At 40.7% G+C, this 60,948-nt stretch overlaps 7 protein-coding genes across 13 annotated transcripts; 4 read left to right on the forward strand and 3 right to left on the reverse strand.

Annotated features, from left to right (window-relative positions):
• The first annotated feature begins 8,484 nt into the window (after nucleotides 1-8,484).
• LOC119690417 (zinc finger matrin-type protein 2) lies at nucleotides 8,485-10,012 on the forward strand. The gene is made up of 3 exons (XM_038105416.2): nucleotides 8,485-8,672; nucleotides 8,779-9,020; nucleotides 9,443-10,012. Exons 1-3 carry the CDS (start codon nucleotides 8,558-8,560, stop codon nucleotides 9,680-9,682), a joined length of 597 nt encoding a protein of 198 aa, XP_037961344.1. The 5' UTR covers nucleotides 8,485-8,557; the 3' UTR covers nucleotides 9,683-10,012.
• Nucleotides 10,013-11,290: 1,278 nt separating this feature from the next.
• Nucleotides 11,291-12,880, forward strand: LOC125490309. Its single transcript, XM_048629153.1, has 3 exons — nucleotides 11,291-11,418; nucleotides 12,390-12,414; nucleotides 12,680-12,880. The coding sequence occupies exons 1-3, from the start codon at nucleotides 11,350-11,352 to the stop codon at nucleotides 12,859-12,861; spliced, it is 276 nt and encodes a 91-aa protein (XP_048485110.1). The 5' UTR covers nucleotides 11,291-11,349; the 3' UTR covers nucleotides 12,862-12,880.
• LOC119690416 lies at nucleotides 12,879-14,102 on the reverse strand. Its single transcript, XM_038105415.2, has 2 exons — nucleotides 13,853-14,102; nucleotides 12,879-13,699 (listed from the first exon to the last, which is right to left on the reverse strand). The coding sequence occupies exon 2, from the start codon at nucleotides 13,691-13,693 to the stop codon at nucleotides 12,947-12,949; it is 747 nt and encodes a 248-aa protein (XP_037961343.2). The 5' UTR covers nucleotides 13,694-13,699; nucleotides 13,853-14,102; the 3' UTR covers nucleotides 12,879-12,946.
• A 736-nt stretch (nucleotides 14,103-14,838) lies between these two features.
• Nucleotides 14,839-17,434, forward strand: LOC105395845 (prothoracicotropic hormone-like). 3 transcript variants are annotated; one of them, XM_048629152.1, is made up of 5 exons: nucleotides 14,846-15,887; nucleotides 16,136-16,477; nucleotides 16,717-16,755; nucleotides 16,822-16,932; nucleotides 17,293-17,434. In XM_048629152.1, exons 1-5 carry the CDS (start codon nucleotides 15,879-15,881, stop codon nucleotides 17,431-17,433), a joined length of 642 nt encoding a protein of 213 aa, XP_048485109.1. In that variant the 5' UTR covers nucleotides 14,846-15,878; the 3' UTR covers nucleotide 17,434. The 3 variants fall into 3 exon arrangements, with proteins under 3 accessions (XP_037978307.2, XP_048485109.1, XP_037978308.2); XM_038122379.2 differs by having other exon boundaries at nucleotides 14,839-15,887; nucleotides 16,717-16,932; XM_038122380.2 differs by lacking the exon at nucleotides 14,846-15,887 and having other exon boundaries at nucleotides 16,012-16,477; nucleotides 16,717-16,932.
• Nucleotides 17,435-18,033: 599 nt separating this feature from the next.
• Nucleotides 18,034-24,852, reverse strand: LOC105395843 (zinc finger protein 84). 2 transcript variants are annotated; one of them, XM_048629151.1, is made up of 10 exons: nucleotides 24,567-24,852; nucleotides 24,349-24,440; nucleotides 23,886-24,216; nucleotides 23,554-23,758; nucleotides 23,058-23,315; nucleotides 21,313-21,460; nucleotides 20,899-20,965; nucleotides 20,011-20,154; nucleotides 19,357-19,685; nucleotides 18,034-18,660 (listed from the first exon to the last, which is right to left on the reverse strand). In XM_048629151.1, exons 1-9 carry the CDS (start codon nucleotides 24,705-24,707, stop codon nucleotides 19,461-19,463), a joined length of 1,611 nt encoding a protein of 536 aa, XP_048485108.1. In that variant the 5' UTR covers nucleotides 24,708-24,852; the 3' UTR covers nucleotides 18,034-18,660; nucleotides 19,357-19,460. The 2 variants fall into 2 exon arrangements, with proteins under 2 accessions (XP_048485108.1, XP_048485107.1); XM_048629150.1 differs by lacking the exon at nucleotides 20,011-20,154 and adding an exon at nucleotides 20,192-20,335 and having other exon boundaries at nucleotides 18,041-18,660; nucleotides 24,567-24,851.
• A 1,441-nt stretch (nucleotides 24,853-26,293) lies between these two features.
• LOC105395848 (rapamycin-insensitive companion of mTOR) lies at nucleotides 26,294-48,003 on the forward strand. The gene is made up of 26 exons (XM_048629073.1): nucleotides 26,294-26,519; nucleotides 26,653-26,938; nucleotides 27,555-27,686; nucleotides 28,386-28,612; nucleotides 29,976-30,198; nucleotides 33,879-34,032; nucleotides 34,549-34,653; nucleotides 35,337-35,462; nucleotides 35,760-36,416; nucleotides 36,798-36,983; nucleotides 37,368-37,576; nucleotides 37,904-38,282; nucleotides 38,674-38,897; nucleotides 39,206-39,344; nucleotides 40,921-41,042; nucleotides 41,441-41,583; nucleotides 42,305-42,824; nucleotides 43,185-43,285; nucleotides 44,127-44,217; nucleotides 44,596-44,739; nucleotides 45,162-45,333; nucleotides 45,655-45,800; nucleotides 46,011-46,117; nucleotides 46,512-46,619; nucleotides 47,078-47,202; nucleotides 47,718-48,003. The coding sequence occupies exons 1-26, from the start codon at nucleotides 26,483-26,485 to the stop codon at nucleotides 47,934-47,936; spliced, it is 5,082 nt and encodes a 1,693-aa protein (XP_048485030.1). The 5' UTR covers nucleotides 26,294-26,482; the 3' UTR covers nucleotides 47,937-48,003.
• A 2,699-nt stretch (nucleotides 48,004-50,702) lies between these two features.
• LOC105389840 (zinc finger protein 484) lies at nucleotides 50,703-60,265 on the reverse strand. 4 transcript variants are annotated; one of them, XM_048628958.1, is made up of 10 exons: nucleotides 59,948-60,262; nucleotides 59,669-59,760; nucleotides 59,161-59,434; nucleotides 58,900-59,020; nucleotides 58,450-58,680; nucleotides 57,796-57,943; nucleotides 57,295-57,361; nucleotides 55,980-56,126; nucleotides 51,417-51,540; nucleotides 50,703-50,959 (listed from the first exon to the last, which is right to left on the reverse strand). In XM_048628958.1, the coding sequence occupies exons 1-10, from the start codon at nucleotides 60,065-60,067 to the stop codon at nucleotides 50,805-50,807; spliced, it is 1,479 nt and encodes a 492-aa protein (XP_048484915.1). In that variant the 5' UTR covers nucleotides 60,068-60,262; the 3' UTR covers nucleotides 50,703-50,804. The 4 variants fall into 4 exon arrangements, with proteins under 4 accessions (XP_048484915.1, XP_048484914.1, XP_048484916.1 ...); XM_048628957.1 differs by lacking the exon at nucleotides 55,980-56,126 and adding an exon at nucleotides 51,992-52,138 and having other exon boundaries at nucleotides 59,948-60,252; XM_048628959.1 differs by lacking the exons at nucleotides 50,703-50,959; nucleotides 51,417-51,540; nucleotides 55,980-56,126 and adding an exon at nucleotides 53,547-53,711 and having other exon boundaries at nucleotides 59,948-60,263.
• Nucleotides 60,266-60,948: the final 683 nt, after the last annotated feature.

The following is a 60,948-nucleotide window of genomic DNA, read 5'->3' on the forward strand; positions in this document are numbered from 1 at the left end:
TGCAGAGATGCCAAATCGATTGGCGCTATATCGAAGTGTTGAGATGTCTGTACAATGCCGCTACTATAACTGTCCAAGTACAGGACCACAAGACAAGACCTATCCAACTGCAACGTGGAGTGAGACAGGGGGATGTGATATCTCCGAAACTGTTCACCAATGCATTGGAAGATGTCTTTAAGACGTTGGACTGGAAAGGACATGGCATATGTATTAATGGCGAGTACATGTCACACCTCCGCTTCGCGGACGACATCGTTATTATGGCAGAATCTCTGCAGGAACTCAGCTGGATGCTAAGTGGCCTAAATGCTGCTTCCCGACGTGTAGGCCTCGGAATGAACTTGGACAAGACGAAAGTCATGTACAATGCTCACATCAAACCGGAGCCGGTCGCCGTTGGTGAGGCAACACTCGAAGTTGTGCAAGAATATGTCTACCTCGGGCAGACTATTCGGCTAGGCAGAAGCAACTTCGACAAGGAGGCTGCAAGGCGCATCCAACTGGGTTGGGCTGCATTCGGGAAACTTCGTCACATATTCTCCTCAGCCATTCCTCAGAGCCTGAAGACAAAAGTCTTCAACCAGTGCGTCCTGCCAGTGATGACGTATGGTGCAGAGACGTGGACACTGACGGTAGGACTGGTCCACCGATTTAAAGTCGCTCAGCGTGCTATGGAGAGAGCTATGCTTGGGGTTTCTCTGATGGATCGTATCAGAAATGAGGTTATCCGTCAGAGGACTAAGGTTACCGACATAGCTGTCAAAATATGCAAGCTGAAGTGGCAGTGGGCTGGTCATATCTGCCGAAGAACCGATAACCGTTGGGGTAGACGAGTTCTCGAGTGGAGACCACGAACAGGCAAACGCAGCGTGGGACGCCCTCCTGCCCGCTGGACTGACGACCTTAGGCGGGTGGCGGGTAGTGGTTGGATGAGGAAGGCCGAGGACCGAGTGTTGTGGCGCTCCTTGGGAGAGGCCTATGTCCAGCAGTGGATGATTATTGGCTGATGATGATGATGATGTAATTGAGAGTGTTCTGACTAGAAGGATTCTAAAGACAAATGATCAGCCTGATAGTTGATAATTCATTTTCGATAATTATTAACCATCAGCTGATAACTACCGATATCTAACAATTATATTATACAATTTATTTTATATAATTTTTTTAACAATTAATTTATTTAATGAATCTTATAGATAGTCTAAAATTCTTCAATTCAATGGTAATGGACACAATTTAACTTTGTCAGAAATTATTCCCCAAACGTACGTAGTAATAAGTACCTTATGTTTAGGTATATGTCAAATAAATTGATCTAAAATGGCACAGGTGTATTTGCGCTCCTATACCCGATGGAAAAATTGCCTGAATTTATGATGGTTTTTATAAACGTTTCCGTTTTCCTCATACTGTGGGATTTTTGGCAATTTTATTAACAACGTTTTTACGCTTAGTTACGTTTCTTCATAGAGATCCGTTGGAAATCATTTATTCCATAAGTTGCAGGGCTAGAGGTATAATATATTACTTTAGTTAGCTGATTTTATAATGTGGCTAGTCTTTGAACTTTGCCGGCTGAATTTATTTTTGTATGTGCTTCATTGAACTGCTACTCCTGTACGTATGTAGGTACATTTTAGGTCATTGAGTACATCCGTTATTCGTTATTTGTTATTAGTAAGTATGGCGCACAAATAAGGAGGCCTATACCCAACAGTGGGCGATAGAAGGCTGATGATGATGATGATGATGAAGTATGCGCTGGATACATTTTACCATTTTTTACTAACTCAATGCTGGTATTCAATTTTGCCACTAAACTATCAGCATCAATTTGATATTAGGTATTTAATAATGAATGAAAAATAATATTATGCGGCTCTTTTTCTAATCTGTAGAGACTCACCCTTCGCCGATACTTCTCTTGTTTTCCTCTTGTGCTTGTGAAATATTTAGAGCTACCGAGTGTATGTTTTCCCCGTAGATAAAGGTATTAAGTGAGAAAATCTTTCAACAGTTTTAAATATTCAATGAAACTCTGAATAATGTCCGAGGTAAGCACTCTCAATATTTCATGCTGCTATCTGCTATCTTAGTTTTGTGTTGTAACCTTTACTGGGGTGCATGAGATGAGTCTTTCGCCTGACATATTTTTATTGGTATCCTTATGTCCCCTCAGTGGGACAGAGGGCAGACACAGTAGTTTCAACAATAGTCTTTCAGTAACAACAGTAATGTTTGCTATTAGATAACATTAAATTCGCTTATTTGTATAATTTTGTATTAAGTATGTGCAATTAAGTAGAAATAATAATTATTTAAAAATATATTACTCAGGTATAAATAATAAATAAAATCTAGTTATCTGCAGGAAAGATAAACTATTTTGTGCTCTGTATTTACATACTTAATCATTTTATTTCAACCAACATTAATAAGAAATATAATAAGATAAAACTAGCTATATAGTACGTACCTTGTGCCTTTGAAGTCATTATTCATAATTTCCCGAGGCGAGGGAAGGCACTAAGACCAACGTAATTTTCTAGATAGATGGAAACAGACCCTGGACTATCCATTTAGGTATTATTTAATTAAGTACTTATTTAATATTATACTTGTTAAAATTGTTCTAGTTACTGAAAGATACCTACTTAGATATTAAATTAAAGATGAAAATGAAAGAAGCTTGACCGAGTATTACCTCAGTTTCAGTAGTTCTGTTATATTACACATTGATTAATTATAAAAAAAACAATAATCTTGCTTAAAGATATGAGTAACAAGATAGAAGTAGACTATATACTTACCCAAGTTTAATTATCATTAGCTAGAGTACCTACCTATACATTTTTTTTTACTAACGTTATACTTTACTCGCCAAAAGTGGACCGGGTATCAGGGCCCTGGTATCTGGGTATGCAAAGCGAAGCTCTCGTATTTTTATTTAGACAGCTGCGAGGACATAAAGTCCGGCTGTCGGATATTAGATGTCAACTCTACAGCTCATATTTCGATGAAAATGAAGATTTATAAAGCGAAAAACACATTGATTGTAATCTGCTCGCGAGACGAATACAATATAATGTACTGTAGCGAATATGATTTGAAAATTACATGTGTTATATAACCGGGTACCTACCTGTATGTGTATTAAATTAAACATGTTAGTTTCTGTACTGATTTTTAGTCGCATCCTTTAGTGACTGTGCTCTCCTCCAACTCATACCTGTTGAAATAGTTTTAGGTATCTACTTATTTCAAGTAGAAGTACAAAAAAAATAACCCAGAAACTAGATTCTTAACACGTTCACGGACAATCCGTCGAGGGCCGTAATTAAGTATCCTTGTAATATGACTACGCGCCTGTGGCCGTCCAACTTCTATTGATTGAAACGGACGAACCGTCAACAGCCGTATCATTTCCGTATTCTTAACAGGAGATGCATGATTTAGTGTCGTATTGTGCTAATTCATTTGTTTCTAGGTGTCATAACAAAGAACTTGTCGGGGTTTCTTTTGCACACACATAAGTGAACTTTATAGTGACATACCGCCTGTCGCCGTAACCGTTACAAATAAAAATAACCTTCCAGAAGTTTAGTGTCACGGCGCGCGCGTCGCGGAAATGTTGTGTAGAACGGGTGGTAGTCTGGTAATTTTTGTGGCAAATTACGAGGTAAATTAATAATAAATCGATAAATATTATACTGTTTTGCATATAGGATACCTACCTATTCGATTCAAATACTATAATTACTTAAATGGAACAAAGAAAAGCGAAGATATAACTGTAATGAGGAACTAGAAAATTTTAGCTTTTGTCGATGAACCCCTTTGTTTAATCTTACTATATCAGCTTTATTTATTGTAAATAGCATGCTAAAAGTGGAACTTTGTATCTGAAAAACGTCCAAACCTATTTGAAAATGAAACGGTCCTTGAAAAAAACTGGCGGCTGCCGCCTGTAGCCGTAGATGTCACTATACGCATTGTTGGATATGCATGATGTGGCGGACCGCTTGTAGACCATACCGTTTATGGCCGTAACTGTCACATTACGTAAATAAAATATGTTGAGATACGGCAATACGTTTCAAGGCGGAACGATAAAATGTATGGGATTTTTAGGTGTCATATCAAAATATTTTCCAACCATCAATTGTCCGTGAACGTGTTAATAAATATTTAATGTTAAAACTTGCAAATTGCCTGAATCTATTCAATTGCACGAAGAACTCAATTACTCCGGGACTCTTCATATTTATGTTGTATCTTCTTCGCAGTCCACTTTATTTAACTTGATGAAGGAGCCTGCTCTACATTTCATTGTAATAATCTGGAATTAACATGGCATTTATAAACTTCAATTAAGTGCAATATTTAAGTACTGACATTGGTTTAACTAAAGACATAAGGTACCTACTACCTACGGTCAATTTCAAAAGCTCTACATTTTACCGAATATCCTAAACTGACTATATTTGGATGAAAAAAGCAGTTAGTTATGAAGCTGTCTGTACCTAGTCCGGCCTTTAGGGCAACGGCAACGTTTAGGAAAGTTAAGTCGATAGTGGAAACATGAGGTCGGCGGAGCATAAACTGATGCTTCAACTAAATTATCTGGGCCTCAGCGGCCTCATGCTAATTTTAGCTCCGGGACTAATAATAGTATTAAATATTAATGTTCTAGTAATTTTAGTTTACATTAAAGGTTGGTACATATATCAAGATATTATGTATTCGCCACAATCTATCCTATCTCTCAAAATATATGCCAATAAAACGTTTGAAACGAAAGGTTACGCAAACAAACGTGATGGGTCGTTGTCGATCCCGTATTACATATTCCGCTTTGAGCTTGCTTATTTTAATGGCGCTGTCAAAAGCAAGCCCACCTCGGTATTGATCTACAGAATACCGAAGGAAAAGTTGACAAAATATATGTAAGGATCGGCGGAGGTGGCGTGTTGTATATTGGCGTAATTCGGCAGCAGTTTTACGGCTGCAATTCCATTTGCCTGCTCGTCGAGCATCTGACGATATCTTACGCGCACCTTCATTACTTCCAAGTGAGTTTTGATAGGTGCTCGCAGCGAGCCAGGAAATAACGCCTCGCAGCCGAGGACTGCCAGCCTTGATGTTCATGTAGATACGGAAATGGGATACAAAATTGAGGGGATGATTCTAAACAAAAGCTGTGTTAAAAGTTTGCGTGCAAGCGAAAGACCGCCTTGTTAATATTGACGGAGACGTCGATGTCGCGTTCGGTGGATCTTATCTTTTTCGGTGCGTACCTTTTTACGAAGTCGGAATACTAAGTCATCAGTATACCGTGACATTGGCTCATTCCGCGCGGGCGTCACTCACAGCCTCGCGAGGGTGATGCCATTTACATTGAAACAGATTGAAAATATAAACCCGGCGCGACGCTCTGCACCGTTATTAAGAAGGAATGCCGCGGCTTTTCACGCATTTTTCTCTAAGGTCTTTGTATCTAAAGCAAGTACGTCGTTTATCTGGGTATATTTTTGCATTTTCCCTCCGGTGGCGTAACATTTTGTACTTACTTAGGTATGTCTTTCATCAATATTACCAATGAAAATGTTAAGTATGTAAGTACTTAGGTACTAATGCCACCTACCTAAGTTAAAAAAAAGTTTCCATAGTTTCAGCAATTAATTAGGTACTCCATGCTTCAGCCTTAACCAGATCCCGTTTAATTTGACTTTGTTCATTTCTTTTGCCTTGTCGAAATCCATACCGAGCAGTACACATTGAGAAGCTTTTAGGCCATTAAGCACCCTGCTGAGTTCCAGCAAAGATTCTACCTCAATAATCCGTCTTAATAACCGCCCGCGAAGAATAGTGGATTTAAATTGCAACTCTTAATATTCCTGAAATGCGAATTCTTATCTCGAGCTATGAATTTAAAAGCGGGCTTTCGCCCGCAAATATATTACGTAACTACACTCGTTTCGCTTTTACTCGAAGTTTTTATTCGTAGGCGCCGCTCGCCGCTGCCACTTAAAACAAAATATCTAAACAGGCACTTTCACGTGTCCGTCCTAACTCCATACGACGTCATAACCATTACCGGCACGTCGCAAAACGTCCTCTAAAGCCATAACTAGATATTACAGCGGACACGCGATATATAACAGTGATCCCGGCGGCAAAAAGAGCGAAATGAAGGAATTTCCTGTCATAATAATGTTATAACCGCGCCATATGTCACCGACCCGTCGTCGTTATGTTGCAGACGCAAACACTCTGTCGATGGCCTAACATAAATCGTAACGCATTAGCTCATACTTGTTTCAATCTGTCGGTTTTTGGGTAATAGTGCCTATTGGAACTATTCCCGGGCTAATTAGTTATGTGTCATCGTTCATTTAGGGCTGTTTCTTGATCCGTGGTTAACTTTAACTATTAGTCAAGTCACGTGTCAGACATGGCATACGAATATTGTTGGTATTTAACTAATGGTTGCCATTTTTGACCGATGGTAGAGAAATCAAAAACTGGCCCGTTACTTTTTTTTTTCACTTGAGGATTGAGTGCCTAACTAGCTAGGCACTTTATTCTTCCCACTCTAGGCGATCGAATCAAGCCGGAAATACCTCTGGAACAAGATCACAGCCGAGGTCAGCAGGGCCACGTAACGAAGTCATCTAAATGCGTTATGGACGCATGAGGACCCTCGATAGTGGACCGTACCTTTTGTATCTTCAGGATTTTATACCCGGAACTGTGGGGCTGGACGATGTGTTGATATGGAAATAAGATTTATTTTAGTTTTTAACAGTGAAGCGAGCTATGTTCCAGCAAATTTCTTGGCTGAAGATGTTAACGTGCGCAAAAAATGATATTCAGGGGTTTTATCGATGACATAAATATAGGTATGCCTATGAACGTACAAAGCTCGATAGCAATTAGGTAATCTGCCTGCAGTCTGCTCGGCCTCATGTTCGAATCTTGGCCCCCGCCCGCCTAAAATCTCACACTCCACTCCACTTTCACATCTCCGCTTTCCATTGCTCTAACATTTCGTTTTTATTTTACGTCCGTGTCTATTTATCGACTTAGTTTCCGAAGGGCCCAAGTTAATGGCAATAATATGGAGGAATCAAGGAAATCGGTATCCTGAGGATCAGTTACAGTACCTTTAGGTAGGTAGCTTTGGTTTATGATTTTCTGACTGACTTATCTATCGGTTAAAAGTTTACTTTACTTGTTTACTTCTAAGCCAGTAATGTTTGTTGTGGCGAACTGAAGATTGAATGGAAAAAGGGAGGCAGGAGCTGCACACTTGTAGGTAGTAGATAGGTACTTATTATTACCTCCTCCTCAGACAGTAAAGCCGCGTCCGCTTGTGTGACGGCGCCTTAAACAACTATAAATGTGGACACACCACACCCATGAGCCCATGTCAGTCCCGGTCTGCTTCCGATATTAGGTGTTTGTTGTCACATGAGTGTAGTGTTTCTCGTTAGAGAAGTACTTTATGTTCGCTGGTGCAGTACAAACCAAAGTAATTCATTGTTCTGAGAATGTACTTAAAACCACAGACTAAACTTTGACTAAAACGTAAAGTTGATGACATTGTCATCGATCAGTCAAGTCACCTGTCAACCAGCGTTGAACCAGAATGTTACAAAAGTAACATTTTACGTTACTTTTGACCCTTTTGTGTTACCTCCATGTTACATGACTCAATATGTTATATTTGTGTAACTTTTTAGATTTTCCAGAAAATAAAAAAAAATGAATGAAACGCCTCCAAGAATGATACAATTTTTGTTTGTTACGTTGGCTTGTACTTGATTTTGTGAATTGACTAAAGGTGTGAAAATCTTTCAACATCGTCGTGCCGCATATTCACTCACTCGCGTGAGTCGAGTGTATTTCGTAATCTTCCATCCCGGTTTCTTGGCGTGCGAGCAATTGAGTCGAATGAGGTTCACTCTAAGTTCTGTCTGACTAGCAGTAAATCGATCAGTCGGCACTTTTTTCAAAGTACCTATAGATGTTTTTTTTTTTGTAATTTGCTTTGTGATTTCTTAAGTAACCTAAAACCTGTTGCATTCATTATGTTAATCCAATAAATGAGTACGTTTTTATAGAATCAGTAATTTCATAACAAGTCGTGTTTGCAACTGAAATAAGTTTTCACTGACATTGACTGTATGTTTTTTGCTTTTTTAAATTTTACCGAATATGACAGGAATTTTAGTATAATAAACTGCGATAATAAGTCTTGTATCGGTTTCCATATTAAAAAATGACATGTTACTTTTCTCGGGAAAATGTTACTTTTTGATCTGATTCGTGTTATATTTGACTATCTGCCACTGGCAACACTGCTGTCAACTGTCACTGTCATACGTCAGCGTCGGTGTCAGTGTCTTCTCAGCAAAATCCAAACAAAAATTTCGTAAATGGTTATTTTTTGCGTGTCTTGATTGATTTATCCTCAAACCCTTTCCTCAAATTTCACTTTTGCAATTTGTATTGTGAGTAATTCAGCGTGTAACACAAACCCCTCAAGATGAGTATGAGGCCTGACGACCACCGTAGGAAGTGGGACAAGGATGAGTTCGAGAAGCTTGCTGCCGAGCGACTGCAGGCCGAGCTCGACGACGAAGAGAAGTCCAAAAAGAAAGGTTCGTTCACCATTTACCTGCTCACATATGAAATTCTATTCATAACTTTGATTTTAAGCTAAAATTTATAACCTACAAAAATCCTAATGTTGACCAAAATTTTCAGTACCACCAGTAAAACGAGAGCTCCTCAAACAGAGAGAATACAAGGTAGATCTCGACTCCAAGTTGGGCAAGAGTGTGGTCATCAATAAGAACACCCCCACATCACAATCCGGAGGCTACTACTGCAATGTATGTGACTGTGTTGTCAAAGACTCCATCAACTTCCTCGACCACATCAATGGAAAGAAGCATCAGAGGAATCTTGGCATGTCCATGAAGATAGAACGCAGCTCTTTGGACCAGGTAATATTTACCTATATTAAACACCTCACCTGTTTCATTTTATTTTTTTGTTGTGAAGTCAAGTCCACTATAATGGAGTGTTTCATCATTCAGATTTATGTATATCAGAAAATGAAACTATTTGATATAGGTACCAGAAGTATATAGAAGAAGTATTGTACAGGTAAAGCTAATAAATAAATAAAAGCTAAATATAGCCAAGATTGTCTTAAAAAGTCTACTTTTGATAGCTTATGGTATTTCTTTACTATTCTGTATTGATAAGGTTATTGTCCTATAACCTACTGATATATATACCTTTAGTGTTCAGTAAATCTTGTCATTAATTTCATCATGTGTTATAAATCTAAGTAGTTTTTCCAGTCAATTAGAATTTTGTATTTATAAAAATGAAATGAATGCTGTAATCTATACTTTTTCAGGTAAAAGCCCGCTTCGCCACAAACAAACGCAAGCTAGAGGAGAAGAAGCGTGAATACGAACTGGACACAAGACTCCGGGAAGCAGCAGAGGAAGAGGCTCGTGTGAAGGAGCTCCGCCGGGAGAAGCGACGAGACAAGAAGCGCAAGATACAGGAGCCTGAAGAAGAGGATGAGGCCCCCGCACCCTCAGAACTGGCACAGATCATGGGCTTCTCCGGGTTTGGAGGGTCGAAGAAGTGATGACATTAAATAATAGAAGGACACATTGCCTATACTTCACTGATATAAGATGATAATATTAAGATTAGATTGTTGGTGGTCCAATAACTTTTTGGTCAATGTTTTTTTATAAATTAGGTAATACTGCCTTTTTCTCATTTAAGGTTTAAAATGAGAGGTCCTTTTGCAGCAATAATTTTATAAATTTATCATTATCACTAAGTAATCCATGACCACATTCAAAAGTCCAATGTTTAACGAGTCCCAAATACTGTGTTTAATTAAGAAAGAAGGTAATTTTAATGATTTTAATGTTACTAGAGTAACTGAATAAATTACTATTTAAGTTTATGTTTTTTTATAGTATCTTCAATGATCCTTCCTATATTTTAAGACCAATTATAAAATCACGAGGAACACGTCCCTTCGTATGCAGAAGACTCAAATTCAGTTAATAGGTGCATGTTTTTAGGTATTACGGCGATGCCCCTATCGAAACTGAAAATCTCAGGCTGCTTGCGAGCTATCGATTACCCATAGAACAATGATTTTATTATTTACCAAGCAAATAGTAGGTAAAAGGGGAAATTATTTGGCCTTACCTCTCTCTACCTAATTGTTACTGTATGTACGATTACATGTAGGTGTAAGTTCGTTAGTCCAGAGGGCGCCACTCGTTTTATTTTCCATTGCCAGTTCGTGCTTACTACCTGAGAACTTTTTTCTCCTCAACGGATACCGGTTAGTTGGCAGATATTATGATCAGCCCCGTTTCTGGCAGCTAGTCCAGCACCTGACCTAACTATTATTAGTCTATGCTATTATGTAATGGAATTCAAAATTTCCGGAAGTAGAAAAATAGATATCTATCAATTTTACAAACAGCATCCTTCTGTTTATAAACGAGTGCAAGCGTCCAGTAAAGTGGGACTATAAACTCATGTCCAGCAAACGAGATGACAAGACTTCCCCCTGATAACTATTATTTGCATTGCCTGACCATTGTGCACACTCTTTCATGCATGTCGCGGCGCTGAAACGGCAAGGTCACGAGGGACAAAACTTACATGATGTACACTCAGCGACAGACCTCATAGCGGAATTGACTTTTACTATCTGCTTAATTTAAACTGTACAATAATTATGGCTTTAACATGGAGTTCGGTAATTACCAGGGTACTACCTATAGTAGGTAAACCGTACACTTGATGAACTGACGACACACAAACCAAAATGCAAGTCTTCCTCTTCCTCTATAGGTCGCTATAGTATAGGTACATCACTGTGCGTTTCTACAAGTTATAAAGTACCTACCTATTAACTACATACATAATAATATTCAGTTCCTATCTATAGTTACATCATTTTATCAATTAAAAATGACGAAGATAGCATCTCTTCCAACCCTTGCAAGACTAGCCTTCCAGCACCACATGTACTTATAGGAATTCCTTAATAACCTATTTGGCTAGCAAATACTAGCCAGCAAATCTGTACAAAAACAATTTACCTAAGCAATCACTTATTTCCTCTATTTTACCCGTGCATGATGACAGAGATGTTTTCAGTGGAGTACTACCTAATACTCATGTAAGCACAATCGAGTGGCCGACAATCATCATCCGGCCACGCCTTCCTATAAAACGCAAGTTCAGAGTCACGGAGGCTGTCAATCAGATGCCGTCATCATGAGGCGAGCACGCGCGTTGGTGGTGATCACGTTCGTCGTTCTTGTGGCTTGTGTGAGCGGGCTGAGGGTAAGTTCCGGTTTTTCTTCTTCCGATAATGCTATAACCGATGTTAGGTATTCCTTGGGTATGAGGTATCGTTAGAAATTCGTTCGACGACCGAATGGCGTAGTGGTTAGTGACCTGACTACTGAGCCGATGGTCCCGGGTTCGATTCCCGGCTGGGGCAGATATTTGTTTAAAGACAGATATTTGTACTCGGGTCTTGGGTGTTGATATTTATATTTAGTATCTATCTATCTATGTATTTGTGTAGATATATCAGCTGTCCGACACCCATAACACAGGTTCTGCCTAGCTTGGGGTCGGATGGCCGTGTGTGAGATGTCCCCACATATTTATTATTATTATTTAATGCGTTAGAAGCGCCTTAATTGCACGATGGTTATAGGCTATGTGACGTTACATTAAAATGTATATAGCGCCCTCTAGAGGACATAAAGTGATGATCGAAAAAATTATACTTTTCCAACTATGCCGTGTGGGGTATCAAATGAAAGCGCTTGATTAGCACATCACAAAAATATGCATATTGTAGGCATCTGTAAGTAAGTATTTAAATCACAACACCAAAACTATTGAAATAAAAAATGTTCATAAACTAAAACCCGACTACTGACATAATATTTCATAAAATATAAAACAATGAAAAACTTACAAATAAAAAAATATAATTATAAACAAACAAAAAACCCGACTGCACGCTAAAAAGATGAAAACAAGCCCCAATGTTAATGGAAAGTATCGCAGGCGAGCATCAACTTGACCGCCACACAAGGTCTACCTATCTAAGTAACATTCAGCTAAATGGTGAACCCTCTGCTGGACCCCGTCTGCGATACTTTCCATTAACATTGGGGCTTGTTTTCATCTTTTTAGTGTGCAGTTGGGTTTTTTGTTTGTTTATAATTATATTTTTTTAGCTACTACCTATACCTGCCTGTATAATAAAATGTATTGTATTTTCTGTTTATTTTCAGATACCAGATCAGTCCTTGTCAAATGGTGAGTGTTTTTCTGGCAATTTTCATCACTGATGATGCTATTACTAGTTAGTTAGACAGTGATTGTTATACAATAGATATAACCTACATTCTATTCTAAGTAGCTAATCTCTGATAGGTAGCCCAAGGAATATCCCTTCAGTATAATACCTAATTATCATCACTTACACAAGATTAGTAAGCAGCATAACTTTTATATTCAAAGGTATTAAGCATAACAGTCCAACTTGGTGCATGGTAAAAGAAAATAAAATCCTAATTTACAGATTTTCTGGACAATGAGCACCAACTCTTAGACAGAGAAAAGCGACAGATGGAAAGTTTTGATGAAGGCGATGAATACCCAATATCTGCCAATCAAGAGGAAGACTCCGGATTCTGGGACTCAGTAGTCAAAGTTGCACTCAAGTTGTTCAACAGATTCATAGAATGGCTTAACTCATCATAATAAAACTAATTAACAAATATTTTCACATACCTTTTATTGTTTTAATGTATACCTTAAGTTTTTCAGTGTATTGTAATTCAGATATTTATTTATTTATAGATTCAGGCTTCAGATATTGTTCACTAATACCAAAAGGATTATAGGCTCTTTGTGCACTAAGATGTCTGATGTTTGTGAGGTCATCATCTTTAGTAAACCGCGGGAAGTTGTGGAACTCAGCATCAGATATAGTCATTGCAGAAGTGACCAGGTTAAAGGTGCTATTTCTCATAAAAGATTTACTGAACAAAGCTGTTTCTATAAGACTCTTTTCAATTACACTCTGAATGAGATCATTTCCCTGTAAAGATTTGCCGTCAAGAGCATTGGCTACTAATTGATACAGCTCCCTGAAGCTAATATTGCATGTTTCATTAGCTTTTGGAATACTCTCAAACTCAGCTATCAGACGAAATGCTGTTGCTGTTTCATTTTGAAGGTTTCCAAACTCAATATTCTCAGTGAGCAGGTTGGCCCAGCTTGACAGGGGCAGCTGCTGAGTTTTAGCAAATGCTGTATTTGGCCTTGCCTTGGAAAGTAGATGTCTTGGTCGGGCTGCATTGGCCTTTTTTTTGTAGAACTCTATAGCTTGTGTGACTTCCTCTAGGGTTTTAGTGTCTACATGATCTGTTACAAAGGAAATGTTGGAGGAGCCAAATGCCTTTATGGCTTGTAGCAATCTGAATTTCTCTTCTTTGCTCCATCCCTCCGGAGCCGCAGTTGGTTGTCTGCTGCTCGCTTCGGAGCTCCTTTCGTTTTCACTGTCATCAGTAATGGAATCGTTATCTGACATGGGAAACTGAAAATCACAAACATTTCACTATTTAATTCATATTTTTTATATACAACAGGGGTGGGCATAGTAATTAAGTCTGAGATCACTGTTCTTTTTGTGATAGCATTTAGTCCGAGGTGTCGTCGACTTGAATATGCCAAATTACTCGGGACTTACCAGTTATATTGGGCGTATAAAAATCTGTTCCCTTTTATTTATCACTGTTTATAATAGTCAAGTAAAAAGTGAGTCTCTGTTTTCTAATATTTCTAAAGTTTTCTTTTAGTTTTGTTTATTTTGCAAAAAATATTGGTTAGTTTTGACAGTTGACATTGACAGATACAACATAATCAGAAGTTACTCTATGAACAGAATCATACCACAGATTAAGAACTTCATTATTCTGAGAAAGAGGTATTTTGAGCTGTCCCAGTGTCCCAACAGCCGCAAGGAACATGAGACCCATAAGAATATTTGATGAGACCTTAGAGTGGCTTAAGAGCACAAAGTCCTTGCTTAAGAGTATGATGAGACCTACTTGTCGGAGATGATAACAAAGTCCTTGCTTAAGAGTATGATGAGACCTACTTGTCGGAGATGATAACAGTCTGATTATACTTATTACATTATTATAAGGAGCGACAGTAAACAGAACTGTATCCTCGGTCCAAATACGTAACCATCACTGTTACCTATAAAGGTCTGGTTTCCACCGTCTACCGAGACCCAACGGCTATTCGTTCTTCGGTAGATAAGATAACTAGTATGATGTAATGTGAACATGTGGCCGCCGCCCTGCCCGCCGCGCCGCCGTCGTCGTCGACAGACTGAATAATTATTTACTAATATTTACCTAACTATTTATTATTCATACCTACCCAAATGGAAGCTGGAAGTGGCACAGGACCGAAAATTTTGCGCACACAAAAGGAAGCCTATACTTACCTATAATCAACAGGGGGCTGATGATGATGATGACAGGGTGTTTCATATCTTAGGTAATAAGACGATTTGGGGTGATTACAGGTGTCAAACTGTTTTTTATTTTATAATTCATGAAAAATATAACTATTCACGTCCCCATACTTACTAGGTAGGTAGGTACAAGTGGTTACTTAATTACGTACCTACTGAAAAGTCACGTAACCAACATAAGTTTTTATAGTGAAGGAAATAAAAACACTATCTGTATAGTTAAGATAGGAGTAAGTATTTAAGTTTTTCTTAACGTGCTTATGAGGGCCCTACGAACCATCTTTTGGGTACCTAACCTTTCTTTCTCATCATCATCTCGTAATCGTCCAATGCTGGACATACGCCTCTTCCAAGGAGCACCACAGCGCTCTGTCCTCGGCATTCCTCAGTCAGCCACTTCCTAAGTCTAAGGTTTTCGATGCAGCGGCAGCGGGCTGGAGTGTGTCCTACGCTACGGTACGCTGGCCAGATGGTGACTTCCACTCGAAAACTCGTTTACCCCACCGGTAATCGGTTCTTCGGCATATATGGCCAGTTCACTGCCACTTCAGCTACCAATCATTCTGGCACCTGTAATGACCTGTATCCTACCTTCTTCCTCTTTCTTCTCCTTACTAGCGGTCGGCTTTGTGTGTCATGTCATGTCCACGCCTAATAGACACGACAACGACATTACAACGTACAACGTATCGTACCTACCTTGGATATAATAGAATCCCTATTCATTCCTTTCCGATAAGTCAACACCTTAGAACTACAGGATGTTGCAAAAAGGGTATGCTAAGCCGAAACCTACATACGTGTGCAGCATGTTATATCTAAGCCCAGAAATGAAATCAGAACGTTAAAATTCTTAGTGCTTAGATATGTATAACATGCTGTAGGTTTCGGCTTAGTATACCATTTTGCGACATGCTGTATACGTACATACTAGGTAGGTAGGTACTTAGATGGGTTATTTCTCTCTCTGACGCACACACTTGAATAGGTACGGTTTTATTACATCTACCTGAAGGGGATTTATAGATCATGAAAAGAATTCTGAAAAGAAAATCCACACCAATAACATCTTTTCTTTTCACCTTCTATTATAAAAATAGTTACCAGAGGATAATGTTACTACTTAATGGACCCCTTTGTTACGGGTGTCAATCAAACATCCTGTATATAAACTGAGGAAATCTCAACCCCTACATTAGTTATCTTTTGAGTGCCGAGGCGTCCAGATATGAAGAAGGTAATCTCCCTTATTATTATTTAATCTTGAAGTACTTACCTTAAATATTTATTTATGATCTACCCGGTTAAAAGTAGTTAGGTACCTACATAGGTTCTTTGTACAACTTTTATATGTATGTATTAACTATAGTTAATTATTTAAGTAGGTATACTTAATTATTAATACCTAAGTGCTTTTTACCTTGCAAGCTCACATGCAATGTTTCCCATATCCCGTAATACCTATCACGCGTTTAAATTTCGCAGGTAATGACGTCTTGTCTAGGCCTGCTAGTATGTCTAGACCTGGCCCTACCTCTGACCAGGGTGCAAGCTAAACAAAACACAGACGAGTACCTAGTAGAAGACCAAAGAACACATATGAGGAAACAAAACTATGTGAGACAGCAAAGGGGTTTTGAAAAAGGAGCTTTAGCCGATGGACTTGGGGTCGCTTATACAGTAGAGTCTTATGACCCGGAAAGTGATGAAATACCAACGCTGATTTTTGACTATGCGAATATGATCCGTAATGATATCATTTTGCTGGACAATTCCGTTGAAACTCGGACGAGGAAGCGTGGGGACACGAAAGTCAAAAAATATAATGTGAGTATTTTTTTTACAGTAAAGATGCTTGCTTTCTCAACCCATAAAAAAACTTAAGGTGGTACTTTAACCAACCTAAATTCATTAAGAACATTATTGTCCTGTAGCAAGGCATGCATTTGTTTTCCACCATGCATTGGTCATACCACAAGTGGTCCTTTTTCATACTGACTGAACCACTTTCCCAAACAAACACACTCTGAAGAATATAATTTATATTTATATTCTTATATCAACAGGAAGCAGTCATGGACCCGCCCTGCTCCTGTGAATACAATGTAAGTAAATGCGCCGTGGACTTGAATTGTGTTATACATTTACTTGAACTGAAGTTAACTTTACAGAAACGGTTAAAAGACCTTGGCGAGGGTTTCTTCCCGCGGTTCGTGGAAGAGAGGAACTGCACCACCAAACTCTGCTCGCCTAATTACTCGTGCCAGCCCAGCTTATATGAGGTAAATCAGCATAAGAACCTACTTAAAATATTCAGAAAAAATAAATAAATAAATAAGGTGGAGTAAGGTGGGACTGTCTTACCCCACCTTACTATATTCCATTACTTTTACATTTGCCAGTGGCGTAAACCTCAAAATATTTTAGCATTTTTATTTAGTGAACTTCCCGTGTAGGCTGGTGTATCGTACATGAAACTTCCATTATGGGACCGTCGGACAAGCTGTTTTTTTTGCGATTTCAGAGTATGTCCCATGATGAAACTTTTCAGCATGACAACAGAATTTATCTACCAACAGTAACTGCCCAGTCAAAATTCCACACTGTACCTACAAATAATATTAAACCTACATACGTTTCAGCTAACCGTCCTAAAAGAGAAAGAGAACTACGACAGATCATCACTGAACATGCCTAAAAGCCTCGCTCACATGTACGTAGCCCTCAAAAAACCAGTCACCGTGGCCTGCCTCTGCACTAGCGACTTTGTAGACAAAAACTAGACCTGACTATGACAGCAACATTGATATACTTACTTATGCCTGTATTATTGGAAAGATGTTGTAATAAAATGTTTACTTATGTAAATCTAGGAATTGATACTCAAAATGTTGTAATGTATAATAAAATTATGATGTGTGTAGATTAATCCCCATTTTCATAGAACTTACAAATGTTTGTAGTAGTTGTTAGTTTGAAGGTTTAGTGTTTGTTAGATCTGCATACGGAGTGCAAGTTTTCACACCGTTCGAGTAGTGACGAATAAACGGGAATTTGTATGGCGGAGCGCGAGAGAGTCGCCACCTAGCGGTACTCGCGCTGCACTAGCTCCACCACGTACAAATTTACGTCGATATTCACAACTTGATCGGTTAAGAAAAACCTACACTAGGTGCAGCATCTTTGTGGCAGCCAGAAAGTACTAAGTCGTGTGCTCCGATACTCTTATAACTTTGTAAGTTTTATGAATATGAAGCGGTGTATTTTATGAACATTAAATTATGATATTTTAGGTATGTTTATGAAATAGTAATAAGTGATGTAGGTAAGTAATTTGAAAATAAATGGTTTTGAATTCATTATTTCACAAAAAGATCGAGTTATTTCTAAAAAAAACTTTAATTTCATATAATACGATATACAGACATGTATTTACAGGCACTTACTAACATCAGTTACAATTAAAAATATAGTTCAGAAGTACTATTTTAAGTATTTTTTTAATGTAACTTAAATTAAAAATTTACAGGGTTTCGAGATGACTTTGTTGACTTCTTATTATAATGAAAATGCTAGTTCTATTTAAGTATATTATACGAACAAATGTTTTTTTGCTACGAAACATTCGTTATTATACTTACTGATAAATCAGAAAATCATAATAATTTATTGAAAATCACAGTGGTTTATGTTAACAAATGCGAAGAATCATTATATATTTAAAATATTATTAAATATAATCACAATTAATTAAATTACCCGATCGAGATCACAAAATTATTAAGAGTCCATCTCTCTCATCTCTAAACATGATAAGAGTAACATGAGGCAGGTGCTGCCATCTACTGGGTTCATGTTCATTAGTTCATGATTCATTAATTTGTGATTCACTTTCAATTAACTAATCTCATGATATTATATCATTCAGGATCCGAAGGTTTGCCAAGTTGTTGGCCAATAAGTGAGATGCGAAAACACAATCAGTATTTCAGATTTTAGAGCCCCAACTATAGTGGTTTGCAATGGAAACCAGCAATCATGTAAACAAACCAAATTGTCACGATTACTCCGTAATCACATACATTTTCGATCAATTTATGAACATAGTCTGATTTCAACGAACACACCATTGTTTTCACATTATCTTCAACACGATTTAACTTGTATTTATAAGTTAAATTTGTTAAAACATTTGCAACGTAAAAATTTCGAAGTATTTGACAAGCTGTCATCTTAGTTTTTTACTCATCGAACTCTATAAGTCATTGAAAAGTTAGTGTTGTTCGTAATCTGAAGTTATCTTTTATTTTTAATTTAATAAATTATTTTAATTTAATATTATTTGAATACAATTTAAAAAAAATTCAAGAGCTTAATATAATTAACCAAAACGAAAAAAGGAAGAGGAAGAAATGAAAAAGCTCGACGGCATTTTAGACATGGCAAGCGATGACATAGTGGTTCCATTTATAATTACGGTCACCGGCGACACTTCTGATAGTGATGATGACGAAGACGAAGATTTAAATTTGTTTTAATAAACACTTTTTTTATATATAATCAGTTTTATTTTATAGTCTATGGCTTATATATATTTAATCTAATTAGAACACTATGACATCACTATGGGCATAAACAATACGCTGTCAATGTCAGTCCGCCATATTTGTTTACATGATTGTTGGTTTCTATTGCAAACGACTGTACAAATCACAGCATTTTGCACTGCAACAAAATTAACAGATGTACTCAACAAAAACTCACAATAGCGCCATCTAGCGAGCGGAACACGAACTAGCTCCGTTTCCATCTAGTAGTCGCCGGCAACAGTTTCATGCGCGGCCGGCGGCGGCGCCACGTCGAGGCTCGGTAGAATATTCGAGATGGCTATACGAGCCTCGCCCGCCATGTCCATCTCCCGTCTCAGAATCTCTTCTGTTACCACGTGGATGGACTTGAACTTCAAGTTGATGCCGTGGAACTTGAACACGTGGTTGTTGAGGTTCACTTTGTAGCTGAAGGAGACGTTGCAGACCTGCGGAAGGAATTTTGGTTTTAAAATTGCTGTGGGTGATCGTAGAGTGTGGAGCTTATACTTTTAGAAGTTTGTTATAATCTTATCAGCCATTGCTCACTCAGTTAAACTTGAACACAAATACAATATATCAAGTTCTGGGTGTAGGCATCTCTTTTAGCGCCGTCACAATGGTCCGGGATTTCTTATCGCCTCTACAACTCAATATAATCGTGCCATACAGAACCAGCTTAGCCTTGCATCAGTCACTACTATACTATACACCAACCATAATAGTATTAAAGCATAACAGTACGCCTAATATGAATGGCGTCGCTCGTCTAACCTGACAATGGAAGGGTCGGTCGCCGGTGTGCGTCAACTCATGGTTCTTCAGATGGTGCCCCTGAGTGAAGCTCATCTGGCAGATATCACAGCGGAACGCTTTCACCCCCCTGTGGATCTTCATATGGACGTTCAGGGCACTCTTCTACGGAACAAAATAAAGCTAATGATTTCATTTTCACCTGGCATGTGTACGGCCGTTCCCCGGTGTGCATTCTCTCGTGGTTTTGCAGCTGGTGCTTCGCGTTGAAAGACATGGTGCAAACGTTGCACTTGTACGGTTTGTAACCAGAGTGAATGCGCAGGTGACGGTTCAGATCACAACGCTGAAATGCATACACAGGGTGGTCATTTGTGGGTCTTTGTAAAAATTTATGGATGAAGGATCGCGCATATTATGACGGGTAACAGCCTCGCAGCGTAAAAGTCGCTCAAATGTATTTTATATGACAGATCAGTCCGCTGGGCGCGGGCATAGTATGCTATATAAAACTTATAAAATACATTGGAGCGACTATTGCGATGCAAGCTACCCATTATGATATGCGCGATACATAAGGTTGAATGGATGGTAGCATTTTAGGTTTGTTTATCAAGTTTATCTTGCACCGTCACCGACCGGGGCGGTGGAGGCAATCGATCGAGGCACATTTTTCGAAATACAATAAAGAACAATATTTAAGTATGTTTCGAGCTCACATTATGAATAGTGTTAGTAATTGATTAGCGCTCTACATAGCGAGTAGTCAGAACTGTAATATTCAGAGCGCAACATAATACGTTACATTTACGTACAGTGGACGGTTGCGAGTTGATCATGATGAGTCTCGTAGCGTATTTTTATTAGGATCACAATACTTTAATAAATTTTTATAAAATATATACTTACAGCGATGAATCTCTTCGGACATAAAGTGCAGCCAAATGGTCTTTCTCCTTTATGAATTAAGTTATGCCTGAAATAACAAGAATAATATGTGTTGTAGGAATGCATAAACATAGGTACGTCAAGATTTCGGCAATTTTTGTCATTGGATGTCCCTGATGTGAGACAGGGTATGGGACGCAAGTCCTTTATGGTAAAAACCTTATAAAGCTCGCGAACTTTTAAAACCCCTGACAGTAAAAGTCTCATAACAATTTAACGGCTAAGCCGATTTTAATAAAATATGGGTAAGAACAGCAGTAACATTAACTATGACTCTAAAAAAAAGAAAATCTATGCTACCACAGACAGATACACACATTCACAGACAACTTATATCACTACTCTTTTTGTGTCAGTGGCAAACATAATGATTACCTCAACAGTCCCTTCTGGCAGTAGAAGCCGGCTCCGCAGATCTCGCAGATGTGGTCCTTGATGCCGGAGTGCTGCTTCATGTGGATCTGCAGGTTCGTCTTCTGAGAGAATGTCTTCGTGCATTCCGTGCAACTGTACTTCTTCTTTTCTGTGGAGTTGGGATGGGTTTGTAAGTTTGGAGAGTGGTAGTGGTAGACTTGATAAACGTCTTTAGGATATTAGGCCGTAAACAGAAAGAACGCTGGTAGTTACCATAAGCGCTTACTTTACTATGTATACATATTTTGCGCGCGCTATCAGCGCTAATGGACAACATTTCAAAAAACTAAAGCTGCTATAAATCGAAAACCATTTCGAGATTTAGCTCTAAAGGCCACAAAAAAAATGTTTTTGTATTTTTTGGATGTATCATTTTCGAGAAAATCATAAAATAGTAAAAAAGTGCTGATGACGTCATGCATCATGTGCGATGCATTTTGATGATCAAAGCCCATAGATTTAAAAACAAAGTAACTGTCACTTTCATTTTTGATTGACGTTGACGTTTTATCGTGACGTTGTTGTTTATTTGGGTCATTTTCATTAATTCTGTTCTGACACTTTCTGACTATTTTTTTTATTTATTATTAAGAGATGACCTCTATATAATATGTCCCAGAGCATGCCACCGCCTACACAGTTGAAAAAATGCTTCTGCTTATTTTTTTACATGATAAGTACCTACTTTCCATCATCAGAAATATCAATGTCATTTGAAAATGACCCCTTTGTTGGTTGGCATGTAAACAAAGTTTAAATGTCACTTGTCAGTGTCATTTATGTTTTTTTCGAGACTCCGGCAATAGACAAAAATAAAAATTGAGCCTAATATGTGACGTCACTTCCGGTTTTAAAATAATTAACTTTAAAGTTAAAAATAACATGCAAAAATTAATGTATATACAAAATAAAAAAATACGGGTCCACTAATTTTCTATAAACTTTCCGAATAGCTAATAAAAATATAGGGTAAAGAAAATGAAATGTTGTCCATTCGGCAAAGTATAAAAAAGTAAGCGCTTATAAGTTTCCAGCTTTTGTTCTGTAGGTATATTATGCCTGTTGCATTTGGAGTGTTATCCTGAAGGTCTATCTATCTATCTATCATGGCGAGCTGATTTTCCGCATTTAGCCTCAAAGGTGGGCCATTATGCGAGAAATACCTACGGGATGACTAGCCATTAAGCCACCCAAGCTCACGCCAGAAAGCCAGTATCCGATGGTATTCCTATGGCTCTCTGGACTTTAGAAAAAAAAAAAAACACGCCCTCACGCCTTGTACTAATGTACTCCCTTGCGGGGTAGGCAGAGGTGTATTGCTGCACCCACTTTTCGCCAGTGTTATGTTAGTCCCAATGTAATAGGGGGCGGGCCTATTGCCATTTTACGGGCACATCCAAGACCCGAGAACAAATATCTGTGTTTAAACAAATATCTGCCCCAGCCGGGAATCGAACCCGGGACCATCGGCTCAGTAGTCAGGGTCACTATCCACTACGCCATTCGGTCTCTGGACTTTAGATACTGTTAAAATCTGAGTACCGTTATACATAGACTAGTTGAGGAACACTGAGAATCTAAAGATTTCTCCTAAAGGATGCACCTATTTCCGTCTATTGGACAATGAAGATGATAATAAATGGAGAATATGATGACAAAGATCCTACAGATTCCACCTATATATATTGGTCCAATAGGTTGCTTACCTTGATGAGTAGTCATATGGTTGCCGAGAGTGAATGTGAGTATGCCGCACACCGGACAAACCAGCTTCTCCTTCTGCTTGGTCGGAGCAGGTTTAGCAGATCGCACCACTCTGAGGGGTTTGTCTCGGATTGGAACGCGACTTTGTGTTTCCCCAGGCTTCTTTGACTTGTAGTTTGGATGCACTTTCAGTATTGTGGCATCTTTCGGCCGCTTTAGAAGAATTGGGGCACCGCGCGAACCATTCTTTGTCACAGGATCTGTGTTTGATAAAGAAGTAAGTAATAAAATTTTCTTGTAAGTGAAATAAAATGTTATTAGAAAAAAAACTAGATAGGGCGATAGGTACGATTTCAAGTGCGGTATCAGAGACATTGGCTACAAATCAAAATAGATTTATCATTAAGATTGTATTTCAATATTCCGATTCTCATGGCTCTATCCCTGGATAAAGTTAAACTAAATTATCAGCTAAATATGTACTAAAATGTAACTTACAACATGTTATCAAATTGGCTTTGCCCTCTCCACTTTCCTGTTTGATTACTTTAACTTTGCCTAATACTTTTTTTTCCTTGTAAACTTTTATGTCAGATAACTTAGGTTTTTTAAACTTGGTCTTGCCTTTCTCTTTTTTAGGAGGAACATAGTCTTGATCATCGTAATCATCATCTTGGAAAAAGTTATCATCCAGGTATTCCACCTAAAAATAAAATACATTATAAATCTTTAATTATAATTATTACTCACTACTTTGTTCATTAAAATTATCTCTATAAATTACCTATATTATAAGGCAAATAAAATGATTACTATACAATTATACATACATCTCCATCTTCACTTTTTGGGTCAGTTTTAATGGTCTTCCAAGAAATGTCGACATCATCATTAAAGAAGTCATTTTTAACATCTTCTGACTTTCCATCAAATTTCCTTATGACAGTGTTGGCTATAACAATATCTTTGCCATCCACACTATCTACAGCTTTCGTGCTGGTGTCGCCCAGAACTTCAATCTCCATCTCCCATTTGGGCTCATTTTTAATGTTTAGAGGTCCAATCTCACTCTTGATGTCTGTGAGAGAATCAAAAGATATCTTCTTTGTTGGACGCTTCGCTAGAATCTTTGATAAGTTTTTCTGAAGTAACTTGTCAGTCCTAAAATCATAAGGAAAATAGCATTACAATAAATTTTAAGGAGTACGCCCATTCAATTGGCTATTGTGTCTGTGGTGTGGGATTTGAATCTAAAATAGAACTTCCAGGATAAGTAATAAGTATGTTATTTACCTCTCTGCAACTGTTTTGAGCAGAAATGCTTTTTCCAAGGCTGTGCAGCATTTAGTACAAATTTTGTCAGGTAACCCATCATTGGAAGCCACCTGGAACACACAGGGTTAACAAAAGATGATCCAGATACCACGAAAATATGTATCAATGAATTGTTTTTCCAGTTTAATACGTTATAAGTTTTAACTTATTAGGTTAGAAATATATGGAATTCTTACCTTCACATCAGCTATGGCTGTAAGCATCTCTGCATAGTTTCCCGATAACTTGTATTTGAACAAGGGGCATAGTGGTTTCTTCTTCACTAAACAAATTCGACAAGAATTCATATCAAGAATAAATTTCTTCGAGTCTCCCATTTTATCAAAATATAAATAAACACAACAAAAGTGATGGAATGACGAATGAAGAAAAACACTATCGAATTATCGAACTTAGTCGTAAATTCAACTTCCCATCCCATGAGCTCTTCACTAGTTTTTGCAGTGGCAAAATGGCGTAGCGTGGCCTATAGAACTCAGAGTTGTCTATGTCGATAATATTATCGATTTATCGATAACGGTTATACAGCACTAATACCAAATTAAAGTCAAGTTTTCAACTCAAACACAGGACCCTTATTTCAAAATTCTCATATTTAGTGGACCGTTATCTACCATTTACTGCCATGTCGTTATTACTGTGAATTGGTGGCTCATATATCTTATAAGACATAATAATATTCATGCAATTTAGGGAATCAGTGGAACACAAAATAAATATAGTATACAAATTTTAATAATCGTTTTTAAATGAGTATCTAAAAATAGATTAGGATTAATTATTTATTCAAGGTAAAAAAATACTATTATTACCTATTAGTTGATTTTTAAGTTAATGCGGCTACCCTTTATTATCTTATCTTATTTATTATACTCATATTTTTTCTTTTATTTATCTTATAATACCCATATTATCTTATAATTATTATCTTATAATACTCATATCTATCACCAAAAAAATCAACAGCTCATAACTCTTTACTAGCCTTATAAGATAACAGCCACAATAATACCTAATGATACTTAGGTATAAAATAAAACAAAAAGTTGAATGAAACAGGTTCTAATTAATGGAAAGTGATTCAAAAGTACGAATGAATGGTCATCCTAACCATAACGTCTCTCACAACAGTATATAAACGTCATCCGTCATCTTGACAACTTCGGTCTTGTTGTAAAGTATTTAGAAAAACTACCTATATTTTTTATGAAATTATTATTCATACAAATACCAAATATTTCATTAAAATTACATGTTTATAATGATTTATTATAAATTTGTTTTTGAAAATGATATGATATACAGTAGTCTATGAGTTAATTTAATATTTTTTTTGCATAGCTCACTTCGTACAAAATCTACTAAAGTTTACACAACTAAATCCTGGCAATTGTTAGAAAGAGAGGAAGGGCTCTGTGGTAACCCTCTCTATCGGCTCGCGGCCTCTTTCACTTCAAATATAAGTCTTAAGGTGAATACGTTAGGTCTTTTTTTGTTAGCATCATTTTGGTGAGTGCGCATTCCTGTTTTATTATTACTTCCATGAGTATGTCTCTCATTTTTTCTCGAATAAATATCGATGTCAAGTACAGCACATACATATCTACAACCCTATTGAAACATAGAACGTTCTGTCTATGGAATAATGAATGAAATATAATGCTATATCCACATTCTCGACTTCAAAGACCGATTATTCAATTTTATGGGACTCTACTCCTCACTAGATGGCTAGAAGATTTCAAAGATTTAAGTGCTCTCATCAAACGACCTTTCAGTGGAATATAGGGTACATGGCATGGAAAGAACGAGTGAGAAAACTTCAACCACGCTGTGCAGTGGCGTGTAAACCCAACCTTAAGCTCTTCTTCATTCATTCATTTATGTTTTTTTATATAGCAACATTTTTATAACCTCAATCAAAGTTTGATATGTCTGAGGCAAATTGTCAATAATGATTTTTTATATTTCGTTAGGAAAAACAAGTAATTTTTTGTGTGTTTGTGTTGTAATTCATAGAATGTATTAACGTACCTCACTTCTTTAACATAAGTTCCTTACATTTAATCGACTGTTGTGTAAAAATGTTATAATGGCTACCATCGAAAATTGGGTAAATCGTAAGAAAGGTAATGTTATTTTGAAGATTTCTTCTTTATATCCATCCCTTTCAAGTATTTACACGAAAATATATTCAATAAATCACCGAATAGTCTCCAGAAATCTGATAAACAACTTATGTTTTTCTTGAAAATATTGCAGGTAAACATGCTGGAAATTTATTCAAATTAGATACAAAAACTAAAACACCTGAACAAAACATCATAGAAATCTTACAAGGGCTCTATGTGAAGAAGATAAACCAAAGTGAAGTATCACCAGCCATCAAACCAGTGGCTTCTGAACGGAGGCTGTTGACCACATCGAGGCCTGTTCAGAACAGTTCCCGGGACAGCTTTAGACTCTCCTACCTGAACGCCTGGGTTACCCTTCTCTGCAAAGAGGACAGAAGTAGTCTAGGATTCACTAATGAAGAGTTTATGACATGGTGAGTGTTGTGTTTATTATTAGTAAATTGACCTTGTGCCTATTTGCATGATCCAAATTGCCTAATTCTCTTCTAGTTGTATCTCACTGTCAACAAAAGGTGATTCAGGCTAGCAGCCCATGTTTTGGTGGTTGATTATTTAATGATAGGTGTGGCCTCAATCCAGCCTGCAATGTGTGTTGCTAGTTTTATTGGAATTCTTTTAGTCACTTTGTGTGGCCTTGTTCTCATTTCTTTAGTTCATGTTTATGTTGTAAACTGTAACAAATCAAATAAAGAATTTGTTTATAAATGCATAAATATAGTGTTGTGATGACTTTTGGGATTTTTAAGTTGATGTTAATGTTTAAAACCGGAGGTCATAATATTCTAAAAGAAAGTAATGAAGTATGTGGTAAATTGGATTTGGTTATTTTTGAAAGTATTAAGTATTTGAAAAACATTAAACATTTAACAAGAAACCCTAGTGTAGTTCCTATGAAGCCATTGCAAATTGGAGCAACAAGACCATAGTCTTGCATGACAAATATCAGTATTGTTAAAAAATATGCTTAGTATAGTTTAGTTGCCGCCTGTGGATGTATAAAATAAATAATATCTTTTATGAAATTTTCAGTCTCCGCATAAGCCTTGTGGATGAATCTGTGGTGATCAGGGCAGCAGCCCTACGAGTCCTCCGCTACTTGATAAAGACTGAAAGTGATGTTGCAGCCTTCAACAATCTCAAAATACCCTACTTGGTCATGAGGTAATATTACATAAAGCTTGTTTAATATATGAGAACCATCACTTATTAAGTAATATAAAGAGGAGGAAAAGATAGATATTGAGCAAGATATAGAAAAGTTCTAAGCCTGCTAAATACATAAACTTCTATCACAGAAGCCATTTAAATGGCACAGACCCTATGTCTAGGAAAGTTGAGAGCACTTAACATTTATCATATTAAACATGTCATAAGCATGGATAGGGCATAGGTCTCTGGCTGGTCAAAGACAGCATTTTTACATGGTTTGTAAAAATGCTTCAGACTCGGGTGAACTGATGTGCTAAGACAAGGATGTGCCACTGATAAACAAAATTATTAATTATATCAATGTAAAGCTGACATTACATGCAACCCTCATTCTTCTCCTAAGTCCTGTGCACCTTAGGCGGTCAGCCACTGAAGCTATACTGACTGGCTGATCCTTAAACCACAATGAAAAACTATACTCTAGTGTTTATCACCGACACACTAAAAATAAACTTAAAGAATCTTTCATTTTCAGCACAGTGCACAAAGACATTCCATTGTAACACAATAATGTTGTATATGTCTGTAATTGGCATATAGTATTAGTCGTAAGACCTTCTTTCAACATATCTTTTAAAACTGAAATAATATGTATGCTATTGGTGTATCTATAGTAGTAAACAAATAAACAACAAAACCTCCACTTCCCAGATCAATGGACCTGATGCTATCAAACGAAGAAGAGCGGGCGCAAGCCCTACGCGTAGTACGCCGCGTCATAGCCGTGGCCGGGCTGGAGAGTTCCCGGCGTCACCGCGCAGCATACGTGGAGCCGGGGCTGCTGCGGTGCCTCGTGGCTATAGCGCGCGCGGGCAGCGCGGGGGACGGCTCGGGGGACCGCCTGGCCAGGCCGGCCGTCGCCACGCTGGCCGAGATCGGTAAGATCGGTGGTTTGCACGAAACATTTAAATGTATTAAATTATAATATATTGCTCGCTTGCTTTGACAGTATAGTGTCAGAGCAAAAAAGTCATAGATTTAAATACCTACCTACGTTAAAATGTTTCTTGCAAGTTAGCCTACTGTTCTATGCAATGGATTTAACTCCCATCTTTCAGTCTGAGATAATTTCTTGTTGCTAACCTAATGTTGGGGTTGAATTATGTGTTGTCGAGCCGCAAATCCGGCCAAAATTATTGGACGAAAAGGGTTAAAACAGAATGTTGCTCCGGAGTGGCGCTCCTTTGAAGAAGACTTAGATTTATGTCCAGCAGTGTAAGACTATGGCTATAATGAAAGCTGAAAGGACTCACATCTCCAAAAAATCTTGTCATTATCAATCCCTTTACACCAAACCATCTGATGTGTTTATGGTCATCCTCTATGCAGTCTATGGTCACATTACTAATAAAATGGCGGCAAACAAACAAATACATATTTCTATTATTTATTATTATCTAAGCTAACCCGCAAATACTTCAATGGCGACGAGGACGGATAAAATTTACGCACCACGGGTGAAAGGTGAATAAGTTTATTTGGCGGGGGGCGAAATTATTAATAAAGTATGTGGGCAAGTCTCAAATGGCAGCAGTGGGCGAGAGATGCGAGGCGAGAGGCTCGCGGTTCGCTGCAACTTCGAGGACGGCAGGGGCAGGCGCGGCGGGACCGAGCGACAGGCACGAGACTGGCGCGCGATCAGCTACCGGCGAAGATACCCGAAGAGCAATCGGCCAACATACTTTCCCTAGACTTCGGATGTGGATCAGCAGGCGGCGGCGAGTGCGACAGGCGCGCCAGGTCGCTGAATCACTAAGAAGGAAAGTTCCGCAGTCATCAACAGCAGGCGGTATGCAGCAGAGGCCGAGGCCCTCGCTGTGCGTGGAGGGAGCAGGCGGTGTGCCGCGAGGCGGTGCGCGACTCAGCTGCGGCCGCGGTGGACTCGCCCGGCGGATAACTGGCCGCGATCAGGCGGTTGAACGTCCACGACTGTTCGCGACTTTAGGGTTGGGACTAGTGGCTAGTTATTTTATTAGGTGCATGTTTTTCTATACAGTATTTTCTATGATATTTTTGTATACAAGTTTTTTAGGTTATATTTTATTTTTACAATTAAAGGTGGAGGAATGATGTGTTTATGGTCATCCTCTATGCAGTCTATGGTCACATTACTAATAAAATGGCGGCAAACAAACAAATACATATTTCTATTATTTATTATTATCTAAGCTAACCCGCAAATACTTCACCATCCCTTACCATTATACCACTCTCCACTTACCTAACTCAATTCCCCCACAGGTGTGATAGCGCCAGCCCTGCTCGTCTCATGCGGGGGCATAAACGCCATCACTCGCTTCCTCGGCGAGTGCGCCACCCCGCGTATGGCCGAGGCTCTGTGCGGTGCATTATTGCATACATTGGACTCGCCTCATGCGCGCAGGATCGCCAGACTGGACTTGAGGCCGCTGTGTGCGCCGTACTGCGACTTCCACTTTAGAGCTAATACTAGTGATAGTAGCAGGTGAGTGTTGTGACTTGTTTGTTTAGCTATAGGTACGGGGGTTATCAGTTTTCCATGGGATCTAGGTGAGTGACTTTAGAACGAACACTAGTGATAGTAAGCAGGTGATTTTTGTGACTTGGTTATGTGTATGTAGCTAGGCATATTATCTGTTATCCACGGTATCTGGCTGAGTGTGCCACCCCAAGCATGGCCGAGGCTCTATGCGGTGCATTACTGCACACACTGGACTCACCTCATGCGCGTAGGATCGCCAGACTGGACCTCCGGCCGCTGTGTGCGCCGTACTGTGACTTCCACTTTAGAGCGAATACTAGTGATACGAGTAGTAGCAGGTGAGCTTTGTGACTTGATTATGTGTAATTGTGTATGTAGCTATAGGAAGTGTGGTTATCAGTTTTCCACGGTATCTGGATGACTTCCACTTTAGAGCTAATACTAGTGATAGTAGCAGGTAAGTTTTGTGACTTGTTTATTGTGTATGTAGCTATACTTAGGTAGGATGGAATGTTATCATTTATCTATGTTATCTGGGTGAATGAGCCACCCCGCGTATTTATGTGACTTCCACTTTAGAGCGAACACTAGCGATAGTAGCAGGTGAGTTTTTTTTACTTGTTTATGTGTAGTTTTGTATAGGTAGTGTGGCATTTTGTATGTTATCCACGGTATGTGGGTGAGTGCGGAGGCGAGCACTAGAGCGAACACTAGTGATAGTAGCCGATGAGTTTTGTAACTTGATTATGTGTTTCTACATAGCTATATAGGTAGGAATGTTATCATTTATCTACGTTATCTGGGTGAGTGTGCCAAACCAAGCATGGCCGAGGCTCTATGCGGCGCATTACTGCACACACTAGACTCACCTCATGCGCGCAGGATCGCCAGACTGGACCTCCGGCCGTTGTGTGCGCCGTACTGCGACTTCTACTTCAGAGCGAACACTAGTGATAGTAGCAGGTGAGTTTTGTGACTTGTTTATGTGTAGTTTTGTATAGGTAGGGTGGCATTTTGTCAGTTATCTACGGTATCTGGGTGTGCCAACCCAAGCATGGCCGAGGCCCTATGCGGTGCATTACTGCACACACTAGACTCACCTCACGCGCGCAGGATCGCCAGACTGGACCTCCGGCCGCTTTGTGCACCGTACTGCGACTTCCACTTTAGAGCTAATACTAGTGATAGTAGCAGGTGAGTTTTGTCACTTGTTCATGTGTATGTAGATAGATAGAGTACTCTTTATTTGTACACCAAGAAATAATTAATAATTTCACATATAAACTAGGGTTCAAAAGGCGGTCTTATCGCTTATAGCGATCTCTTTGGATGGATGGACTAAAAGAGATATAAATAGTGACAGTGACAGTGTGAGTATGTAGCTATAGGTAGGGCGGTTATCAGTTTTCTATGTTATCTGGGTGTGCCAACCCAAGCATGGCCGAGGCTCTATGCGGCGCATTACTGCACACACTGGACTCACCTCATGCGCGCAGGATCGCCAGACTGGACCTCCGGCCATTGTGTGCTCCGTACTGCGACTTCCACTTTAGAGCTAATACTAGTGATAGTAGCCGGTGAGTTTTGTGACTTGTTTAAGTGTAGATACATAGCTACAGGTAGGAATGTTATAATATATCTATGTTATCTGGGTGTGCCAACCCAAGCATGGCCGAGGCTCTATGCGGTGCATTACTGCATACACTGGACTCACCTCATGCGCGCAGGATCGCCAGACTGGACCCCCGGCAGCTGTGTGCTCCGTACTGCGACTTCCACTTTAGAGCTAATACTAGTGATAGTAGCAGGTGAATATTGTTATGTAATTCATTAGTCCATAAGTAGGTAAATTAGTAGGGCAGAGTTTTATTAGTGATCCACCTAGGGGTAACACCACCATCTTTTAATAATCTTATTGAATATGCTCTTTGCTCAATTTTGTTAAGTATGGTGGGAAAATGAGCCTTCATTTGGGTGGATCACTCATAAAATTGCACCTTGCGTTAGGTAGGTACATAGCTATAGGTAGGAATGTTATCATTTATCTAAGTATATTATCTTGGTGTGCCAACCCAAGCATGGCCGAGGCTCTATGCGGTGCATTACTGCACACAGTGGACTCACCTCATGCTCGTAGGATCGCCAGACTGGACTTAAGGCCGCTGTGCGCGCCGTACTGCGACTTCCACTTTAGAGCTAATACTAGTGATAGTAGCAGGTGAGTGTTGTGACTTGATTATGTAGCTATAGGTAGGAATGTTATAATGTCTCTATGTTATCTGGGTGTGCCAAACCAAGCATGGCCGAGGCTCTATGCGGCGCATTAGGTACTGCACACACTGGACTCACCTCATGCGCGCAGGATCGCCAGACTGGACCTCCGGCCGTTGTGTGCGCCGTACTGCGACTTCCACTTTAGGGCTAATACTAGTGATAGTAGCAGGTGAGTTTTGTGACTTGTTCATGTGTATGTAGATAGATAGAGTAATCTTTATTTGTACACCAAGAAATAATAAATAATTTCACATATAAACACTTAACTAGGGTTCAAAAGGCGGTCTTATCGCTTATAGCGATCTCTTGATGGATGGACTAAGAGACATAAATAGGGTAAAGTGTGATATAGGTAGCTATAGGTAGAAATGTCATCATTTACGTACGTTATCTCGGTGTGTCAACCCAAGCATGGCCGAGGCTCTATGCGGCGCATTACTGCACACACTAGACTCACCTCATGCGCGCAGGATCGCCAGACTGGACCTCCGGCCGTTGTGTGCGCCGTACTGCGACTTCCACTTCAGAGCTAATACTAGTGATAGTAGCCGGTGAGTTTTGTGACTTCTTTATGTGCCTATAGGTGGAATTTTATAATTTATCTATGTTATCTGGGTGAATGAGCCACCCCGCGTATGTATGTGACTTCCACTTTAGAGCGAACACTAGTGGTAGTAGCAGGTGAGTTTTTTTACTGATCTATGTAGCTATAGGTAGGAATGTTATCATTTATCTTAGTATATTATCTGGGTGTGCCAACCCAAGCATGGCCGAAGCCCTATGCGGTGCATTACTACACACACTGGACTCACCTCATGCGCGTAGGATCGCCAGACTGCGACTTCCACTTTAGAGCGAACACTAGTGATAGTAGCAGGTGAGTGCATGTTATGAGGATGATTAATTTTCAATTATTTAGTTGGCGACTGCAGTCATTTTAATTTCTAACAATGTATTTCCCTTATAAGAATGATCTGCTGGCTGCCGGCTGCAGCGCTCTGTAAAGTGTAAACTTGTATACAAAATTGACTCGCACCATCATTTGAACAATGTTGTTATCCTAAGGTACCCCGGTGGTACAGAGGGCCTTCACGAGAGTGCGCCACGCCGTCCTGACCTCGGCAACCGCTAGCTGGCTACCGTCCAGCTCAGCCCCTGCTCGCAGCAATCAATCATTTGTACTATAAAGTGACAAATGACCCTTATTCCCAGGGACGAGCGCGAGATGCGGTTCACGTGCTCCCGTCTCGCCCTACTCTGCGTATTACGCAGTTGGCCCGGCTTGCTCCACTTCTGCCACCCCTAGAACTCACAATAATCCAGTCTTACAAAGCGTGTTGCTTCATTTCTGCCATCCCAACTACATGCCAGTCTTTTACATTTTTTTCAACTATAACCCTTCTACCCAGGGACGAACGAGAGATGCGGTTCACATGCTCCCGCCTGGCCCTACTCTGCGTGTTGCGCAGTTGGCCCGGTCTACTGCACTTCTGCCACCCGTGCAGCGGCGGCGGGCTGCGGGCCGTGGTGCACGCGCTGCACTTGCCCAGGCTCGAGGTTCGCGTGAGTACAGGGGACAGATTCATTATTTATTTACTAATTACAGGGAACAGATTGTTTATTTACTAACTAACGGTGGGTGGCTTCATAGCTAGTCAACCCATAGGTATTACACGCATAATGGCCCACCTTAGAGGCTAAATGCGGAAAATCAGCTCGCCATGATAGATAGATAGATACTAATTAACGGTGTGCGGGCTGATTTCTTAACATCTGGAATGTGTGAAATCCGCACGTTTTTCAAAACAACCTTACAGACCAAAATTGTCGGCACAAACCACTACTTGATATCGGGCTCCTTCAAGTCTCTTCCTGTTTACCTAGCACGGGGCGCAAGACACACAATACAAGTCGTGACAAAAATCGAGCGTGCTCGCTCACCTCTCGCAGCAGTCGAGAGCAGACTATTCAATATTATTGTACTCGTAACGTTTTGTTTTGCGCGTCTTGCCCCCGGGCTATGCTTATCTAACTCCTACCGGCTACCTCATGACATGCTGATGATGATGAATATTGCAGAAAGCGATCCTGGAGCTGCTGTACGAGCTGCTGGGGCTGCCGCAGCCGGAGTGGACGGACGAGATCTCCGTCGCGCTCGCCGCCGTCGACCCGTCCGACTTCCAGGTCAGTGTCGTAATATATCTTAGGCCACGCGTTCGGGTTCGTTATGGACGTGGATAAACTTGTTTGATGTGCATTCCACATATCACAGCGGCGTATTTACGGCGAATCACGATATAGTGACGTTTATCTACGTCGATAGCGGTAGTCCCTTATGCAGCAGAGACTGGGGTCTATCTCTTTATTCATAAAAATATGATGCACAGATATTTTTGCTCTCATACATAAAAGTTTCTAAGCGCCATAGATCAAGTACAGCTGAAGCAATGTGGTAATTTGTTGTACAAATAGTACCTTGCATTTGCTTTGGGTATCTGCTGAAGGCAACGGAGAAAGTAGGGATTTTATGTATTGAACACCCAAAATCTTATGAATGCAAAAAACGAATGAGTATTGAAATGCGATGCACCCCCCTCTTATCCGAACGCAGAGTAGTTTGTAAAAATTGACGTTCATCAAAAAAAATTATATTTGTTTTACGATGAATAAATATTTGACTTTGAATGAAACTCATAGAAATGCATAGAAACCTGATGTAGTGATGGCATTGCATCACATCGTCTGCTGCACTCTTAAATTATTTCATTGGTTTTGCCTTCAACTCAAGGGGTTAAATACAAAACAAGGTGGCATCCATATATCCTAGGGCCAAATTAGATTTGACTAACCACTTCTTCAATCTGCAGGACTCGTGGCGTCTGAGCGAGGGCTTCGTGGCGGCGGAAGGGACGGCCATCTTGCCGCACCTCAGCGCGACCGGGCCCGACATCACCGAGATACATCTGGCCTTGTTGCTGCAGTGCTTCTTAGAGGTAATGTAAATTTTCATCATATTATCATCTTTTGATAGTCAACGTAAATAGCGAATGTATCAAATAGTTTCACAATACAACACCTAGCTTTATTCCAAAGTTAAATTTAAGCCAAAAGAGCCATCTACAGGAGTATGAAATGCTCTTGAATATGTTACAATGAGAGAAGGACGGAGTATTGACAGGCTATGAATAGGGTCGTGCGCCATTTTCATATTGTTACTTTAGTTACTTAGCTTATTCAGCATTCATTTCGTTACATACCACCAGTAACAATCTAACATTTATTTTTCGCAGGCCGGCCTCCTCGACGGTTTAGCCGAAGTGATAGTGACAAGCGACACCTTCATATCAGTCCGAGCGACGGTCCTTTTAGGACAACTGTTGCACTTAATCCACACGCTACTACCGCCGCAGATATGCAACATCACCCCTCCACTACCCTCCCTCATAGCGCAAGCTGCGGCGGGAAAACCACAAGCTTTAGCCGCCATTGCTGCCCTAAAAAGACTACACACGATGCTAGAAGCACGACCGGCCACAAACAGCCTGTTCCTAGACCATATAATCCAATACTGCAGCGGAGAATTCAAAGAGAAGACGGAAGATACGTCCAAAAGCAAGAAAGAAAAGGACAACGCGAGTATGGCAACTCCTAAAGCGTTGTACAAAGAGAACAGTATAGAGTTGCTGAACGAGTCTGATCACGAAAGCGAGCCGAAGAGACATAGTGTAGGATCGCGGGCTGACGTGAGCAATAGGAACGTTAGTGCGTTAGTGAAGAGTAAAAGTGTGAGTTCTAGAACTAGTGCCGCGGTGAGCAAAGTGACTAAGTCGAGCAAGTTCTTCAGTTTGTTTGAGACGGAGAGTGATAGTTTGATCCGGTGTTCACTCGTGATGCAGAATAAGGACGGAAATCAATGGAACTGGGAGATTATTAGGACTATTCTCAAGGTATGTTAATATGAGGTTTCGGAAACATTGCACTGTTTTACCCTTGGTAAAATTATTAAGTGTCATGCTTTTATTTGCACCACACACAATATATTTTCCATTGTATCTGATTTCACAGGGTAAAGCTTTCAAAAGCCTTTAACCACTTGTTTGCCTGGAAATCTCTGAAACTACAATAAAGCCTAATTCCACCCCAAACAGGAGCACAACACACAAATTCTGAAGCTAAACAGTTATCAAGACACTCAATCGTCCCTCAGTGCTTCACTCTTAATAGTCTTACCGTCATATGTCAATTTTTCCTAACTCGACATCTGTCAACACCGTCATTTGTCCATTATTCCACCGACACCAATAAATCTAAAATTCCACCCCAAACAGGAGCACGACACGCCAATCCTGAACCTAAACGACAGCGGGCACAAGGCGTGGGCGGCTCGCGTCATCAGCTACCTGCGTCCCTCGTCCAACAAGTACTCTCACGGCGAGTTGTCCGCGGCCGGACACGGGCACACGGCCGCCCGGGCCGCCTGCCAGCTGATTAGGAGGTTGCTTAGTCGGAATGATGTGAGTATTAGGGCGGGTTGATGTTATTAGAGTTTTCTTCCCTGACATTAGCTTATCTAGCTACTAATAGTCCCTATTGGCTATCTCATAAATTTTACTAAAAACTGTTTCGCAAAAAAAATTTTGAGACTGTTTGCATTATTTACTCGTACGTAGTGTATTTATGTAGTGTTGATTGCCAAAAATTACGTTTATGCTTCTTTGCAAGAAACCCGCCATCATGCTTCAAAATTTAGTAGCAATGCTGGTCTGTGTACATTCTCCCACGCGAGAAGAGTAAATAAATTAATGAACTCTAATCTCGAATCGAATCTTTAATTTCGACCGTTATTGCCACCACTATCTCACTACTATTGTAAAACTAACCACCAAAACCCTCCACAGGCGGACAGCCAACGCCTCCTCGAAGACTTATTCAGCGACGTGTCCAAGCAAATCGTCTCAATAGACACGGGCCGAGCGGCCCACGAGTGTCTGTTCAGCCCGCAACACATGAGCAACACGATGTGCCAGACGTACTTCCTGTTCGTGGGACAGCTGTGCCACTCGCGCGCCGGCCTGCGCCTGCTGCACCAGTCCACGCTGTACCGCAAGTATGTACCGCGACAGCTGTCAACTCTGCCAGTGTCACGTGTAGTGTCAACAGCGACACGTGAGCAACACGATGTGCCAGACGTACTTCCTGTTCGTGGGAGCATACCTCTCGCAAGTCGTCACTCGTCCTTAGTAAGAGGCCTGTCAAGCAATACTCTTTGCTACTTCCGCTTATGTAACGGGATGAGGAAATTGATTCACGAAAAAGGAGCCTCCATTAGACCGGGAACTCCTAGAAGTCTTTACACAGACAAAGTGAAAAAGACCTACCTCTTTAAGAAGCCACCATGAATCTAAAACAATCTAACACGACCCTTTTGTTACAGCCTACTAGAGCTATCAACGAAAACGCATCACAGCTGTTACGTAAAGCTTGTCATCTCAAGTCTGGACTACACCATCGACTCCTACCCACGAGACATCTTAGCCAAGACCCTGACATGCAACAACCAAGCCTCAAGACTCTACACCACTCGCTTCCTAAACGTCCTACTACGGGCCTCTCAGAAATCCAGAGAGTTGGTCCGTAAAAAGATGAAATTGAGGAAGAGCGGTTTACAAGACCAAGCGAAGTGTTCGAAAGATGAACCCGGGGTCGATATGGATACGTGGATACTGCAGATGTTGGTGGGGCAGATCAAGGATGAGTCGAAAGAGGTGGTCAAATGCGCATTGACTATATTGGAGGAGGCTTGCAATGTGTCGGTGAGTTTGGTTTTCATTTTTATGTGTCATCAACTAATAAACAAATGTTATAAATAGAACTTACCCTAAGAATAATATTATGTATTAGTCTGCGAGATAGATCTTTTCCATTGTTGGAATAACTAGATCACTCTGGCCTTCCTTTAGGGCAGCAGCTCTTAATGCCTCCATCACTCCTATTAATCATATTCTTCATTTGCGATCGGATAATAAATCCTAGGGTCCGGGATCCATACCTAGCCGGGCTATACAGTTACTAGAACCCCCCAATTTATTATTATTATTTGGTCTTGTTTTTGCCAAAAGGATGGCAATGGGCTCCGTACACATTGAGCCGACATTAAACTCCATCTCTTCACATCCCCAATAACTCGTAACCATCTATCCACAGACATACCTAGAAAAGCTGATATCCATGAAGGACGTGGTGGGTAAGAACTGCCGTCTCGACCGAGACACGGACCCGTATTCGATCGACTTCTCCGTAGCGGGTGACAGAGGGTACCTGCTGTGGCTACATCTGGAGGTGTCCTCTCTAGGGGACAACCCTGACGCGCAGGGGGCAGAGTTTCTGAATAGACATATGGACTATTGGGACAAGTTTTATAATTATCGGTGAGTAGTTTGATGATACTATGTTTGAAGGTTTAAAATGTATTAATACGATAGTTGATGAAATTGTAAATCCTGCATGTTTCGTTGCGTCTGCTGTCAAAATGTATTCCAGCTTTCATTATAGCAGGGAGGTATTTTGACCAGTGTCGCGGCTATCTGCGCCATATAGTTGTATTATTTAACGAATGTTATGTGCGTATTCGTTCTCGAATAGCGGCCGAATGCCATAGTGCGCCGAGACACCTTTCACGTTTTTAAAGTTTTTATCAAGTGTACTTTGTATTAATCTCCAAGGGTATCCTCAACAGATACGTGCGTCTAGTGGAGTCGATGATCCACCGAGCGCTAACACTATGGGGCAGTCGAGGAGCCGAGCGCCCCTCCGCGCCCCCGCCCCCGCACCTGCACGCCGCCCCCGCCGCGCGCCCCCGCCCCGCCACTCTCCAGGTATTAACAAACCATAGACTAAATAACTTTAACGAAGCTAATTTTTGAGGGTACACTACATAATTCCGAATTACTTTTTTACGAATATGAAAATAACGATTTTTAAATTTCGAATTTCATAGTTCCGAATAATTCACAATCCCGAATTTAAAGTTTCCGAATAACGAAAATCACGAATAGTTTATGAACGAAATTTCAAACAACACATTTATTAAAATGACGAAAGTCAATTTTCCGAATATTATTATTTCGATGTTTCAAAAGTACGATTTTTTATTGTATCGAATTGTTAAAATTACGAATCCCGAAATTTTAATATTCCGAAAATACAAATTCCCGAATGTTTCTTAGTTAACAAGAAATGGTTACATGAATAATGCAGCATCATGCGTATAAAAACAATATTTTTTAAGCTATATTATGTGAAACGCTCCGCTCCGCTTCGCTGCGCTCCGCTTTGTTTTTCGATATCTATGTGCACCTAACACGCTCCTCCTCGCTTTGCTCGTCGTCGCACCTATCTTTAGGTTTAGGTCCTAAGGTTTTTAAGTTTAAACACCATAAAAATCCTAGCAATTGTTTTGCTCTATATTTGAAACGCTCCGCTCCGCTTCGCTGCGCTCCGCTTTGTTTTTCGATATCTATGTGCACCTAACACGCTCCTCCTCGCTTTGCTCGTCGTCGCACCTATCTTTAGGTTTAGGTCCTAAGGTTTTTAAGTTTAACACCATAAAAATCCTAGCAATTGTTTTGCTCTATATTTGAAACGCTCCGCTCCGCTTCGCTGCGCTCCGCTTTGTTTTTCGATATCTATGTGCACCTAACACGCTCCTCCTCGCTTTGCTCGTCGTCGCACCTATCTTTTGGTTTTGGTTCTAAAGTTTTAAAGACGTTTATGTTTTTTTGTCAAAATCACGAATTATCATATTTCCGATCGGGATTTGACTTTTTCGTGATTATAATAAATCGGTATTTTATTTTTCGTATATTTAAGTAATCGTATTTTTTAACATTCGTATATTTAACAATCGTAATAACAATATTCGTTATTATAATATTCGAAATTATAATTTTCGGTATTTAAAAAAATCGGTATTGCAATATTTCGTAAATTGCATATTCGGGGTTATCAAATTCGGAAAAAAGTTTTTCGGAATATTTGGGTGTTCCCAATTTTTGAACCTAAGTAGCATAAGTGTAATACAGCCAATCACACTCAACAATCTGATTTCCCATGCGTGCAGCATACACAACATTGGCTGGAATGAATATATTAGGCCAATCGAGTGCAAGAATCATCGCATCGCACTAAAGCTAAAGATCCTCTTATACTTCGTTAAAGCTAACGATGTATAAGATCATCGATCATCGTTCCTAAGGCAGTTTTTGCCTTGCAACCAGTCTCATATCTCATGGTGTTTAGAACTATAATGAAAATAACACTTTTGGGTCTCTTGTGTTTATTTAAAAGAGCGCCAGCGCTATGAAGCTAAGAGGTGTTGTACTTAGCGTCATAGCGCGGCGTCAAGTAACGCTTTCTTTTTGACAAAGCCTTAACACAACATTTTCGTTACAGATACTGAAGGAGGGTCGCTGCGGCTCGGAACAAGAGATCATGGAGCTGAAGGCGGCGCTGTGGGCGTGCGGCAACACGGCGCGCACCGCCCAGGGGTTCAACAACCTCTTGCAGCTGTCCAGGTAGGAACATTGTAAATTTTATTAAAAGATGGTACGGCCGTGCCCCCAGATACCTTCATTGAGCATCGTATATAAGTTCAGATTCAAGAAAAGGTAATGAAAAAGTTGAAAATTTGCAATATCGTGTGTCTAATCTGACCTTTGCCATTCTTTCCTATTAAGTTTTTCTGATGATAATGACCCGTTTTTCCTCATCCATTCGTGTTTATCGTTTTTATATTATATTTCTCACTTTTTAAAAGGACTGCTTATGGATTTTACAGAATTTTAACCCAATAATGTTCCTCAAGGACGCTATTCTGGCATTTTCTCGTACTATTGGAAACTCTTCATATTTTCCATCACTTTACAACCTTCCCTACTTATTCCGTATATTAACCCCAATCTCCTCCTTCCAGCGGCAGCCCCGGCGACTCCATCCCCGTGCTAACAGTGCGGCTGGCTCAGCACAGCTCGGTGTACTCGGTGCGCGCCACCGCGCTGTACGCGCTGGGGCTGCTGGGCGGCACGCGCGCCGGCGCCGACAGCCTGCTCCAGCTGGGTGAGTGCGGTTATACGTTGTGTCGGACACACAGCTGTCTGTGTCGGTGCTCACAGTGCGGCTGGCTCAGCACAGCTCGGTGTACTCGGTGCGCGCCACCGCGCTGTACGCGCTGGGGCTGCTGGGCGGCACGCGCGCCGGCGCCGACAGCCTGCTCCAGCTGGGTGAGTGCGGTTATACGTTGTGTCGGACACACAGCTGTCTGTGTCGGTGCTCACAGTGCGGCTGGCTCAGCACAGCTCGGTGTACTCGGTGCGCGCCACCGCGCTGTACGCGCTGGGGCTGCTGGGCGGCACGCGCGCCGGCGCCGACAGCCTGCTCCAGCTGGGTGAGTGCGGTTATACGTTGTGTCGGACACACAGCTGTCTGTGTCGGTGTGAGCAGTGCGGCTGGCGAAGTATTGCGCGGTGAACAATACCACTTGTAGTCGGTGGGTTTGTCTAACTAAGATATCAGGGGTCTCTTACCACAAAAACTTAGACAGTATTTAACAGATGTTTAGCGCTGTCAAACGCATACAAAATCTATCAAATTTCTTTCTAAACACTAAATAAACAGTATCTAAAGTTTTTGTGGTAGCACAGAAGGTGTCTGCATGCTAAGTTTTTTGAATTTTGGTCTAGCTGTTTTTGCGTGAAAGCTCGCCTTATCATCCATATCACCGAAACAAATACGTCATACATTTTATAACTTCTGCAATAACCCTTAAATTTCCTTCCAGGCTGGCTGTGCGTGCGTCACACGAGACACGATCAATTCCCGATCATCGAAGAAGAGAACTATCCAACAAACAACGGATCCGGCAACCTACACCACCTGATAACCTCCCCGGGCCGCCGCTATGTGCCTCGCTTCGACCCCGACCACACGATCAGCGAGCATTCCGACCAAAGCATCGCGGAAAGCCTCCACTCCGACCAAACGAAACACTCAAACAAATACACAGATAGAAAAGACCACGATACAGTCGACGCGAGGTATCGAGAAATCGATAAACGGAAGTCGCATACGCTTCCGATGCAGGGGTATTCGAATGCGCACGAGAAAGCGTTGACGGAATCGCGTACGTTAGACATTTTGCGTGATTATTCGAGTTACGAAAGGCCGGTTGATAGTCGGTTGGTGGGAAGGATTAACTCGCTAGATCACCATCATGAAGGGAGGGTGAGGAATACTAGTGAATCTAGTACGAGTGGGGTCAGCAGCTGTGATTCTGTGCTGGGGATTCGATATGTGTTTCCGTGAGTATTTTATTTTTCTAAATGGAATTTATCATATAGTATTTTATTTATTTTACTATATTAATATACACGCTTATTATGGGGTGCAAGATAGCTTGAAGGAGCCTCTAGTGACATTCATCTAGTTACCTATTACTTACATACTTACGTCCGACGCACCTCTATTATTAACTTAATACTGGCAAGGGCGTTTATTATTCTTTATTCTTAGCGTGTCGGTGACATGACAAGCGGAACGTCTTCAATCCGTGGTGAAACCGACACATGCAACTTTCTTCAAAGAACCGCAACTTTAGTAGTGTTGTCATATAAATAAACATTATTACACACCCTGTATAACTCTTATCTCATACGTTACAGTGACAGAGTGCTGACGCTCAGTCCGATCCCGAGCTCGTCGAGTCTGTACGGACTGAAGGGAACCTCGCAGCGCCGCCCCGACCGCCGCCCCTCCACCGCCAGTGAGTATTGTGACAGTGACTGTATGTACATGACAGTGTGCTGACGCTCAGTCCGATCCCGAGCTCGTCGAGTCTGTACGGACTGAAGGGAACCTCGCAGCGCCGCCCCGACCGCCGCCCCTCCACCGCCAGTGAGTATTGTGACAGTGACTGTATGTACATGACAGTGTGCTGACGCTCAGTCCGATCCCGAGCTCGTCGAGTCTGTACGGACTGAAGGGAACCTCGCAGCGCCGCCCCGACCGCCGCCCCTCCACCGCCAGTGAGTATTGTGACAGTGACTGTATGTACATGACAGTGTGCTGACGCTCAGTCCGATCCCGAGCTCGTCGAGTCTGTACGGACTGAAGGGAACCTCGCAGCGCCGCCCCGACCGCCGCCCCTCCACCGCCAGTGAGTATTGTGACAGTGACTGTATGTACATGACAGTGTGCTGACGCTCAGTCCGATCCCGAGCTCGTCGAGTCTGTACGGACTGAAGGGAACCTCGCAGCGCCGCCCCGACCGCCGCCCCTCCACCGCCAGTGAGTATTCTGTACACACTGCCATAGACATATCTAACCACCCCTACGTAATTTAACTATGGATTATTTTGCTAACAAGTGCTACCAAAAACTCTTTGCAAGCTGACACACAAATGCTACCGGATTTGGATAACTACCGGTTGGATATGTAAATTTAAATATAGAATCGAGTGTTCACCTCATATTGGATGAGGCACGGCGGCATTGCCCATTTGGCTAGGCTTGCTCAGTAATGAACGTTTGTTAAATAATGATGATGCAGATACTCTTTCTATACTGCATTACAATACTTAATAATAATATGTTTGTATTTACAGGTTTCACGGCACCCGACGCGGCCAGTTCGCCGCCCAGCCAGAAGGACATGGTCGGATACGCGACTCTGAAGTCTTTGAACAGGAGCAGAAGGTACGTTTTTTAATTTTACCAATTGAAGAGTAGAATTTCTGATATGATCAGTCAGCGAATATTTTCCCATTTCACACTTAGATCAAATTTTTTCAAGAAACCTTCAATATACGTATACAGATGAAATTCAACTATTAATCTATTTTTATTGTGCAAAATTTTAACTATTTTTATTGTGTTATTGTGCGCCACGTACGGTCATGTTTAAAGGAGCATCCTTCATTCAGAAATAGTTTACTTCGCCTTAGCACGTTATTGATACACACTATAGGCTAGGGCTAGACTCTTGGTCTAGTAACTAGGATGTCTATATTATAGTTAGTTATCGAATATCCACGTATTCCAGACTTATAATTTACTAATTCTTGTATATTCCAGACCACACCTATCCGAGAGCGCGGCCACCGGCGCGGGCGACATCGAGGAGCTGAGCTGGATGCTCGAGCCCTCGCGACGCTCCAAGCCATTCTCGTCCTTAAGAGATAGAGGGAAGGTCATCAAGGAACGCATGGCGAAGCTCAGGTAATTAGGGTGGTTATTATGTGTGAAGTGTGTTGTTACAACAACCTCGTATAGTGAAATCTGAATCTGAAAATTAATATAAAGAAGGCTAATTTCCTTGCCCTAACTTGCATTATGTATAGTCTGATTTTTAATCTCAGATACTAAATTGACAGATTCTGATCGGTTCATCAACAGTTGATTGTTCCACTATTCAAGTGACGTATATCGTTCTATTGACGGGGCAATCGACTGTTGATGAACCGTTAAAAATCTGTCAATATAGTATCTGAGATAAAAAAAAATAGACTTTAGGCATCTGGTTGGTAAGCCTCTATGGTTTTATATAGAGGAAACTACATATATTGTCATTTTTTTCAGCCACTATACAGGAATCTTTTAATTTGAAAATCATTAACCCTACCCCTCTTCCCTCCTCACAGCCTCCTAGAATACGACTGGAAGCCCATATCCTCAACCGACACTGGCAGCTCGCGGCAGTCGCCGCCGCCGCGCGCCGAGCGCCGCCCCGCGCGCGTGCAGGCGCCCGGCGAGCACACCTGCTACATCGGCGTCTGTCTGCCGGCCAATATCGTCGACTTGTTCCCGAGGTCAGTAGGAGTTATTAGTCCCTATTAAAGTCTGTTTTGTATGTCAGATACTAAATTGTCAGATTCTGAACGGTTCATCAACAGTCGATTATCCCGCCAATAGAACGTCACTTAATCGACTGTTAATGAACCGTTCAGAAACTGTCAATTTAGTATCTAAGATTAAAAAGCAGACTATAGAAGCTTAAATTGCAAGGCTGTAGTAACTTTCGACGTAGCTAAAATGCCATTTAAATGCGACGAAAATGGCGCAGTTACTGTCTTATGTATAGACGCGCTAATCTAGGTAACTGGTCAATTCTTTCACCATGGTGAGTAGCCCTAGTGGATATCGTGTGGACACACTGGCAGCTCGCGGCAGTCGCCGCCGCCGCGCGCCGAGCGCCGCCCCGCGCGCGTGCAGGCGCCCGGCGAGCACACCTGCTACATCGGCGTCTGTCTGCCGGCCAATATCGTCGACTTGTTCCCGAGGTCAGCTGTAGTTATAGTAGGCCCTATTAATGAACCGTTCAGAAACTGTTAATTTAGTATCTGAGATTAAAAAAACAGGTTATAGAAGCTTAAATCGCAAGGCTATATAAGTCATGTACTTCATACACTATTTTGGATTACATTTCGTTTAAACAGCACTCTTCCATTCACATCAACTCACACCTAACCACCAACCTCTCCGTATTCCAGAGGAGAGAGCGAGGACTCGATGCTGGACAGCTTCGCGGCGGACTCGTCGTTCCTGCTGGACGCCGGCAAGCACGCCGAGCCGCCCGCCGCCTACCCGCATAGTAAAGGTAAATAATATTTACTAGATTAAGTACCCACTGTTGATAATCGTGACATCTTATGGTCTTATCATACTTAGCGTCATACGAGCGACCGCAACGTTTTCGCTGCGCTCCCGCTCCGTTGTAAGCACTCCGAGCGTCGTATGTACGAGCCGCTAGTATGACAAAGCCCAAAATACTGCTAGGCTACCAACTGTTCGCGGACGGACCCAGTCGACTTTAAACAAGTGTTGCAAAAAGTAAAATTGTAGGCAGCTTCCCACAGTCCGCAATATTCAGGCATGGGCCCCTGACTGCCCTGTCAATAAATTGAAACTATCTTTCTCCACGCCTGGCGCTCACTTCGCATGGCCGTCGTTCCTCAATTTTCCACTAATTTAAACCTTACATCTATCCACAGAGGGTTCAGAATGCGGGCCGCGCAGCTGGCGGCACTCGGCCAGCGGCTGCGTGGCGTGCGCGCGCCCGCGCCCCGCCTCCACGCACGAGCTGCGGCTCGCGTTCTTCAGTGAGTACATAAGTACTATAATTATATTATTTATATGTATACTCGAACTGTAATCCCGAAATGAGAAGTGACTTCCAAACGAGTCACCCGCATTTATATTTGTACTCATGTGATAAGTTGCGTTTTGGAATGGGTACACTAGAATCTACCACATATCCGCACCGTATACCCACTGTGTACATAATTGTCTATGTTCAGAAGGTACAGGACCGCTCGGTCCCCGCATCCTGTTCATGCACAGAAAGGCTCTAGCACCACTATTAACTGCGGTTAATAATACATAGAAAATTCAATGAAAATACATAGGTACAGTGAAATGAGTTTGTATTGAAAAGAACCATTGCAGAGACGTATTCCAGAGATGACTAAAATTCAGTTGATAGATAAACTAAGTTCATGCAAGATAAAATACAAGATACCTACGAAAACGACTAAAGTCCTCACAATAATTCCCTCAGACCCGGTGGGCAGCCCCGGTGCGTCGCTGGAGGCGCCGCGCAGCCCGCCGCCGGAGCGCCCCGCCGCCCACGCCGAGCTGCTGGCGCACGCGCACTACATGGCCAACCCCATACACCATCGACAGGTATATACAACATAATATTATATAAACAAACTTGGAAGTAGAAAAAAGACGGAAGGAATCTTGCTAACGTGAGGCACCCAAAGTAAGTCAGTTTCATTGTTACGACGAACCCGCCACACACACATTCACTCAAAGTAAGTCAGTCCGCCGCCGAGCGTCAATCACGTCGCACCTACGCTCATGTCGCCGCCATTGCTGTGCCTCATTTTTTTACTTATCGAGATTCAAAATTATAAATTCCGCCCTAGAATTCCTAGACGAAAGCAAAACCAAAGGAAAACACTACGCTAGCGCTACAAACGTCGATGGAACTACTCACTGAATACCAATAACATCTCATCACCATACTTTATTACGTTCTCATCCTCACTTTCGTCTATGGCAGAAAATTTACTGAATAACTGATCTCTGTCTTGCCATATTTATCTTACCTTCATCCGATCCCGTTACACAATACACATGGTACATTTCTAATCTACATCACATGTCTCTACCAAACTCCCCTTACATTCCAGGCGCGTCCAGCCCTCATCTCGCTCAAGCAGCGTCACCCAGAAGTATTCCGCAACCCGTGCGTCTATTCCGACGTGTGCCAACTGTTGGCCACCGGCACCTACATGATGTGTGCGCGACGGTTCCTTCAGGAGCTGTTTCTAGAAGTATCCTTCGACTGCTTCAAGCAAGAGCCGCCCGAGATATTGGCGAGGTATAAGACGCCGCCCGCCGTCGTTTAGCGTTTATTGATGGTGTTGGCCGTTCAAAGTGGAGGTCAGTGTTTAGGTACAGTTTGTTAGCAATTAGAATATACCTACCTACTTGTCAGTAGTTAGTACTTTTGATGTTATTTTGTGTGGATTTCATCAAGTGTAAATTATATTCTAAATGCTCATAAACTGTAGACACACGGGTCGTATTATGATTTTGGCTTAAAGCAAATAATGTTTGCTGTATTTAGTTTGGTACATGCCATAGATGCTAGAAGTTTTGGTGTTTCAACGACCAGTGTGATCGTGAGTATTGTATCCCCACTTTGAACTAATTCGTTTCATTAAATTGGCCTAAACTATAAGTACTTTGAGCCTTACGAATTAGATGATATAAGCTAGACGGTTCCTTGAGAATGTTTCTAAGACCTTCGGCTACCTCATGAAGATACTGCCGAGAACAGTTAGACTTAGTTCACGCTAACTCAATCGCTGCCGAATTGTGTTTTGTAAACCAGATTAGCAGGCTTTTGGTATAAACTTGCTTCTAAAACAGTGTGGATCTTTAAATTGGTAGGTTTGACCAAAATTGTAACTAGTCTGGTTTATAAAATACGAATGTTAGTTACATAGACACATGTAATATAAAATTAGGTAAAATCCTGTTATATTCGGTTTTATTACATTATTTATTGCACAATCCTGAGTGCACGATTATTGTAACCACTTAATTTAACCTAACCCACCATAGTATCGTTATTGTTGGTTTTTCTTTGAGTATTGTTATACATCTTGTACTGTTAAGTTTCGCTATAGTTTTAATACCGATATTGATTAACTGCAATAAGGAGTGTTTGAATCTCTAACAGTCGCGTGGTCCCAGTAAATGTTGTGTTCATTGTAAAGAAACACGCGGGATAATCTTTTAGAATGTTTGCGAAAATTAGCGAAATTCAAAAGATGTGAAATTGGTACGCACCGTGATGTTAAATGCTGATATGAAAAGAAAAACTATAGCTTTTGAAAAGCCCCCGAGCGATAAAGTTACTTTCGGTGGTTTTATATTATTATGTATATTTAAAAACTCGTATATTGTATTAGAAACTTGTTTTTTTGTTTACCGTGGTAACAAATTAATCTTAGATACATAGCAAATTATTCTGAAATTTAAATTGTTATGTACTTATGAAAAAAAAAAAGATTTTGATTTGACTCTCCGTATGGGATTGTTTTGCACGCTTTCATTATAAATATAACCTACAGGAATGACTTTAATATTGTATATATTGCTATTGATTGTACGATTATAGATCTTTTTATTCGCATTCTGTAAAAAAAAATACTTATGTAAGAATTTGACCTTCAATACGTGTAATTATTAAAGTGATATATATTTGGAATGCCAATACGAGATCAAGGGAAATTTGTGGAATGCCCTACCTCTATTTATATTAAAGCGATAGCCTCACCTTAGTAATTGCCACTTTAAGTATATACCTAAGTGTCTTGATAGCGTATTATGCATGGATTAATAAAATAAGATAATTTGTTCCTCAAAGATAGTAACTTACAGTGTTTCGAATAAGTATTTGGTAACAAAAGTATCTTTTTGTATTCATGATGTTTATTGCAGATAGTTATATCTGATGGCTACATCTCAACCTGTACATGACAATAGTTCAATACACCCACCCAGTCCTTACTGATAGTACCTACTGAACCCACCTATACCAGAAGTAATTAACGATTCCTACTACATGTAATGTTGTTACTAAATTAATACATACTATTATAACTGCAGAAATGTGTTCAATATAAATCGTAACTTGTAGCGATTTGCATTTAATATTTTTTGTTATTTCAATATTTGTATTCTTGTTATTTATCCAAATTTTTATTAAGCAAAACCATTTATGTTGTCGATTATACTATTTTACTTGATATTTTAAGTATTATTCGTCTGTAGAGGTATCTAGATGTCATATACCTACTAAATAATATTAAGTGTTTGTTAATGTTCAATAATTATTTTAGATTATGTTCGATTTGTTTGTGTACTTGTCTTTCGTTTAGGAAAGTCATAAATATACATGTCAGTATACACATACACAGCCCAGCCCCGACTTATAATAAATAGGTTTATAGTCGAATGAGACTTGCATTTATATTTTTCTAGCAATATTTTGCGGTAAGTACCTAACTGTAACTGTCCTGACTGCGTCGAGTCGGCCGAATGTTGTTCCACAATATAGTCTGTAATATTCCCCTTCCATATCTATTGCTGTCTTATTGTAACATTGTAAATAAAATGTAATGCTTTCAGTTATTCCTTTGTTTTCTTTGAAATTGTTTTAAATTCTGACGACCGAATGGCGTAGTGGTTAGTGACCCTGACTACTGAGTCGATGGTCCCGGGTTCGATTCCCGGCTGGGGCAGATATTTGTTTAAACACAGATATTTGTTCTCGGGTCTTGGATGTGCCCGTAAAATGGCAATAGGCCCGCCCCCTATTACATTGGGACTAACATAACACTCTGGCGAAAAGTGGGTGCAGCAATGCACCTCTGCCTACCCCGCAAGGGAGTACATTAGTACAAGGCGTGAGTGCGTGTTTTTTTTTTGTTTTAAATTCTCTAATAGGTAGGTAATAGGGTAGGTTCATCATTTTCCTTGTAGTTTTTGCTACAATTGCTCCATACCTAAACTTAACATTGCAACATATATTATGAGTACAGATGCCAATTCCCCCCTAAAAACCCAGGTTACACACTACAGCGTTGATTGAAAGTACCAAATAAGACTTGAAATCAGTTTTTTTAATCATAAAAATAAATAACAAATCATTAACAAACCTCACACGATTCGCTATCACAACATAAAATGCTCAACCATCTCATCTAAAACTTAATGTTGTCTCCTTTGGTCTGCAACTCTTCGATGGCCATTTGGAAGGCCTTGGCGGTCTGAGACCCCTCTTCACCCACGTATGGGGTTAAAGGCTCTCCTTCCGTGATGATACCGTTGGCGCGTCGGATCAGTTCTTTAGTGATTTCTAGAATATAATAATCAAAGTGTTTATTGGTCACCAAAAAATATTAAAACTACTTATACAGGTTGGTGCAAAAAGGGTAGGAAAATAAAGCCCAAAGATGACTCTGACTGAACACTGGGATAACCCCCTGAGACACTCCCTTACGGCTTATACCACTTTTACATCATCATCAGCCAATAATCATCCACTGCTGGACATAGGCCTCTCCCAAGGAGCGCCACAACACTCGGTCCTTGGCCTTCCTCATCCTTGAATTTACAGAAAGAAGTTAAGAAATTCGAGGGTAGTATACCTCGGCTGCTCTAAGTTAAATACAAGCAACTCTTTTTCTAGGGCAGACGACTTATTATATTATTGACTAATAGTCTTAGAACAAAAGTTGTTTAGAATGACGAGTTGTGTCACTATGATTCGGATGTGCACTTTAATTTGGGACACCCTGTATACAGTATACTACCTAGTTCTCTCTGCAACACGTGCTGGTTCATGACGGCGACGGGGCGTCGCTTGAGGAACACGCCGTGCCTCTTGTAGCAGTGCCGCGTGAAGTCGCGCCGGTAGCTGTACGGCTGCGAGCAGAGCTGGGGAGGGGAAAACATTATAATTATAATATGTGGGGACATCCGACCGCAAACTGGCGGCGGCGGCGTAATAATAGGTAAATTCATGCTTTCGCATTCATTTACCACAAATAACGCACTTTAAAGCTAATTTATTTGAATAAAATATCAATGCAGGTGCTTTCTGTGCAAGCTGTTTGACGCCATATTTGTTTTGGTGACTACTAGCGCCGCAGTGGGAAAACATTGAACTAAATTTGAATCACCATCCGCTAACTAGTTGGACATTTAATGTCGCTTGTTCAATCAACGTTTGGCCTAGTCATACAATTGAATAGCCTCATTCAATAAACGAGCTAGTGATTCAATCAAAAAGGAGATTCTATCAGATGATTGCGACATATACCTACAGGGTGATCGGTAGGTAATTCGATGATTCCTTTAAGTGATAGGGAATAACACAACAACACACCTCACAGTTGTATGGCCTCTCGCCGGTGTGCGTGCGCAGGTGGTGGCGCAGCGAGGAGCCGCTGAGGAAGGCCATGGGGCAGCGCGCGCACTGCAGCCGCCGCGCCGACAGACTGTGCATCTTCACGTGACGCCCTAGAGCCGACTTCTGAGGCCCTTCTCCCGTTACAATAACTCATCACATAATTACACTCTTCGAGACTAGTCGCTGCGTAACTAACTTTCTATACCACTGTACTGCCATAAATAACTTTAAACACTGTTTAACAAGTGTTTAAAACGAAATTTGACAGATTTTGTAGGCGTTTGACAGCGCTAAATACCTGTTAAATACTGTCAAGTTTTTGTGGTAAGGCCAGTAATATATATGTCAATGGGTAAGGCCCTCACTGTACTACCACAATAAACTTAAAACACTGCTTAACAAGTGTTTAAAAGTAAATTTGATTTTTCCACGCGTTTGTCAGCGGTATCATCTCTGTTAAATACTGTCTAAGTTTTTGTGGTAACGCCCTTAATGTTTAAAAGTGGGGGTCATTTTGGTATCGACATTTTGTAAGTGGGACTTTTCAATGGCTCATGCGTGTAAGTAAGTATATAATAATATTTCCAATCCCTGTATCAGAATCCACAACAACGCACCTCACAGTTGTAGGGCCTCTCGCCGGTGTGCGTGCGCAGGTGGTGGCGCAGCGAGGAGCCGCTGAGGAAGGCCATGGGGCAGCGCGCGCACTGCAGCCGCCGCGCCGACAGGCTGTGCATCTTCACGTGCCGGCCTAGAGACGACTTCTGAGGCCCTTCTCCCGTTACGATACATCCGAGTGACTCAGTCGCCGCGAAGTATCTCACATACATTCACGCGTAGAATACCACTTTACCTACTACCACAGAAATCTTTAAACACTGTTTAACAAGTGTTTAAAACTAAATTAGATTTTTGTAGGCGTTTGACAGCGTTAAACATCTGTTAAATACTGTTTAAGTTTTTGTAGTAACGCCCTTAATGTTTAAAAGTGGGGGTCATTTTGGTGTCGACATTTTGTAAGTGGGACTTTTTCATTGCTGTTTGCTTGTGTAGGTATATATACCTAATAATATTTTCAATCCACTCATTAGAATCCACAATAACACACCTCACAGTTGTAGGGCCTCTCGCCGGTGTGCGTGCGCAGGTGGTGGCGCAGCGAAGAGCCGCTGAGGAAGGCCATGGGTCAGCGCGCGCACTGCAGCCGCCGCGCCCACAGACTGTGCATCTTCACGTGCCGCCCTAGAGCCGACTTCTGAAGACTTGTAACCACTTGAGTACGCTCGATCAAAGCGAATGTTTTGGTCGAACGAGCCTCAACATTGAAAAAGTTGTGCTCAGTGTAATACTCAAGTTGTGCTTAGGCGGCTCCGTAATTAAAACTCGGGGAATTCAACGCGCTCGCCTCAAACACGAAAGCAACCGTCCACACTGAGCGCCGAGCGAATCCTGAGTGCCCATTGAGCGGCTTATTCGCCTAAGCGTGCTCAAGTAGATAGGTACAAGGCTTAAGAAAACAAGTTCCGTCTTAGAATCCATATCAACGCACCTCACAGTTGTAGGGCCTCTCGCCGGTGTGCGTGCGCAGGTGGTGGCGCAGCGAGGAGCCGCTGAGGAAGGCCATGGGGCAGCGCGCGCACTGCAGCCGCCGCGCCGACAGACTGTGCATCTTCACGTGCCGCCCTAGAGCCGACTTCTGAGGCCCTTCTCCCATTACGATATATCACATACACTGTTTGAGACTAGTCGCCGCGAACTTTCTCACATACATTTACGCGTAGAATATACCACTGTACTACCACAAAAATCTTTAAACACTGTTTAACAAGTGTTTAAAACGAAATTTGACAGATTTAGTAAGCGTTTGACAGCGCTAAGCACCTGTTAAATACTGTCTAAGTTTTAGGGGTACCTAACGCCCTTAATGTTTAAAAGTGGGGGTCATTTTGGTGTCGCCATTTTGTAAGTGGGACTTTTTCATTGCTAATAATATTTTCAATCCCTGTATCAGAATCCACATCAACACACCTCACAGCTGTAGGGCCTCTCGCCGGTGTGCGTGCGCAGGTGGTGGCGCAGCGAGGAGCCGCTGAGGAAGGCCATGGGGCAGCGCGCGCACTGCAGCCGCCGCGCCCACAGACTGTGCATCTTCACGTGCCGCCCTAGAGCCGACTTCTGAGGCTCTTCTCCCTAAGTATCTCTGATGTGTATTCTGTGTAGACATAGCACTGGCAGGAGGTGCGTTTTGCGATAGTTGCATTATGCGAAGGGTGCATTTTGTGATTGGTGAATTATGCTAACAAAAATAAAGTCTCCGCGGTGCATTTTGCGATAGGTACTTTATGCTCCTGAACGGCCTTTGTTCCCATCGAGTCACACATCAAACCTGTCACACTGTATACAGTTGGGAATTCTTCATGAAAAGTGTGCCATCTAGTCACAGTGTTACTCGATGGGAGTGTTACTCGTTGGGAATGCTTTATTTCTGAATTCCAAACCAGCCTCTGTAACTGGATGGGAAAATGAACTAGAAAATTCCCAACTGTTCACATTAGTGGTCGAGGTGACATTATGGCAGTTTGATATTATCGACTCATATCTGCTCTGCTCCACCATGAAGAAATAATTAGGTACTTCCGAAGTACCTCAGATTAATGATGATCCTGGCGCTTACACCGCGGGCGCGCCTCGGACATAGACGGAAGATGCAGATGATCTTAAAATAATGGCAAAAAATTGGGGACCAACACCGATTCGGAAAACTTAAACTAGTTACATAACACTTAATATTAGACGACCGAATGGCGTAGTGGTTAGTGACCCTGACTACTGAGCCGATGGTCCCGGGTTCGATTCCCGGCTGGGGCAGATATTTGTTTAAACACAGATATTTGTTCTCGGGTCTTGGATGTGCCCGTAAAATGGCAATAGGCCCGCCCCCTATTACATTGGGACTAACATAACACTCTGGCGAAAAGTGGGTGCAGCAATGCACCTCTGCCTACCCCGCAAGGGAGTACATTAGTACAAGGCGTGAGTGAGTGTTTTTTTTTTTTTTTTAATATTACTATTTTGCATAACTGCCATGTAGTAGTTATAAGTTATCGCATATGGTGGAATTCAGATCCATTGGACTCTTGTATTGGCTCAAAATACTTGAGTTTTCACTATCGCCATCTACCTTAATCTCTTATTCCCTCCATCCAAAGGTTGTCTGGCAGAGATCGCTTTTAGTGATAAGACCGCCTTTAGTACCCTAATTAAGTTCATCATCATTAGCCTATAGCAGTCCACTGCTGGACGTAGGCCTCTCCCAAAGCACGCCACTAGATGCGATATTTAGCTTTTCGCATCCAAATTAAGTTACAACTTGTGTATTTTATTAATCTTTTTGGGTGTACAAATAAAGTGTATTCTATTCTATTCTATAATCGGTTTTGTCTATGGTGGAAAATCCCAACAAGTTACTGTGACTTGTTGGGAATTTTCATTTTTATAATCCCAACTAGTTACAGTGTTACAGTTGTATGTGACACGTTGGGAATGAAGGAAAAAGGTGTTTCAACGAGTAACAGAGTGTGGACTGATGGGAATTTTGAATATAAAATTCTCAACGAGTAACAGTGTGACTGGTTGAGGTGTGACTGGCTGGGAACAAAGGCTGAACGGTTGTATATATATCGTGCCCTCTGTATTCTTTGGTTACACCTTTATACTCTATGGTCAAACTCTATGGTTTGGTTTTTCACGAATAAAATGGCGGCTAACAAACAAACACGTATTTGTATTTATTATAGCTAACCCGCAAATACTTCAATCTCACTTACATTTATGCGTAGAATAGCAGTATCGCAGTGTGAGAGTCTCGAATTAGAGAGACACAGTCGGGCGGGCGTATCGTAATGGGAGAAGGGCCCAGGGAATATGTCACAAAGGGTCCGTCCTAGAATCCACATGAACGCACCTCACAGTTGTAGGGCCTCTCGCCGGTGTGCGTGCGCAGGTGGTGGCGCAGCGAGGAGCCGCTGAGGAAGGCCATGGGGCAGCGCGCGCACTGCAGCCGCCGCGCCCACAGACTGTGCATCTTCACGTGCCGGCCTAGAGCCGACTTCTAAAGCCTTGATCCACTCAGAGGAACAAAATGAATGTTTTGGTCGAAAGAGCCTCAACATTGAAAAAGCTGTGCTCAGACAGCTCAGTATAAGTATGCTCGGCTCCGTAATTAAAACTTCGACGCGCTCGCCTCAAACATGAAAACAACCGTCTACACTAAGCGCCGAGTGAATCCTGAGCGCCCATTGAGCACGGACAAAAACCGACAGATGCCGGCTCGCCCCGAGCGTGCTGAAGCGTCTCCACTTGAGCGGCTCATTCGCCCGAGCGTGCTCAACTAGATACAAGGCTTAAGAAAACAGGTTCCGTCTTAGAATCCATATCATCGCACCTCACAGTTGTATGGCCTCTCGCCGGTGTGCGTGCGCAGGTGGTGGCGCAGCGAGGAGCCGCTGAGGAAGGCCATGGGGCAGCGCGCGCACTGCAGCCGCCGCGCCGACAGACTGTGCATCTTCACGTGACGGCCCAGAGCCGATTTCTGCAAGAAAAATAGCATTGACATACCTTTTATATTACTAGCGTAAGGACATGGTTAACCACTCAAGAAAATGGCACCCTGGCGTTGGCCGTAAAATCTCGTATATCTGTCATCATGCGTTTGAATTAGGGCCAGCGCGCGGGTGACATTTTCTTTAGATAAAATGTTCTGACGTGTGCATCCTTCCTTTTGAAATCATTGGGAAATAGGCAATGTTGATGGTTCTTTATTCGTAAGAGTAAAAATATTGTGGAAATAGAGTCAAAAACTACTTCTGAAGGGGAAATTAATAGGCAATGTTGATTGATGCACAATAGAAAAATATATTGTGCAAATAGAGTTACTTAACATAAATATTATACAAGGGTGAGGCTGCATTACGTCGTTCCAAAGGAACGGTCTTAAAAATGTAGGGCAATGACGACGCAAAGCACTAATGGGAGTAATGGGTCCCTCGCCCTAATAATACTACTCACGAGTTATATCGTGTCGGAAAAGATAGATTATATCGAGTGAAATTTTTGATTTCTCGATTATCAGTTACTGCGCAATATTTTTTAATTCGAATCGCTCTCATGCGCCTTACAAACGGTAGACAAGTCAAACGTATAACTCTACCATTGCTTCATTAAAAGTTCCATGAGGAAGGCCTGATAGTAATAACGTGATAAGGTATACAAAAACTTACTCTCTTAAATCCTTTTTTGCATATATCGCATATGAAGCTTCTTTCCTCTGTATGTGATCGCATGTGACTGAAACAACAATTTATTATCACAGATAGTTCATCCACAGAGCCACCGCTATACAACATCCCTGTAATGTTGTATAGTATAGTTGTAGAATAATAGGAAAGGGTAAAATGGTAAGCGCAAGAGGGGATAGCAGAATTCGTCATTTTGAACTACTTTTAGATAGAATGCCATCAGTAACCATTCATTTCATAATTTTCCAAATAACACTATTTTTAGCAGATATTGATGTCGATTTTAAAGGCACAAAATTAAATTTTAGCGATGTCAAACTATACCTAAATTGTACCAGCGGAAAATTGAGTTTTACGGAAAACCTTATAAAGTGCAATTTTGAACAAAGACTTAGGTTTTGACAGCTCTTAAATTAGAATCTGTGCCTTCAGAATCGCCATCATTGTTCAGAAAGTCAGTGTACATAAAACCACTATAGGTACCTTTTCAGAGAGGCAGCATGGTAGAAAGCGGACACGCACAGTTCACACTTGAACGGCCGGACGCCGGCGTGCGACTTCTGGTGGTGCTTCAGATTGCCCGCCGTGTAGAAGCTTTTAGGGCATTTGTCACATTTGAACTTCTTTTCACCTGTGAACAACAAAATACAGGGTGTTGCAAAAAGGGTATACTAAGCCGAAACCTACATGTGCAGCATGGTATATCTAAGCCCTAAACTGAAATCAGAATACAAAAATTATTATTTTTTTCCATAGGAACCATGTTGGTCAGGTGACGTTTTTACTATTATAATGATTTCGAAATTTTCGGAAAGTTGTATTTTTTTCTAACATCGCCTAACGTCCCGGCATTTTAATAGCTGTTGTACGAAAAGAGATGGCGTCTAATTTAACTGGCGAATCCATACACTGTGACAAACCAATATATACTCTAAGGACAAACCCTAGTCCAGCTCTAGTATCTGTCAATGATACGCTAAGGCGCTTCGCACACTGCTAGAATCGAGGTGGCGTCGCGTAGGCTTTAAGGCGCAGGGAATTATGTGTCATTTACAATGTCAAGTTATGCCTCTCCTGCACCACCACGCTGCCTCGACTCTCGTGCAGTGAGCGGAGCACATAAGAAGAGATATTTACCAGTATGAGTAAGTAGGTGAGTTTTCAAAGCCTTAGTAATCTTCCCACAATAAGGACAAATCAGTGGTTTCTCAGTCTGCTTCTTGTAAACTTTGCTTTTATTTTTTTCCTTCTTTTCCTTTTTTGTTGGCACACACTTCAACTCAGTCATGTATATAGGTTTTATTGGTTTTATAATTACATGTTCCTTATTTAAATTTTCATTTTCCTTGTTTTTCATTATGTTTTTATCTGTAATAAATAAAAAAAGGTGTGTGATGGTGTGTGAATATATAACTTATAATATGTAACTTACCAGCGTCAACAGGTTCGTGATATTTCAGTCATTGACATTAAAAAGGGGACAGTGGTAACTATTAGAGTATTTGTGGAAGCAAAAATAAACAATGAAATAACTGTTACTTAACTCACTGTACAATGTACGTAGTTGCTTGTTTCAACTTTACTTACTTAAGCTCTTATCTTTTGTTTTCTTATGTTTGCTATAATGTTTTGTCGTCTTTTCCTTCAGGGCAGGAGGCAAATACTCTTCATCTCCGTCTGATGCTGGACCATAAGCATCATCATAGCACTGGAAAATAAAACATCTTCTATTATGTTTTGAATAATATTTTACTTTTACAACAAAAACTTTTTAGAGGGATTTTAGATTGTTAGCAATTAAAATCCGAATTATATATTGTTATGTCTACTATTTTTATATCTGCCTACCTCAGTGTCCATATTGTCATCATCATCTTCTTTGAAATTGTTTAGAAATTCCAAAATAGTAATTTCTTTTTTTTGTTCCACCTTGCATACATCTATCTTTTTAATTTTGGTATCATTATAAAAGATCTCATTTGAACTTTCAAAATTAAGCTGAAGATCTGTAGGTGGTTCATCAACTTTTTCTTCTTTACATACATGTATTTCTAGTTTGATGTCATTGATATTGTTAAAACTAATTCTTTTCAGTGATGAATCTGTTAATGTGGCATCTGATCTGAAATAAAATTAAGTATATTACTTACTGGTATGAAGAGAAAAACAATCCATACTGTACTTAATAGAGGTATCTATTATAGTATATTATAATATATTATAGTTTTTACACATAAATTTGTGCATGCTCGGTGGGAATTGCATGATGCACTTTCAGAAAGAGTTTAATACTGTACGATTCATTTACCAGTACTTATCCAAAGTGTAAGCTAGTTTTTTGAACTTACTAACTTACCTTTCAACAAGCAACTTGAAGTTATAAGCCTCTTCTAGATGCTTGCAACATCCACTGCATATTTTGCTCGGCTTGCCATCATTTTCTGCTGCCTTAAAAAAGTAAAGAAGTATTTTAGATTTATTACAGTTGGTTAAAACAAGAGTTTTGTTAATGAAACAGAAAGTGTGATGTTATAATCATATGCACTTAACATTATGTTTAATTTCATTAAGAAATTGGTGGTGAGATTGTGTAGATGTAGATGAAAGAGAAATTAATAGCTAAAATTCACCTTACCTTCAAGCTAGTTAGTGAGTGTATCATGTCTGCATATTTTGGAATTCTCTTAGATTTCGCCGGTTCAAATATAGAAAACATTCTTTTACGTTGCGATAAGCAGGTGCGGCAGGTATCCATCGTTTTAGACCACTTTCAGACTGTAATTATTACTTCGCTATTTATGTGTTAGTTGTGTTACTATAATAAACTGAGAGAAAACCGAGAAAACAGTATGAATTTTAGCCGTAGCTCGAAATATATTTTCCCTGTTTATCCTGATTTTACAGATCATAGAAGGCAGAAGCAAGGATATTTTCCGTCTCTCAATGAAAAATCGGAATTAAAATAATTAACAAAACAACATTTTGCGTTTGCGATTTTGTTTTGCTGACACTAGTGACAGTGACAGTGACACTTACAGATTGACAATCTGTAACAATCACAAGTTGTCACACTATTGTCACTGTAAATGCACAGACTAAGTCGATTCCGCCAATGTCACGTATAAAATAAGTACATTACGTGTTTTCGTTTCTAGAGTCGTGTGGTGATGCTGGCGGCTATAGTAATGGAAACGGGAATGGTCCGGTTTGCTTTTATTTAAACACAAATGTGTTCAATAGAGATTATCCATTGGTATTTTACATGCAATTATTTAACTTTAAATAAATATTAGTGATAGTTAATAAAAAAAAGTTTATATTATCTAATGCCTTTTTACTTTTATTTAGAATTCTTTAACTATAAATAAGAAATTTATACCTATTTAACTTACTTGCTAACTTCAATACCTTACCTACTTCAGGACTTTATAGTTGACGGTAGGTATGGTATGTGCTCTGACTTATGTATTAAGAAAAGAAATATCGTGAGGAAACCTGCAAACCTAGATGATCGGTGAACCCACCAACCCGCAGTGGACCAGCCTGGTGGGAAATGGTCCAAAAGTTCAGGTTCTGTAAGTATGGCAGTTTAGATCTTGGTGAGATATGCAATGCAGTGCTGGGCAGCCGCTAACT

This window comes from Plutella xylostella, chromosome 22, assembly GCF_932276165.1.
Source record: "Plutella xylostella chromosome 22, ilPluXylo3.1, whole genome shotgun sequence".
Lineage (NCBI taxonomy): Eukaryota > Metazoa > Arthropoda > Insecta > Lepidoptera > Plutellidae > Plutella > Plutella xylostella.

Coding starts and splice junctions, on each gene's coding strand:
- LOC119690417 (XM_038105416.2), top strand. CDS start 8,558: ATGAGTATGAGGCCTGACGACCACCGTAGGAAGTGGGACAAGGATGAG. Junction 8,673..8,778: donor AGAGAAGTCCAAAAAGAAAG/GTTCGTTCACCA, acceptor CAAAATTTTCAG/TACCACCAGTAAAACGAGAG. Junction 9,021..9,442: donor AACGCAGCTCTTTGGACCAG/GTAATATTTACC, acceptor ATACTTTTTCAG/GTAAAAGCCCGCTTCGCCAC.
- LOC125490309 (XM_048629153.1), top strand. CDS start 11,350: ATGAGGCGAGCACGCGCGTTGGTGGTGATCACGTTCGTCGTTCTTGTG. Junction 11,419..12,389: donor CTTGTGTGAGCGGGCTGAGG/GTAAGTTCCGGT, acceptor GTTTATTTTCAG/ATACCAGATCAGTCCTTGTC. Junction 12,415..12,679: donor AGATCAGTCCTTGTCAAATG/GTGAGTGTTTTT, acceptor CCTAATTTACAG/ATTTTCTGGACAATGAGCAC.
- LOC119690416 (XM_038105415.2), bottom strand. CDS start 13,693: ATGTCAGATAACGATTCCATTACTGATGACAGTGAAAACGAAAGGAGC.
- LOC105395845 (XM_038122379.2), top strand. Junction 16,478..16,716: donor CGAAAGTCAAAAAATATAAT/GTGAGTATTTTT, acceptor TTATATCAACAG/GAAGCAGTCATGGACCCGCC. Junction 16,933..17,292: donor GCCAGCCCAGCTTATATGAG/GTAAATCAGCAT, acceptor CATACGTTTCAG/CTAACCGTCCTAAAAGAGAA.
- LOC105395843 (XM_048629151.1), bottom strand. CDS start 24,707: ATGGGAGACTCGAAGAAATTTATTCTTGATATGAATTCTTGTCGAATT. Junction 23,759..23,885: donor CAAAAAGTGAAGATGGAGAT/GTATGTATAATT, acceptor TTTTATTTTTAG/GTGGAATACCTGGATGATAA. Junction 19,686..20,010: donor ACCGACCCTTCCATTGTCAG/GTTAGACGAGCG, acceptor TTCCTTCCGCAG/GTCTGCAACGTCTCCTTCAG.
- LOC105395848 (XM_048629073.1), top strand. CDS start 26,483: ATGGCTACCATCGAAAATTGGGTAAATCGTAAGAAAG. Junction 34,033..34,548: donor TGCCCAGGCTCGAGGTTCGC/GTGAGTACAGGG, acceptor TGAATATTGCAG/AAAGCGATCCTGGAGCTGCT. Junction 46,118..46,511: donor CGCCTACCCGCATAGTAAAG/GTAAATAATATT, acceptor ATCTATCCACAG/AGGGTTCAGAATGCGGGCCG.
- LOC105389840 (XM_048628958.1), bottom strand. CDS start 60,067: ATGGATACCTGCCGCACCTGCTTATCGCAACGTAAAAGAATGTTTTCT. Junction 58,681..58,899: donor AACAAAAGATAAGAGCTTAA/GTAAGTAAAGTT, acceptor TATTTATTACAG/ATAAAAACATAATGAAAAAC. Junction 57,362..57,795: donor CATGCTGCCTCTCTGAAAAG/GTACCTATAGTG, acceptor TTGTTGTTTCAG/TCACATGCGATCACATACAG.